Source organism: Seriola dumerili, unplaced genomic scaffold, assembly GCF_002260705.1.
Source record: "Seriola dumerili isolate Sdu_G_001 unplaced genomic scaffold, Sdu_1.0 BDQW01000002.1, whole genome shotgun sequence".
Lineage (NCBI taxonomy): Eukaryota > Metazoa > Chordata > Actinopteri > Carangiformes > Carangidae > Seriola > Seriola dumerili.
In genome coordinates, this window is record NW_019174257.1 from 3,488,484 (window position 1) to 3,542,110 (window position 53,627).

The following is a 53,627-nucleotide window of genomic DNA, read 5'->3' on the forward strand; positions in this document are numbered from 1 at the left end:
GTGACTGTGACTGTGACTGTGACTGTGACTGTGACTGTGACTGTGACTGTGACTGTGACTGTGACTGTGACTGTGACTGTGACTGTGACTGTGACTGTGACTGTGACTGTGACTGTGACTGTGACTGTGACTGTGACTGTGACTGTGACTGTGACTGTGACTGTGACTGTGACTGTGACTGTGACTGTGACTGTGACTGTGACTGTGACTGTGACTGTGACTGTGACTGTGACTGTGACTGTGACTGTGACTGTGACTGTGACTGTGACTGTGACTGTGACTGTGACTGTGACTGTGACTGTGACTGTGACTGTGACTGTGACTGTGACTGTGACTGTGACTGTGACTGTGACTGTGACTGTGACTGTGACTGTGACTGTGACTGTGACTGTGACTGTGACTGTGACTGTGACTGTGACTGTGACTGTGACTGTGACTGTGACTGTGACTGTGACTGTGACTGTGACTGTGACTGTGACTGTGACTGTGACTGTGACTGTGACTGTGACTGTGACTGTGACTGTGACTGTGACTGTGACTGTGACTGTGACTGTGACTGTGACTGTGACTGTGACTGTGACTGTGACTGTGACTGTGACTGTGACTGTGACTGTGACTGTGACTGTGACTGTGACTGTGACTGTGACTGTGACTGTGACTGTGACTGTGACTGTGACTGTGACTGTGACTGTGACTGTGACTGAGACTTAAGTTTGAGAAAGACGGTACTAAGTTGTTTCTACTGGACGCTGTTGTATTACATGACCTTGGCTCTGGTGCAATGATTTAGGTGACCTCTTTCAGCAGAAAATAAAGAAATTCTCCCCGTCGGGGAATCGAACCCCGGTCTTCCGCGTGACAGGCGGAGACACTGTGCACTATACTAACGAGGACTGTCGCAGAACCAGGATCTGCCATGTCTGTACTGGATGCTGTTGTATTACATGACCTTTGCGCTGGTGCAATGATTTAGGCGACCTCTTTCAGCAGAAAGCAAAGACATTCTCCGCGTCGGGAAATCGAACCCTGGGCTTCCGCGTGACAGGCGGAGACACTGTGCACTATACTAACGAGGACTGTCGCAGAACCAGGATCTGCCATGTCTGTACTGGATGCTGTTGTATTACATGACCTTTGCGCTGGTGCAATGATTTAGGCGACCTCTTTCAGCAGAAAGCAAAGACATTCTCCGCGTCGGGAAATCGAACCCTGGGCTTCCGCGTGACAGGCGGAGACACTGTGCACTATACTAACGAGGACTGTCGCAGAACCAGGATCTGCCATGTCTGTACTGGATGCTGTTGTATTACATGACCTTTGCGCTGGTGCAATGATTTAGGTGACCTCTTTCAGCAGAAAGCAAAGACATTCTCCGCGTCGGGAAATCGAACCCTGGTCTTCCGCGTGACAGGCGGAGACACTGTGCACTATACTAACGAGGACTTTCGCAGAACCAGCATCTGCCATGTCGACGGACTCCTGGTGCATTTACCGGGTTGCACTCTTCACCTGGTGCCATTTGGACACTACCTAGAATTCCTTGAGTTATGTGCCCATGAGCTTTTTCCACATTCAACCCCTGCAGCATTCAACAGTGAAGAGCTGGTGTCCAGTTCCACAAGCAGCGCGGAAACCTTGAAGCTGCTTCTGGTTCAATGGTTCCCATGTTTGCTGTCCCTGGCATGAGCTTAGCTTGAGCTCACGTGTGACAGGTTAAGCAATGATAGATAAAACAGCAGGAGAGAGGAGCCATCCCCTTCCTATCTGAACATCCACACTTGCTAACAACGACACAGTGTTAGCCTTCCAACATATCCAATGGAAATAGGCAGGCTGTCACTGTCACCGTGACTTAAGTTTGAGAAAGATCGTAAAAAGTTGTTTCTGCTGGATGTTGTTGTATTATATGACCTTTGCTCTGGTACAATGCTGTAGATGCGCTGTTTCAGGAGGAAATAAGGAAACTTTCCCCATCTGGGAATCAAAGCCCAGTCTTCCACGTGACAGGTGGAGATACAGCCGACGATACTAACAAGGACTGTCACAAGACCCACATCTGCCATGTCGACTGACTCCTGGTGCATTCAATGGGTTGCACACTTCACGATGGAGGGTAAGTACAAATCATATGATGTGGCTCTGTACTCAAGTAACCTGGATTTTGAAATGATTGACCAAACATTGACTAAAGCATTAAAGTGGAAAAAACCTACACTCACTGTCGCTGACATGAACTTATTTTTTGTTGTTTTTATCCAGCCTTCCAACGATGCTTTTTGTAACATAATAAGTCAAGTGGAGATATAGAGGTTACAAATCACAGTCACTGTCGGTCTTCGCGTGGTTTCATAAAACCTTGAATGGAGAAACTTTTTTCCACCCAGTGCCTTTGGGATACTACTCAAGATTCCTTGAGTTGTGTGATCATAAGCGTTTTCATCATTTAACCCATGCAACAGAAAGATCACACAAAGTTGTGTCTGCTGGATGTTGTTGCATTACCTGACATTTGCTCTGTTGCGACTATCTAGACTGCCACTATCACATCAGGTTGGTTCTGTGAATATGGATAAAGATGTTTCCGCCCGGTTTCGAACCGGGGACCTTTCGCGTGTTAGGCGAACGTGATAACCACTACACTACGGAAACTGCTTTCGGTAAGTCATTTCTGCTCATCAGACTTCGAACTTCATCAGGTTATCCATAAGCGTTTGTATTTGTAATGTCAAATGCAAATGGTTGGAATGTGTTCTCCCAACAGTGGGAGAATTGGACCCATTTTTAAGTCTGATTTTCTTTTCTCATGAATTTGGGTTGTAGTAAACCTTTTTAATCCAGGAAGCACTATGATTATAGTTGTAGCTACCAACCCTTTGTGTCTTTGGCTTGGTTACAGTGACCTGTTTTGACAGGTGGTTATAATGTTATAATGTTATAATGTTTTTGGTTGCTGATTCGAAACCAGGTGGAAACAGCCTTGTTTTTGTAACATTAATTTTAATATCATGCTTTGTAACTTGAAAATTTCCTTATATAATATTTAATTATATGTTTGTATTTATATTGAAATGCATGTATTTCTGTTGTTACAGGGCAAGGTGGCACTCTTTCCTCTGATGCACAGTAAGGGCATTCTGCCATTCGCTCTTTGCTGCTGGAGTCATGCCTCCCTCTGCAATGTGAAGACATACCTTTTTCATTCTAGGTAAACCCCTCCTTTAAATATGTAAGCCTTTGTATCGTGCATCTGACGCGCGTTGCTTGCATGGCTGAATCGGTGCGTGAATCAGTTTTTTTTCCTTCAGTAACACGGAATGTAGACGTATTTGTAATAAATAAGGGGGGGCGTAAGATGATTGCTGATGAGAAAACCGGTCAAGGCTCGAACAATTTCTCCACTAATCTGCTCGCTTTTTACATGGATTCAATCGCCACCTGTTTTTCTGATGAGGCAGACAAACTTTGCATCTCCATCGCTCTCAGCTCTCTGTCTGCGTTGCTTTTACTTTTGTCGTGCCTTGTGTAAGTAGTTTTCATTGCAACGTTTGCTTCAGCGATTTAGGCTACTGAAACTGTTCTGCCATTAAACATAGGCTCTGTCAAATTGTTTAAGGCTCGTGCATCAGAAGTGCAAATGTGGTGGAGAAAATCCGAGAGAAACCGTCATTTTCTTCTACTGCTTCCTCGGTAACCTGTGCAGCACTGTTGGAGCCATTCTGTCTAGACAGCTTTATATTCAGGTAACATAGATTTACTCGTGGTACTTTTAATTTATTGCAGCCACAATTAACTTACTTTTGGTTTGTCCTCTTTAGATTTTAATGGGTGCTCTTGCTGCTACAGTGGATGCTGTCAATGTTGTGTCTTGCTATTTCACAGTGTTCCTCTGCTGGAATTCAAAGAGAGGTAGGTTTAGAGCCATATCATAATAATGCAAACATGATCATACCCAGATCTTTTGTTCAAATGTTCAAACAAAGTGCAAAAAGGTAGCACAGGTGTTTTAGTACTAGCACCTAGCTGGCCAAACCCTCTAGGCAAAACTGTAAGGAGACTTATCAGAGGAGCTCCAGAGATAAGCAAACAAGTGAACAGGACAACTGTTGAACTGGTTCCAACTGCAACCATCTTATCTCATGTGTGTGTTCTCTATTAGGAAGGAGGCTGAGGATGATGCAGAGACGGAGGAGACAGCACTTCCTTGCGGTGTGCATATTGATGGTGGTTGCAGGAGGCTTTCTGAAGTCCAGGGTTAGCCACCACTCGGCAGATAGGCCTCTCAGTGGGAGGAAACTTCTGAATGTCACCCTTCAAGTAATTATTAACTTAACTTATAAACATGCACATATAAACTTGTTGAAATGTATGTCTTTCAGTTTAGTCAATTCTGATTCAATATTTTTATTAAAGTATGTTGTATGTAATGTTTTAGCATGTCAAAATGGTTATTTTAACAGGACAACAGTGAAATCCTTGGTTACATACTGGGCTTGATCTCTTTTGTCATTGCCTGTACCTCCAGATTCCCTGCAGTCGGCAGAGCCGTAAGTTACAAACAGTACACGAGTATTTTGATGCCATAGCCACTCAACTTCATGTTCTTATTGCTTTCCCAAATCCGTTCCCAGCAATAGATCACTTTGAAAGGAATGACATTTACTTTTTCCCCTTTAGTACAGAGGACAAATGTTGACCCAGGCCTACATGTTCTCAGGACTGCTGTGCTCGCTGGCTGGTGCCCTCTACACTGCTGCCATACTCCTCTGCGACACTCAGCTTGAGTTTCTTCTGAGAGTCATGCCATGGCTGCTGTCAGCAATATGCTGTGTTATTCTGGATCTTCTTGTATCCTTGAACAGCACAGTAAGACTGTCTCCAACTAAGTCTATTAGGCTCAGGGATTCAGCTCCCAAAAAACGACATAACAGAATCATATATTCCCATTAAAATCAGAGCTAGTGTGCAGTACAGCTAGATTGAAATGATGTCTTGAATATCTTAAATGTGTGTGAATTGTACTGATTTTCAATCAGGTGTGATTTATTGACCTTTTACTCAACATCATCAGATTCTAGTCCTCCACTGGAGCAAGAGAGGAACCAGGCAGCACCTTATGAGGTTTTCTCCAGACACAGAGAGCCTATTGGGTGGCTCAGGCATTCTCACTGAGGAGAAAGGTGTTGTGAAGAAACACAGAAAACAAAAAGTTAAGTCAGCAGAAACAAAAGTAAGTCTTCTTTGAACTTTATGCTGCTTTTTGGCTTTCCTAAGCCTTAGGAATGATACAGGAATATTCTGTTACGCTAATTGCGTAGGCAAGGCTACTGCTTGCATTTCATTTAAAACTTGATCTCAGTGAGACTTCCTGAATAAGAAAGTATTAACTAATTGCTTTATATTTAACATTGACAATAAAGGGTTTTACTCACTGTATTATTTCACTCATTAATGTATCAGCTTAGCTGAGTCATGTTTAATCTTTTAATGTTGTAAAAATGTCCAGAAGATGACTGAAATGGGCCATTACATGGATGTCAGTACTCACCCTGCAAGAAAAGTAAGCAAAGAATCTACTGTGACAGACTTTTCACAACAGTAATAAGTTTCTTTGTGTGCAAGAACAATAATGTTTCTTTCTTTCTTTTAAAATGTCATTGCATATTTTTCTTCCTCCTTAGTCAGTGAATACAAGTAGAAACAGTTGTGTTCTGTTTGCAGATATGTCTAAAAGAGGTGACATTGTCCAAGGAGGAGGCGGAGGACCAGCCTCTCAACAGGACAGTGCGAGTGATCAGAGTAGATAGTTTCTGTTTTTCAGATACATCCTGTGACTCTTCACTAGTCAGTTCTGATCTGGAGGTGGGTTGAATGAATTAACTACAGTGCCTACAGTGTGCATTATTTAACCTCTGTTGGTGACAACCTCTGTTGGTACGAAGTGGAAATGAGTAAGGTAACCAGTCACAACAGAGAGCCAAGGAAAATGTTACATGTTTCAAACAGGATCAGTACATCAGTGCAAAGTATTAATAATATTGTTTTTCAACAGGTTCCTAAATAATTATCATTAGTATTTGTAGCCCTTTTTAACTCGGGATATTTTGACGTCACAGTAGAAAAAACTTGGATGTAAAAAATATAGTTAATGATTCAGCATTTCTGAAGTAGACTGTGTCAAGTATCAATGGATTAACAATAATGTTTGCTAGTTTCTAACTTTTGCCTTAAGTTACAGTTTAGCTAACTAAATTTAGCTAGTTGATGGCGCGTCCTTTCATTTATAATGTTGGCTAGGCATTTCATTACCAATATAATAATTGAACAATATTATAAAATCCATGTGTGCTGAAGGCAAAGTAATTGCATTAGCAGTATTGGAAAGAAATTAAGTACATTTAGTCTAAGTATTGCTGTCATGTAGAATTTTTGGATACTTATATTTCCACTTCCACTCCACTACAGTTCAGAGGGAAATATTGTTCTTTTTATTCCACTACATCATTTGACAGATTTAGTTAAACAAGCACAATACTTTAAGAACTGTAATATTTTAGTTCACTGAAGCGTGTGCTGGCATTGTACTGGGTTCCCTTTCTCCCTGGTGAAAAAGTTGACCCACCTGATTGTCAATGAAAATTTGCACTCTGTCTACACTGTTGCATAGATATTTATTCTGCAATCATTAACAATGGTTTTAGGAAAAAGCTTTGCCCTTTTGTAGTTGTTGATATTGAAAGGAAACTGAAAGTAAAAGCTGGTTTAAACAGTGATCTCAGATGTAGTGCTCATTAAGTGTGTTAATGAAGCTATGAAGTGTACTTTTCAAATTGTACCACTAGGTGGTGGCAGCATGTTAACATAATGGGTGGTGCACAACCACTGTGAAAGGTGTGTTCCTGCTGTTAACTTGTGTTATATCCATGGTGTGACCTGCTGCGATGACTTAATTCTGTTTAGTTTATTGCCTTTTTATATGGGCTTATGTAACAGGCCCATACAAAACAGCAGTGAAGTTCAAAATGGCACAGAAGTTCATGAAGAGGTGAAAGCTATGCTGTTTTATGAATGTTTAAGAACAGACGGACAGATTTGCTGTTTTTACTATTATTGTGTTTCCTTGAGTGTAATAAACACTAATAAACTTGGAGACACAGCAGTGTCACATAGCTAGATGTGGCTCTGTCCCTTCATGATGAGAATACACATCTGGAGAAAGCTAGTTGAAAGTGTATTTGATGATGGTTGACTGTGCCTTCAGACTTTTGTTTCAGTGGCGTTGCAATTTTATTATCTGAATAAATGTTTGTTCTATCCATATTTAAGAGAAAAGCTACCACAAGCACTTAGAATGCAACTCAGAAGCATCCATAAAAAGAAGCATGTGTGCTTCCGAAAACCAGGCTTTGTGCTTTTCACGTGATGTTCAGGGAAGTCAGACAGCTGTCCAGAGTTTCTTGTAAGAGGACAACTGTCAGCATGTTTTATAGGATTGATGAGTCAAACTCTATAGAGAGATGAGCATGTGTGCTTGTGGGTTTGTGGTTAAAAATGTATGGCAAGGTCATTTGGAAGTAGCATGGGAAACAGGATTTGTATTTTAATTTTGTACTGCAGTGCAGTATAATTGTGCCCAAAATTAAATATTGGCTACATAGTAAAACTGGCCTTGACAGTTCACATTTATATAATTTCCACTCCTCTGAAAGGCATAGTTTTAGTTTGCAAGGGAAGTGAAATTACAAGCTTTTTCCTTCTCAGGCCCTGACGCTCCCAGCCACAAGAGAAACTCCTTCACTGTGCTGCTGTAGAAAGCCAAGCTATGGAGGATGTCATTTAACTAGAAACAAAGGCAAGGCATGGTGTGAGCACAAACAATTGCAGCTTGATACTGTTCACCCAACAGGAAAAAGCAAATGACGTGAATACCCTTAGCTCAGTTAGTGTGCAAGAGGGCTTTAAGAAAGTCTTCAAAATATCTGTGTGTACATGTTGCATTTGGTGAAGTATACAACTTATTTTTGCTGTGTGAAAAAAAATCAACTCAAATATTCAATGTTTTAGTGGCAGCTCAGATCAGTGCAGCAACATAAAAGTTGAATCTGACAATGAGAGGTAATCTTGGCTGATCAGTACTGAACAGATCTCTAATCTGTAGTCTTTCTAAAGAAAGATAACAGCAGGTAAAGTCATAGATTTGTCCCTCCCTGTCTGGAACTCTCTCTACTTGCTAGTAAGCATTAACAGAAGCTGTTTACTTGGTGATTTAACAGAAAGATTGCTTCCTTTCAAGTGTTTAATGTTTAATCCTTAATACACAGAACTCCAGATGACTTCCAGATTGTCAGTGAAGAAATCTCACTTTTTACTTGGTTGCAACACTTTTCCTCTACGTTACACCCTGAGGTTCTGCAACTATAAAATGATTCACAGTGCGAGCACATTTTAGAATTATTTACATAGAAGATGAATTACATTTTTTTTCTGCTTTTCACAATAACTCCATAATCGTTGATCATGATAAAACCACACATTTTGGAGTGTGATGCCTGTCTAAACTGAGCAGTCAGAGCTCTCTGAACTTACCACAACTCAAATTGTCTATTGTACCGTGTGATCCTTGCACATTTCTGCTGAGTGCTGGTTCTTCGCTATGCTGAGGTGGTGTGGGTTGGGTGAGGTGGGGGGTCGACTGAGGGGTACAGTGAGGGTGGAATTGTTTGAGATTTGCCTTGTGGCCCAATTGTTCTGCTGTAAAGGATCTTTGATTAAAGACCAAAACTGGGTAGGGCCTGTCTGCCTAGGAAGTAGTGCAAAATGGCTACCTTGTCTATAGGGGGCCAGTGCTACCCTCTGCTATTTTGGGAGATGTTTATGGTCTCTTGTGTGATGGCTCCTGGCCTGGAATTTAACTGTGTATGAACACTGCTAAACATTTCATATTAAAGGTTTAGGTAATGTGCTCATACAAGATTAGTCATTAAAACAGTCAAATAAACTTCCAGTATCTCTAACATAAAACAACCAGCATTGAAAGGGACAAGGTTCAGAGAAAGAAATGACAAATATTCTTAATGTTCCTAAAACGCTTAAGTATGATGGAGCTACTATGAAATGTCAGTTAATTGACAAAAAAACACCATTACATATCCCTCTTTTATGCCTTAAAGGTGCCCTGTGGAAGAAAACTCCACAGACCACCGTCTTTTTAAAATTGTCACCAAGGCACGTTAAAGTAATATTAGCTACAAAGACGACTTGGTAACATGACAACATGGTAGAATATGACATATCTTAATCCTTCCACTGCAATTCTCCATGATAATACATTTGACTTGTCCATATATTCCAGTGGGATTTTGAAGAGGCAAATGGCCAGTGGAGAGAACCAACAACAAAACAACAGCAAGGGGATGAGTTCCCCCTCCAAGAGTGGCCAGCAAACCCCGGACCCTTTAACATCTGCACCTGTGCCATGTCTGGACTCTCACAGAAAACTGTCTGGTAAAGAAGAGGGGAAGTATGTCTCTGCTGTAAGTCTGGCTAAATGACAAAGAACTGTCATTTTCAGTTAGTAATGTGTTAGATACATTGTACACAACTGGTGCTTTAATTTGAGATGTAATAAAATCTGCAAACACTGACCTTTTGTCCATCTCATTTTAGTGCATGTGTTAACAGTCTAGCTAATGTGTGTGTGTGTGTGTGCACTAAACTGTAACATTAACTGATCAATGTTGGTAAATTGATTGTGAAAATTGCACTGTTTTGGCTGATAACAGTGACTGTTTTATTCTTATTTCATTATTGTCTCTAACTTGTGGCTGTTTGTTACTGCATAACAACAAGTACTTTTACTGTCAAAACTCTGTCCTGACTGCGTTCATCGAGCCCTTTGAGAACTGATATCTGTTAGGAAGGTTTACGGAAAAGACCTCCCCTAATAAAACAATATTGCTCCCTTGCTGCCTTGCAAGGTTATTGGGTCATATCCTGTATTTTGCTAGTCAACCTGGGTTATCAGGGCTGGACTGGGAAAAGGGCCGGCAGAGCAGATAAGCGCCAGACTAGACGGCCAGAGCTTGTCTGTCCTCTTCATCATCCCTCAGACCTCTGTCCATCTGGCTGCTGTGGAGCTTTAAAGAAAGATGCTAGAGCAACTAACTAGGGCGTTTTTAACTGAAGGGACTTCCTTATGCCTGATAACCAAACAATACAAAGATAAGAGCAAAGTTATGAAGTACGTTTCACTCCTCCCTGTTACATTTCCTCTAGTGACATGTCTGTCTGAGACAAATGACTGGGACAAATGACTGGGAAACAACTAATATAAAGTGTAACAAAGCAATTGCTGATATCAGCAGTAGCAATTAATGTTACTTAACACCCTGTTTGTCATGTAAACATGACTCCAATTGGGCTGGGACATAATTCAATTATATTATTCATTGAATTGCACAAACATAATATCAAGATTATATGATATTGTTATTGTTTTACCAATTTATGTTAATGATTGAATTAATAAATTTGAGCAAGCTGTAATTCAAATTTAGCAAACTTTGCTGTTAAAGTTAATATTTGACACATAAAGAATGTCACAATTATGAAAAATGTATTGCCTTCATGTGTGAAAGCAATGACTTTATCTGTGATTTTGCATAGATTTGATTGATTTGATACATATACTGTATATACATAATGTTTTCAACAATATCGTCCAGCCCTGTTGATAGTATCTTTGTCATTTTTCATTCATTCAGTGCGTCATATAATCTACTTCTGTAACAGTTTAGTCTTTAAGACCTTAGGAATGTGAGAAATGAACCCACAATGAAAAGCTAAAGTTGCTGATGGACATGGATGTATCCCATGGGTGTAGCTTGATGAAGAGTCCTGAAATCTGAGATGATCTGAATGAGGTTAGTCATTATACACATAATACCTGTATCATATGTTACATAATATGTCTCCTTCGTTTAACTGGTGCATTATCTATTGTAATGGATTAGATGTAATAGATCCATTTAGTTGTTCAACTGAGAACTTTAAACTTGAGAACCATTTTGGAAATAGACCAAAACACAAATTGTTTTTCATCTGTATTTCTAAACAGATCCAATACACAAAAAAATGTGTTTGCACTCCATTAATGCCATCTGAAGTTATGATAAATGCTGAGCTAGCATTGTTCCATCTCTGGGCCTCATCTCTGTCTCTTCTGAGATTGGGTGAAAGGAAAACAAACCATGTATCCCACATAAAAAGGTGGAATTCTGTTTGCAGAGATGATCAAGAGCAAGGATTAGCACATCTGAAGCAGCAGCGGGTAATGGGCCTTTCTGTTTTTCTTGGCCTGTACGTCAGTGATCGCTCCACTGCAGAGGACATGGAAGATGGTGGATGGGTGATTTGAGGCTGCAGGACATTTTGTTCACCTTGCAAGTTGGCCAGGAGGGGAGAGGGGAAATTGTTCAACACAAAATCCTGAACAAGCGAGGAATAAATCAGAAACTGAATGCCGATTAATGAATACCTACTAGTTACTGATTATGGAGGATTATGTAATAGATAATGGTGAGTTTCTTAAGAATAGTGATTTAACACATAGCTCAGTTTTCTCATCATAAATAGCCGTCTGTGAAAACAGTTCTATGATGTCTTCTGAGGGCACCAGGCGATTTTGGCTGCATTATGGGAAATGCAGCATTTAGTGTTTATGCCAGCTGACTCACACATGAGAATAAAAGTTGGTATGTCTCCTGCTTTGCTTCACCCATTCTTGATCCCATCTGTCACTTGCAAGACCCTACACTTTCTGAATGCCCAATAAAAAATCAATCAAGATCCACTTTGATGAACTAACGTTTAAGACTTTTTTCATGATGTTTGCCATGGTTGGATTAACCTGCTTTTGGGTCCCAGAGCACAATGTTATTTATTTATTATAACCTTATGTGTTTTCTTTAATGTACAATTTCAGTTTTAAAAGTTACTACTAACTGCATCTGTCAGATAAATGTAGATGTGTAAAAAGTACAGTATTTTCCTCCGAAATGTACTGGAGTAGAAGCATTTATTACTGAACAAGCCTATCAGGCACAGGCCCATGGATCCAAGGGATCCGGTGGCGGGGCTTTAAAAGGGGCCCTTTGTGTCACAATCCGTCCATAAGTATAAGTACCATGAAATGGAAATACTCAAGTAGAGTACCTCAAAATTGTACAAATACAGTACTTGAATAAACGTACTTAGTTATATTACGCCACTGGTGAGCTAAAAAGACACCATAACTCATTATTACCTCACCATCATGTAGGGTAACATTTTTAGAATCGTTTTTTTTTAAAGCTGCGACATGTAAAGTAGTCACTGTAGGTTAATGGGCGGTATACACACACACACACACACCCTCACCCTCACCCTCACCCTTCCTCCCCCCACCGTGATTTCACTACATGTCATTTCCTGCCGTCAGACAGCCAGTTCAGGCCAGTTCACTACCGCTGTAGTACTCAGTCTGTCCCACTGAGCTGTCAAGGCATAGCAGCACTCCGCTCTGCTTGTCCGCTGCGACAACATTTTTCTATCCAACTTAGTCAATTTTCCTCCTCAACGACGTTTTCCTTCAGATAACAGCTACTCTTGTCTCACCATGACTCGAAGGTGATCTTCAGAGTGTCCAGGTGGTTCTGGGTGAGTGTGTTTTTTCTGAATTATGTTTGCGGTTTGCCTTCATCGCTGTCATCATCACCCATGTGTCAGTTGCTACCAAGCGGGGCTAAAGCTAAAGTGGTAACGTTAGCGTGTGTGTGTGCGGACGTCAGCCGTTCTCCTTCTTGCGCAAAGGCAGGAAAAACAGCCAGGGCTGCAATTGAATCGCCGTGTCCTTTCAGCAATGTTTGAAACCGAAAGCAAGAAAAACGGTTGGAGACACATGGACGCTATTATTCAGCTAGTCACTAAGTAGCGGGCTAACAATGAAGCTTGGCTAACCATAGCCAGCTAGCCAACATCCAGCGATGTCTTCCCGATGAAGCGCTTCCCTGGCAGCCTAGGGCTTGTAGCCATGATTCGTTGTCAACAATTTGGCATATATCGTGATGCAGTTAACACTAGCTAGTGTAAGACAACCATATGATGATCTAGAATGTAAAGCTCTTAACATTGACGATACACATTACACAGATGTGATAGTGTTTTTGGTCTTTCTAATATTTAGATATAAACATACTTTTCATACAGTATTGTGGGTCGTTTCATTACAATCAAAAAGTACCACTGTAGAGGCTTTAAACAGCTTGCTAACACACCTCCTTTCTGACAGCTTCATTCCTTTCAAACACCTGCCATACTGATCAGGTTTCTAGTTAGGCAGCGTAATGAAATTATCAATAGCCTGACACTTTAATAATAATAATAATAATAATAATGATAATAATAATATAATTTTTGTGTACCTCCAAAACAACAGGATAGAAACAATATGTTTAAGGGATGTTAAAAATAAAACATTGTTTTTACTGCGAGGGACTGAAGTTTATTGACACCATCTATCTTACTCCAAATTCAAAATAAAAATAGAATGAAACTCACATGGCCCATTCAGATTGTCCATGATTAGACAACTTAACTTGCACTGTCTATTATGTGCTGTGTTACATAGCAGTATGAATGCATACAGAAGCCAAAGCTAGCCAGTGACCGGTGTTGCATCAAAATTACATAGCAAAGTTGTTGTGACATGTCCTGATGGTATGAATTGATTGTATATATTAATTAGCACAGTTGTTACTTGTGAAACAAATCTTCACAGATTGTCTGAGTTGTGTTTTTACCGTTGTATTCATTCTATTTGGAATATATGTCAAACGTACAAAACATAATCAGGAACATAAAAGCGAAAACAGGATGTAGATCTCGATTCAGATTGTGGATTGTGATTCTTCTCAACAAGTGATATGATCTTTTGGTCAGATTGCGCTCCCCTACAACAAAATATACTCAATAGATGAATAGTTAAATTAAAAGATGGAAGAAAAGATTAAAGAAACAGATGGTGTACAACTTGTATTCATCACAACTTTATATTTTAAGATAAATAGAATTCTTGTTTTTTAGAATGTCTATAAATGGTCTCAACTTCTGCTAAAAGCCTTTGGATTTACCCTTTAATGCAAATTTTAGTTTTTCCATAGAGAGCGAGCTTGAAAGTCTTTTTAGCTATTGGCTAAGGGAGGCTTTATTGGATTTTTCCATCACACAGCAATGGTATATTTGACATGTAAATAATGAAAATGTACCATGTTTTGGCTTCTCACAACTTAAGTAACATACAGTAGGAAATGAACCAACTAAACATAACATGAGGCCTAATTGTCTGAATTTAGTATACATTTAAAACACAATTTAATTCATGGTAGTATTTAGTAAAGGCACCTTTTGGCTTATGTGGAGGTCTCAGTTTTGCAGTGGATTTGAGCGCTTTCTCCTTTTGTTCTTTGCAAGACACTTTAGGCTCTCTAAAATTGCATGTGGACCATGAGTGAACAGTAATTTTCAAGTCCTCTCAATTTGATTGAGGTCTGGACTCTAACTTTACCACTACACTTTATTTCTGGGTCTCCCAGAAGCCTTCTGGCAAACACCAGTCAAGATGCCATGCAAGTTATTTTCAACTACGGTTTTCTTATAGACAATGAATCTGCCATAATGCTGAAACACCCAAGTAACAGTTGGTTTATATGCACAATGTCTCTTATCCTTCACAATGACCCCTTCCCGTAGCTCCTTCAGAGGTGCCCTAGACTTCTTGGTGGACTCCCTCATTAGTGACCTTCTTAAGCAGACACTGAATGTACAAGGGTCTTATAGGTGTTCATATTCCATTTTGCCGTTCCACTTTGCTGTCTTTGGCCTTACTGTGCTTTGACATTTAGTATCTTGGAATATCCTTTTTGTATAACTGGTAGTTCATCACTGCCTTGTTGTACATTTGTTTGGAATATAGTTTTGTCCTAATGATACAGATTTTGCCAGATTATGTAGACTTTGTCACACCTTAATTAGTGTCCTTTCAACCTTATGCAACAGTTGACATGATTGAAGTTTGTTACAGCAAAGGGAATGAATGTTTATTGAATACTTATGAATTATATCTGTAGTTAATTTAGATCGGTTTATGAAGATTTATTGTCACTTAGATGGTAAAGAGCCTTGAGCTGGTGTGGCTATGCCCGCATTGCTTGTGGTTGCATGCTGTCAGTGTGGATATTGTTAATTGAGACTGCTGGCTGCTATTTTTTTTATTGTGACCCGGCATAGCTGGCATACCCAGACCACAAAAGGTTTCAGTAAACAAAGGATGAGAAAAGGATTGGAGGCTTTATATAGCCAGCACCAATCAGTTTAAAAATATCCTGATCAAGTTCAAGTTTGTTTGTGTAGCACAAATACTAATTGCACACAGCAGCTCAGGAGATATGTATTCATTGTCTATTCCCTTTTCTGTTTATATGTGTTTTCTGTGGTGCCACAGTGAGGCTTAGGCGCTAATTAGTTTGTCTAGCTTTAATGGGAATGTGACCTTTGAGTTGAGAGGAATAATATCAACACAGTGTTTTGTTTTCGTTCCTTCAGTTTATAAGAAGAAAAGCTTCCCACTCTCACACATAACCTGTGCAGCTTTTGACCACACTATGAAGGATTAAGAGGTGAGATGAAAGTAGGAACTGAACCACTGCTTGAACAAAATATCTCCAATTAATTCTTGACATATTCATCATTGATAGTGGAGAAATAGGAGTAATTTTGTCTTTAACATGATTTAGCAACATTTGTGATAAATTCAAATTGTGCATGCACCGCAGTCAGTGAGAAGGCTACTTGGTAAGTCAACAAGTCAGTTTTCAGAGTTTGCGTAAAAGTATACCATCCACTGAATTTAAATTTGAACTGACGTGTCCTTTTGAAAGCTTCACTATTTAAAATGTTCACACTTCATAGTTTTAAATATTTGTATCTGTATGTGTAGACTAGATCAGTGAAAGTCAGTGTGTGCCTATTGGGATCAAGCTTCACAAGGCACACAAGAAAAAATATATATGAGATACCTGATGTATGTATAGTAAAAGTTATTGACATGCGATGCAACCATGTTTTTTAAGCCATGATGCATTTGTAGAAACCACTCATTTTTTTTACATAGAAGCATTGTTTTTAACTTGATGTGATTTGTATTTGGTTAACCATTTTCCATTGCAGTAGTTAGACTTCCTCAATCATTTGGCAGTACAGCGAGAGAGATAAATATGCTACTAGTTTGAGTGTTTTCTTCTTCTGCTGGAATTAAGTCAAGATCTTGTCCATGTGCTTTTTTTGTGGTTACTTCATGCAGTATGGCCTGTTCTAGGACCAGGTCGCAAAGATATACAGTACTGTTTGCATTTATGCTTTGGTCGTGCTTCATACTTCAAACATCTTGCACTTTCTGGCATCATGTGAGTATATCTAAGAGATGAGTTTAACTCGCTTAATCCATGTTACACATCTGTGTACAGATTCTTGGAATGAAGGAATTGACTAATTGTACTTGCCCTTCTCACCTTTGAATTCCTTCTTCTCTGAGAGAGAGCCTGAGGTCTTGTCCAAACTGGAGATTTGGAAGCGGTTTAGTCTCAGTTTAAGAAGTGAGGCGCCAATATTCCATGGGCTTTTGAGCCAGTACCTTAAGACTTTTCACAGGTGAGTTTTAAAACAGCAGACTGTGATGGAAGGCCTGCCAGTGTTGATTCAGAGTAGAGATGAGAAATATCCTGACATGGTAAAAGTCCTCTCCGCAGCCCGGCACTATTTGGTGTTGGAGCCTGAGTGCAGCACGATAGAGAAACAGATCTTTCTAGTGCCGGTATAGCGGTTTGCCTCCAACAAGACCAGGACAAGCCAGCGGCCGGCATCAGTGGAAGCGAGAACACTTTCAATGAAAATAGAAACAACTGTGAAATTTGACACAGTAATGTTAACCTGAGAGCAGAGTTGTGCAATTAAATGAATACAGTGTGCATTGCGAAGGGACTCAGTTCATCGCTGATCGAAATTCCCATTCTGATTATGGATGATAGTATTAGATCAGGACTATCTAGCAAATCAAGTACTTCCTCATTTCACAATTGATTTTAAGATTTTACTTTTAACGCCTTTTATAGTCTAGTTTGGTTTTAATCTCATACATACAAATGTAATCTGGGGTCCTTCGGCAAGAACGCCTTGACTCCATCACTGTTACAACCTAAGAATGCTGAGTTTTGGTTTTCAGGTGCTGTTGGGACATGTATGGCAGATCACAATTAGTATTTTTTGTGGTGTGTCCCACACTGTTGGCTCCATCTCTCTTATCAGCAGCTGTTCGGGCAATTCAACAAGTTAAATTGCTGTTGGAGGCAGTCTGTGACAGAAAGATGTGGTTAGGGCTCTGGATAGACTCCTCCTTAAAATGCTCCTGCTGATGATGATGATAATGGAGCAGCTCAAGTAATTAAATGCTATAAAGCAGCCATTTTTACATCCCTTCTCACATACCTGGTAAATCTGTGAAACAGATGACCACAGCTCAGTAGCTGTTGACAGCACTAATCATCTGGCATTATGACAGTGATATAGCCTCACACTTGTTGCATCCTGAGTTGCACTCTGGTTCTAAACTGGATGAGATGCTGTGTAGCAAGAGGCAGCTGCTGAAAATGCGACTCTTATGCTCTGTGGACATATGAAAAGCAGGTGCATCAGAAAAAAAACTCAAAAGTGCATTTTTGAGAGGGCAAAAGAGTTGTAAGACTTCCATTTGCTCTATTAGCTTCTAGCGTGATATCACTGTAACATTCACCAGGCACTTGCAGCCCAAAAATACTCCCTGTTGGACTGTATCCTCAGGTCTGGCTGGGGCTAGATGGGAACATAAATTTTCTCAGGGGCGTGTTTGATTGAGATTGCACCATGAAGACACTGGAGTTATATTTATTTCCTTCACTTATTTCTCAAATTGGAATTGTAAGATTAATATATTTCAGCTGATTTACATCATGTATTATTCATCTTGGTGTAACCTACCACAGAGACATTATATGACATTTACAATTTTGGCTCATGAAACTATGGAAAATATCTGAATAGAACGCAAGACAAATGCATCTGAAGTGTGATGCATTCCAGGCAACCCCCAGATATTCACCCCAGCTTTAAGACTTTGGTTTTGCTCTGTTCTCACAGCAGTAAATTAGTGGTGAAGACATTTGCTGCTCTGTCCAGAACAGCAAACCTGGACCGGTGTTTACATTTAAACACAAATCAAAGCTTCTTGAAAAAAGCAGATGATAAGACAAAAGAAACAACTGATAATGGCTACGGAGAGCCACATTGGACATTCCACAGGCCTACTTGGCAGCAGGGTGGTTGCTGCCCTGCCATGACTGTTGTTTAACTTCTAACGCTATATACAGAAGAATTTGATATTTTCCAAATTGGGATGAAATCAGCAGACCAGGCCCATATCACTGTTTGATAGACATAATCAAGGAAGGTCATATGTACCCTAGCACATGTGCACTCACAGCCACCCTAAGACACTTTTCTGCAGATATCCTGAAGCCCCCAGTTCTTCTCACTGCCCCTCTCATCTACTCTTCTATAGACAAGAGAATATGTAATCCTAAAATGCCAGAACGTGCTGAATTTGTCATTTGTCTGTTCTTAATGTTTAAATGTGTGTATCTGTATTCTTACTCCTATTGATAGGTTTGTGATCATTTACAGTTAACTCTGCAAGCTATATGTTGATGAAACTCGTATATTAGTATTTCCATAACCATTAGAGATAAATTTCTGTGTTTGGTCTTGTTAAAATCCCCTCAGCATCAGGATGCCAGGTTTTTATTTACTGTAATTATTTAATAACAAAATACAGTTATTTAAGAACTTGTCTGAAAAAGTTAAATGTGTGGCATATGGCCTCTACTGGACACATGCCACCTGGAGGGAGTGTAAGCCTGACAATTCGAGCGACCCACAGATTGTCTAGGCATCTTTCTGAACCTCTTGCCTAAAACTCTCTATAAAAGAGCATTGCTGGAATGCTATAGGTGCCCCATTCTGTCTCCACATTGCTCCGCTGATCTCAACTTCATCAGAATCTTCTTCTGATGAAGTTGTCTTCTCCCTCACAGCAGATGCTGCTGTGCTGAATCAGCGGTTGCACAGAAACACAAGTAGCATATACTTTATTTTCTGCTAATGGTAAATTCAGAAATTAACTGGCTTTAACTGGTTTCTCTATCCAAACATGATTCTAAATTTACCACAGATTTTACCAGCTTCATTCCAGTAGAGACTGCATATATTGGTTTATTCACCTGTTACATATTTCCCCCATCAATTCATCTTTTCTTTCACTGTAGCGTTCCTGTGTATGTAGTTAGTTGTTATTGTTTTGTGTCAGTCTTTGTTAGTAGTGTGTAGTATTAAAGTATAAATTCATTGCCTGTGTTTCGTTAACAACACTTAACGTATCCAATCTTTGTTGTTTGTTCTACCTGAATCCCTCTTAAAGTCAGTTTGTACATTACAGACACTCTGGACGGATCACCCAGAGAAATGGTTATTAGTTTTGTGGTGCTGATGCTGAAATTATTTCACTAGTCAAATAATTAAAAGGGTTCTGCCTGATATTTTCCCCTAATTGAACAAAATTTCCCTACAAAATATAGAAATGTTGAGTAATTCAATAGCCTGTTACATTCATGTAGAAATATTACATCCAGGTTCATTATGTACCAATAAGCTGCTCTAAGAAGTGTTTTAATCTCTTGCACAGTGGTATCAGCAGTTTTTCATAGTCTGTCAAGCAACGCCACTGTTAATCCAAGAGCATGTGGTGTGACTTAAAACTTTGCACACTTTTGATCTGCAGGATTATTTTTTTCCCAGCCCTTTCCCTCCACTTTTCTTCTTATGGGTACTTGACAGTAGTGGAGTCCACATACAGTCCCTGTAGAGCTCTCTTTGTCCTCTTCCACTCCCTGATCTCATCCATGTTAACTTTCCTTTCCCCTTACATGGATCGTAGTTGGCTGTAATGCCAACAGTTCTTCTCACTTGTTGTGATCTAAAGCCCATGTATGTCATCTGAAAACATACAGTATGAGTATCTATGATATATGAGGCCAATGTTTGGATAATGTCTTTGAGGATCGATAGGTGAGTTGAGTAGGTGATTCAGCTTTAACTGGGTTTGAAGTTTGGGAAGAATGAAACTCTTGATTTCTCCTTAGTCAAGTTGTTAAAAGAGAATTGCTCAGTTAATCATGTTGTCAGTGGTGATGGGCTCTTAGAGCTGACTGAGGAAGAGTTTTTAGTTCAGACAGCAGAGGAAGGCAGGTGGTCATACATTTTTTTTTTTTTAAGTAAGGCCAGTGGCTGCAGTGATAAACAGCTTGATTGGCCCTTGCTTGGCTATAATACCCCATGAGTAGGAGGGGAAGTGATAAAGAAAGCACATTGAGTGCAGAGCATGATAGCAACAAAACACTTTTTCCTCCAAATGCTTCCATGAATTATAGGCTTCTGTCATTAGGTCATGGCTCATTGTTCACTTTTTCCTTTTTGTCTGTGTGTTGAAGAATAGGGCAGAAAGGGAAAGGAGTATGTGTCTACTCTTGGCTATTGTCTTGAGTTATTTATTTGTATACTTTTGCTTTGCTCGTGTATTAGGGTTACGCAATCTTAACCATAGTCCGATCGTCCTATCGTCATCCTGTGAAATTGCAGATAGCCGATATTAATTGTTTTTCAAGCAACATTGCCAAACATTTTTTGATACAACTCGTCAAATGTGAGCATTTGGTGTTTTTCTTTGCTAATGTGACTGAATGTATTGCTGATAGTTAGTTGAAAACAGTTGATAAATTGGAGAAACAGAGAACTCATTGCACAGTCAAATAAATTACAAATAAACTGTGTCTTTAGATAATTATCTCATAATATTTTGGCTGTGGTTGATCACAGAACCAGATCTGCTTTTGGACTCAAAGAGTTAGTCATGTGTTCTACCTGTGTTGTGTTTTGATACATATATACTTGGTTGATTATTTTCTGACATGTTACAATTTCTTTCCAGGAACACTGATGATTGTCATGTTCAACTTGTTTGAAACATGACATTGTTTTTTTGTTTTTTTTCTTCCAAGCCAGCATTGCTTATTAATACAATAGCAGACTAATCAAATGCGAGACAACAATGTGGCTTTAGGCTGGGCTCGAGGAATCTATTAATATCTCTGAAGTCATGCTGACTCCTAGAGGCCCCAAACATGGTCCTCTATATTCCAGTAAGAACACTGGTTTCTCCTGTTATCCTCCCTATTCACAACGGAAGAGATAATTTATCTGTTGTTTTTTTTCGTTACTGTTTCTGGTGGGAAAACAGGGAAGATTTATTACATTATATCATTAGCATTTGTATGGGATGGGAACACCATGCCTTGTTAGTAGAGAGGAATCAGGAGGAATCACCTGATGTTATTTCAGCTGCTGCCATTTCAGCATGAAGTCATGATTTATTTGCTCAAGGCATTGTTTATCATGTTGTTGATACCTACAGTACCTAGGTTCTTTTGTCACTGGGGGAAATAATAACTGGGAATGGAGCGTAAAATGAACAGGGTCAGCAAAGGACAGGATTAGCGGCCACAGAAGTCCACATAAGCTGGTGGGAACAGGAAGATGTAAATCTGAATTTTAGATGATGGTATTTAACCTCTAGCGTGATGTCGTCCATGAAATTCTGTCCTAAAATTAGCAGAGTGGACATGGTCTCAGTATTTCTACACTGTTGTGGGATATTCCATGATGCTGACAATTTATTTATGGACTTGTTCACTTCAGACGCTGCACTCATTTCTAATACCTCAATTTTCAAAAAATTCCACAATGTTGTTGTTAGCAGGGACAACCAGACCAAATAAAATGATTGACAGTGGTCCAAATGTGGTTGCCTGTGGCCAATGAAATTAAACTCATTTTCATCAGTTTGTAGTCTTTCAGAGATAAGTCTAAAGTGTATTTCCATTATCTTGTTGAATGACTGATGGAAATGATGAATATACTCTATAGAAATGTATATCAGTGAACACCTTGTCATGTTTTACATTACCTGGTTGGTTTGAAAATTTCTTCTGCTGCAGCTCATTAACTATTATTGTTAACCTGCACTTCATTAAGTTAATTTTGTGTACATAGCTGAAAGACCCTTGTGGGAAGTTTTGTGATGTCCACTGTTTGTAATTGCTTGTTTTTCCCCAGGGTTCCAGGTTGGTGTGGTGAGAGAGCAAGCTAACTACGGGGAGGAGGACCGCCTGGGGCATCGTGTCCCTGGCTCTCAAGGTAACTAGAAACTTTTATCTCTTTTATGTTGCTGGACTGTTGAGGAGATGCAGCCTAGGAGAAGAAGAACAGCGAGTGTTTCTTACTGACTAAATTGCACAGATTTTTGACAAATGAATGCGCAACAAATTCACTGTAACCCAGTGGGACACCCATGAAATTACCCAGAAGCTTCTCCAATGTCTAAGTCACTGCTTTGGGCTCTGATTGAGCGTAAGCTAGTTATGTTTTTTCCCAGAAGTGATTTGGTCATTTTCATGTCCTATGTAGCAAGATTACCTTCACCACACTCTGTAAATCCCCTTGAGCTGACTGCACTGCAAATATACTGACAGAACCTAACAAACTCGTTTTATTTAGGGGACAAACGATTACCCTAGATCTGTTTAGTTGTTTGATGATATACATTGACAAAGCTGTGCTAATTATTTGGATTGATTGGGGACCCTGTATTATTTTGTTATGTTATTGATTGTAAAGCAAAATAATGTTTGAATGGCAGTTTGTGTTAATTTTTTACCCAGTTCCAATATACTGTATATTATCTTACTCTCTACACTAAGACACAGTTTTCTTACCATTTTAGCCAATAACAGCATCAAGTGATCAGTTCTTTCTTTTATTCTCACTATGATATATTCTATCTTAACATTGTTTCTTAATATTTCTTAATACACAATGATTTTGTGACAGTGCCCCATCTTGTACAAGTTTGTCCGAACGAAAGTATAACTTAATTTGTCTCCAACCCCAGTTAACATGTAACATATTGGTACTTGAGCCATAAACAGGGTTAACATGTCTGGCTTGTCAGCCACAAACCTTTAACTTTGGCTGGTTGTCTGTTTGGAGCCTGTAATTATGGATGCCTTTATGTTTTCTGAGGTTGCAACCTGCTGTTACCTGAGCAGATGATTCCAACACAACAGACTGTGTAACAATCTCTGGTTTGAAAAACCACATAAAGCTGATACTTTTCAATAATTTTTGGGGGCTGTTTTTTATTGGTGTGTTATGTCTGAGTCACCATACCAGCAGCTATTTTGTGAAAGAGTGTATCCATGATGCCCTGTTGTCGGCATTTCCAGTCATTGCAGAGATTGGGGAGGGAATGTTCTTGTTTCACTGCACCCACTGCATAGCACCGGTCAGGGGGCTGCTATTGTAAAATACTAGGAAGGGCTTGGTCCTAAGCAAAATATCCCGCTGTATGCCAGAGAAAAAGTCCAGCCGGGTGCTGCTGGCAGATAAGATCAGTGTGTGGGGGCAGTTATACAGGATCAGTGGGTGTTTTTAGGGTGGTGGGGGCAGTAGCAGGGTAGTCCAATGGGCACAGTGTCCTGTCACAGCATGCTAGCACTCCTCTGTGATATCTGGGGTGAGAGTGCTCTAACTCTCCCTGTGTTTGTGTCACTTAATGTAGTTTTTTTTTTTTGCAATTGTGTGTGTGTGTGTGTGTGTGTGTGTGTGTGTGTGTGTGTGTGTGTGTGTGTGTGTGTGTGTGTGTGTGTGGACTCTCTCTTTTTTATACCCCTCTTTATGTATCTATGTAAGAGCATGCTCTGTCATACATATCTCTGAATCACATTCTGCTTAAGTGGGCTTTCATACCAAAGACAGTCACAGCACTGCATAAAGAGGGAAAGCGAAACTCACTGCCTTGAATTTGTGGCCAAAATTTAACTTCAGTCAGCTTTGACCCCAACGTATTCTAACATGTAAATAGCATAGCATTCTAGCAAAAAGAGAGTGTGTGGCTGTAATTAGTCTAAAGGGAATATGCAACAGAATGTATATTCAGGTTAGAAAGTTTGTATTGTTTTGTTTGTATATTCCATTTTGAATTAATCTTTGCAAGTTGTAGTTGAATGAATGTGTCATTGAATGACTTGTATGAAGTATTTTGACTATTTACAAATAATTGCTTAATGTAATGCATTTTGGTGTGGATACTACCTTGTACAAGCTATGCGTTTTTTATGGGAAAGCCTGAAGTCTGTTAGTATGTCTCTTCTTCCACCTACCCTCCATCTTTCTGCCAGTCTTATTCTTTTTCACCTAAAACTGGCTCTCTTAGTTATGACATGCTTTTCTTTGGTGTAAGTGTTGTGGACAGTGTAGATGACACTGATCAGTTCTCCAGTAATCTCCAGAATTCCAATCAATTCCAACATGTAAACAAAGAAACCAGGCATTGATTTCCACCTGTAATTTGTTACTTTCTACATGTCTTGTGCTACAAAAGACATGTAGAAATTTACAGGCTAACGCTTCTCCACCAATGTTTTGGCCGGTTGGCATCTTAGCAGGGCATGATGGGAATGTCACCAGTTCCCCGAGAAACCCCAGCAAAATCCTGAGTGCACCTGATTGACCAATGGATTACCAGCTCCTGTCCTTGAAGCCAGTAGCCTAATTAGCTTCTTTTTTTAATGCCCACTCACAGTTTGACTGTTCACACACGGTCAGCTTCACTGTTTTTCTCTGTAACTCAATGCAGTACATAAGCCACAAAGTGGAAAAGTAACCTGCTGGAGCTTGGTATTGCTTTTAGCCTTATAGACAGATTGTCTGCAGCTGAACTAACATTTCTAAGGGCCTGTTCTTTTTGACCCAGATGCCCCTTTGTCAATATCAATGCAGAATTCAGATACACACTCACACAAAGTGTGCCTTCCTTGGCAGCTGGCTAGTCCTCTGGGACAACTGAGAGGAGGAAAGAGGGACGAGCTTGATATTTGGTAACACACATCTGATGACTCAGTTGGTCTGTGTGTGGGTGTGTTGACACTCTTAAGAGATAATCTCAGGTGTTCTGAGGTCAAGCAGCTGTCTGTGAAGAGTTGCACATTCTTATAGTTGGAGTATATTCATGTGCTCTAATGAACTATGGACCTCTGATAACTTTCCTGTACATTGCACCCACAGACAGTTATGTCTTCCTTCGTTAATGCTCTTTTCCCACACAAAGTTAAAGAGTTCACACTGGGTTCAAGAGACTTCACCAGAGTTTAGAAAAACATAATGATGACCCGTCACGCTGTCCCTACATTGAAGTCCATGTGCTATCGAACATTTTGCAGTGCATGTACTTGTCTCATAGTCCTTGAACATTTTCTGCGTGGAGAGTGATTGGTGAATTGCATTGCAATGCATACCTACTGCCTTATATTAACTGTTCAAAGATTGATGGAAAGTAGCATTTCAGTGATTTAGCCAATGGTCTTATCAACAGCAGAAGTAGATAGAGGGTTTGTGTCTTTACAGAAACTTTAGACAGGAGGAATGTGGGAACCACTTATTCCCTCTTAAAGGACATTGTCTCAGCACTATTGGATTCATCACCACATCTGTCTGTTATTGTATGTATTATATTCTTATACACTGTATGCTGCTGACAAACCACTCTAAATGGATGAGGCAAAACTTAAAACAGTCTTCAAATTTGCTGTACTGAAAATACAGTGAATCACAATGCCACTGTATCATCAAATCCGTCCATGTTGTTTGGATACCATAACACGCCCTGAGCACTCTGCTCCTATTTCAGAGAAAGTGCTTTGTTTGTTTGAAATAATGCATGAGTGCACAATCTCAGTGTTAAACAGTGAATGATGTGTTTGAGTGGGACCAAGGCTGGTTAATCAGATTTGAAGGGTGACCAGTGCCACCCAAATTGCAAACTGCACCACCACTGTGCCACTAGATTTTGATACCAGATTAAATGGTAACTGGCTGCACAGTCGCAATCCTTTTCAGTCTATAAACCCCAGCTATGAAGTGATATGGAGTTACTGCATGATTTTGTAACTACAGAAATGCAGGAAATAATGATAGTGAATGATGATTTGGGTTTTTCCCTTCTCAACCTGTTTTTACATCATTATGTAATGGAGGAAGCTTACAAAAGTGTGATTGAATGACTTGATGACACACTTCATTTTCCACACACTACTCTTTTGCAGAATATACTTACTATAAGTATCTTGTGACCCTGCCTGGGGTGTTTGACCCTCTGGTGTTGAGCCACGGTTTGATAGGCTGTTTTGGAGCTGAAATGATTTCCCACACCGTTCACCTGACATTTTGTCTGTTGTGTTTGCAGTGACTAAGGAAGGGGCTTGGCAAACTGTTCTGCAGCATGGAGAAGGAAGACCTCAAGGTCCTCAACAAGGGGGAAGAGGAGGAGATGGTACGCTCCCTTTTTATTTTACATAGGTGGAAAGTGGGAATTATTGGTTTCTTATCAAACTGCATTATGTTTTCTTCCTACACCGTCTAGGAGCTGCAGGGCTACCGTCTATGTCGTTGGCGGCTGGCCCTGGTGGGCCTCGGGGTGCTGTGTACAGGGGGCTTCCTCCTCCTGGTGCTCTACTGGATGCCAGAGTGGTGCGTCAAATCCACCTGCACTCGTACCACAGCCCGTGATGCTGAAGTGGTGTTGATGCGCTCCACGGTAGGTAGCAAATAGAACTGCAATGATTGGCAGAAATTTAACCTGCAACTAATTGGATAATCAATTAATCATTTCAGTTAAAATGCCACGTATTTTCTGGTTTCAGCTTCTCAAATGTCGGACAAAACAAGCAAATTTAAGACATCGCTATGGGCTCCAAAACGTGGAATTTTCTGCACAATTTTTTACATTTTGTAGTCTAAGCAATTAATCAAGTAAAAATGAATAAATAATGAAAATAATTATTATATGCAGCAAATCTAAGGTGTGAGGTTTTATATTTACATTTATATTTGAATTTGCACTTTCAGTTGCATTATATTATGTAATTCAATTTGCAGGCTAATTTCTGTAGTCCTTATAGTACACGATCTGACATCTACCATGCATAATTAAAATTTTTATGTTAATTTTACATTTAAAAAATCAAATGAAAAGACATAATGTCCACTTGACACAGATCCTCAAAGTTTGTTGGTTAAAAAAAAAAAAAAAAAACGGTCCTGTGATTCTTTCTTTCTAAATCGGTTAACTGCAGGAGAGTCGGGTCCAAATGCTGTCAGGCACAACTTGGCATATGGCTATATGCAGAAGATATAAACCTCAAGCTCATGTGCTTTTAAAGCTGTGAGTGAATACAACTGATGTATTGTTGCAGCACTGTAAATACATTGAGACAGTCATGTTACCGGCACCAGACCTAAGGGAAATCTGGACCGGCAGTAAGTATCACACAGGCTGGGTAGCACTGTGTAGCCAATATATACATTGTGGTTTGATAGAGAGAGGACCATCTTACACTACATCCACATTCTGCAAAATGATATTAAAACAACAATATTCCGCAAATTAAATAAATAATTTTGTAACCAAAACTACATTAAATAACATTAAACATTCTTCCTAAAAAAGAAAATAAGTGCACATGACCTAAATAATTTAATTTAACATGCGTTCAGTTCAACAAAAAATTGGTCTACTGAAAATACTAATGGTACCAAAATAAAGAATAATAATTATAAAAATATAATAATAATCATAATAATAATAACAGTAATAGATGATGACAATTATGGTTCAGAGTAACTCATTCAGTTGCGCTAATTCCTACACGTCCTGTAAACAGCTTCTGTCACCATGATGATGCATGCTGAGACAATCTACTACGAAACAAACTAGCTGTACATATCACACATCTCACAACTATCTTAACAATACAAAACAACTAACACTGAATTTACATTAGTTGTAGAACCAGTTTAAGAGTAGAAAAGTGAGTTTTGTAATACCAGAGAGGACCAAAGTTACCATCTTGCCCAGGCCAATGCTCATTTATTTCTGAGCTGCGTATGTGCTGAGCCTGTAGCTACAATCAATCTAGTGGATCCACAACAGCACCAGAGCAGCATCTACTGACTTCAAGGTGTATTACTTCCATTGAAAGACTGTATGAAAAATGGGGGGGTATTTGTTTAGATAAAACCAAACCTGTAGCTTTTCTCCCAACCCACTACAGTCACACCAGCAGGAATACACTGATGACTTGCCATTTAAGTGTCTGCATTCCTTTCTCTCTGTGTTGGTCCCATGCTTGGGTGCATGTATGTATATTCATCCTTGACCGTGTGTGTATGAATCTGTGTCAGATTGTATGTGTTGACTGAATTTTAGATGCCCTCCTGAGAGTTGAAGCATTAGGAACCTATTTCAGTGTAAACATTTTGCTCACTTTTGTTCACTTCTTAAAGAGGCTTGAGATGAGAGAGAGATGGTTTTGGGTTAAGGTTAGTGAGGATTAGACAGGGTAAGGCAGGGTCTGAAAATAACACCTGTCAAACACCAAATACAGCTGCATTTTTAAGGTGTATACATTGCTGTTTTAACTGTGCTGTTGAAATTTTTGGTGGAACAATAACAACGTTAATAATAACTTTTTTTCCAACGAAAGAAAAAAGTGGCACAGAGTGCATCAGTTGATGTGTGCCAGTTGAACAAACATCAGGCACGTCTATCTGCCTCGAGATACAGTACAGGAGTGAGCCAGGAATTTAGATCTTGTACGGGCCAAGTACAGAGGTGTTTGCAGTCAGAAAAAAAAACTGCCTGACTGTAGCCAACAACAGTATGGAGGTTTCTTTTTCTTTCTGTCAAGATCAGCTCAAAGTGTGAAACCTGTCAGAGTTCAGAAATCAGTAAATGTAGCTCATTGCAGGTATTAGTTAGCCAACATCACAAAATCTTTACACACTTGTACCCTGTGATGAAACACACATAATCTCTATCACAACGATAGAGCAACTGCTTAAAAATTTGAACTTTTCCCTATAGTATTTTAAGATAGAAATATCATGAAAACATTTTTATACCTTTGCCCATTGATACAACACAACCTTTAACATTATAAAGAGATTATAACATAAAAATTACATAATGACATAAAGGTTTTTAAAAAAGCGTGTTCCCCTAAAGTGTTAAGGTTGGTTAGTTAGTAATGAAGGGGTGTTATGATGTATTATTACAAATAATGGTCCCCAAAAGTTCAGCATTCTAATTTTATACATGTTTTTAGGATGAGTTCCGGCGCTGGTTCCTGGCCAGGGTGCGAGTGATGCTGGCCCCAGGGAGCAACCCCTTCCACAGCCTGGAGACCCAGACCACCTCCCCCTGCTCCCCTTCTTCTCCTTCTTGCCCCTTCTCCTCCCCTGCCTCCCCCCCTCTGGCCAACGGACACACCCCTCACCCCTCCGATGGCAGCCCCGCTCAGGAGCTCATCAGAAGATTTGCCGACTACCAGCCCACACAGGTAGGCACCCATCTCAACAATATACTGTATTTACAGTATCGATCACTGTTTGGTTTCCAAATCAAATCACAATTTTTTTTAAACATATTAAAAGTCGTTCTCTCTTCCTTCTGCCCCTCTCACTTTTGTTTCCCTCAGATTCGCTATTTTACCTTTCATAGCACAAAGTATTATTGGAATGACGAGGTGCAGAATTTTGAAGTTTTATGGTAAGCATTCTTTGATTATCTACAGAAATTTTATTGACTATGTTTATACCAGTTTTCAGACACTATCGCTGCAAAAATCTCTTCCCTTAGAGCAAGCTAAATCGGATCAGGGTTTTATCTGTCAGTGTGTGTACGGTATTACACAACAGCAATGATAACAAAAGATAAATTGATAGGAAGACAAAATAAGCAAAACGAGCACCTGGATTACCAGCTGTAGTAACAGTTAGACTTGAAATGCTGGCACTTTTAATTGTAATTAAGTGTCAACTTTGTCTCTCTCTCTCTGACCTACATTCCACCTACAGTGGCCTGGAGGATCTGCAGATCAGCTGCTCCACCCTCCACTCGGAGCACAGTGCAGGCCTGACCAGGAACCAGCAGGAGTACAGGTAACATCTTTTCTATCTTATCAACTTTAGGCAGACAAACAGGAGGAGGGTACTCAGGCCTGGTAGTCAGATTATTCTCTTGTATGAGTTACAGTAGCTGCAGATAATAAGACCACTGCCTTGACAAAACTTTTCACATTTTCTTTGATTTCGTAAGGCCAGATGTCGATGCAGGGATTGCTCATAAGTGGCCAGGGGAAGTCAGTGCGGACATGTTGAAATGACAATGTAGACAGTACAGACGATTTCACTAATTAAAGCGCTTCAACAAAAGTGGAGAAATTGATCAGTGAAATCATTTGGTAGTATTGTTAAGAATGAAAACCTGCATACTCTTAGCCTTTAATGGTACATTGTTATGTATCTTTGCTGTATACTCTGTGCATGTATGTTTAGATATGACAGTCCTATTTACACCACTTGCCTCATGAATGTCTCTTTCATCACTTGTCAGGAGACTGTTCTTCGGAGTGAATGAAATTGCAGTGAAAGTGCCTTCTGTTTTCAAGCTGCTTATCAAAGAGGTAGGGCCCAATTACATTAATATTTGCAGCATTTTCTTTAACCCAGAGATGGAATTTTCCTTTGCCGAAAAACACCTTGTCAAATTGTGTGCTCAACTCATAGATTTTTTACATGGATATTGACACAATGAATGGGTTTTTATGCTAAATATTATATGTGATATAAGTATAATTGTAATGTGTTGTCACTTTTGCATGTTTCTTATGTACTTCCAGGTAGAGCAGTAGAAATGACTAGTCAATTATCGCGACAATTTTTTGCTAGTTTTATTTTTAGACTTCTATGATAGTTAACTTAATATCTTTGGGTTTTTGACTGTTGGCCAAAAACCTGTGTTGAATATTTCAGTTTGGGATTTTTCTCCTTCAGGGATTGCTAGCAGTGTGTCTAGTGGGTGTCAGGACATTTACATACTTACAGTCTTTTTTTCTGTTTCTGCAAAAGCAAACATGTAAAACCAACATTTTGCACTGTAGAAATGCCTTAGGATATTCAGATAAACATTTGCCTATTGTTATTTCTGCATTGGTATTTAGTCAGTTGAACTGCTAACAGGACCTGTATTAGCAGGGAAAATGGCTTCTCATCTGCTTAATCTGCAAACAGCTACTCATCTGTTTAATCTGTTTAAGGGAATCTCTGGTCCTCTGTATTCTGTACTGAGACTTTGTCCTTATTATTACTCTTTTATACCAAGTTTCTCTTAAATCTTCAATTTGATTCGTCTTTGACTCATTCCCCAGCTAGCAGATATAGAGACTTTCCCAGCATACTTCTTAAAGGAAAGTATTTGGGATATCTACTTACTATATTTCTACAATAGGAGAGCTGTATGAGAGTAAATGCTACACTAATGCCCCTTCAGACCAACACAGTAATTTGGGTTGCAACTCATATTCAACAAACCGGTTAATATTACCCAGTGGACATGTATTTATAATATTATTTCACCTTAAACACTGTTAAAGCATGTGTACAAAATGTAATGCCAATATATCTCAAGCTAAATAAATAAGTATGAATCTTAAGTGGGAATTGTGCAAACATATGGGAACTTGATCATTTGTAGTTGTTTTCTCATCACTGCCCTGATAGCATCTTAGTTATGTCCTCAAGTGATCATCTCTGTTTTAAACTCCATTGTAGTTTTATCTACATGCTCTCACCCCTGTATTTGCCACACTGACTTCTCCCTCTGCCTCCTCCCGCAGGTCCTCAACCCTTTCTACATCTTCCAGCTCTTCAGTGTGATCCTGTGGAGTGCCGATGAGTATTACTACTATGCTGTGGCCATTGTTTTCATGTCGGTCATATCCATAGCTACCTCTCTGTACACCATCAAAAAGGTGAGCTCCACAAATTGCCAAGACTCTATTAATCCAGAGCTATTTATTATACTGCATATACTGTATATGGCAGGACCGGGTTAAAGTGAATTGAAAGTGGTAATTTGATCCATGTGCCATTCCACATGTTCACACACAGGCTTAGAGTTCAGCAATAAGCTCCTCATATTTCACAATTTGTGGCTGGGTTATGTTGACTGCAGTAGCAATTTAGATTTTCTGATATGTTTTTTTTTTTTTCAGATTTTATTCACATATTAAGGCAGTTTTATGGCATCAGAAGGTCTTGAGAGTCCAATATAAGTCCAATATTTTTGGTGACCCTCTGATCTTTCCTTTACTACCAATAGGCCAACATGTCAGCTCCATACACAAGAGGTTTCATAATCTAAATGTCAGTAAAACAGCCTATAAAAGACAGCATGTGGTGAGTGATATTATTTTACCAGACGATATGCGTCTTACATGTCATGTGTCTTATATCACATGAACATGACATCAGTTTATCTCAATGCTTTGTTTTATCTTTATCTTGGCTTCCATGACAGTGTGACTTTGCTATACGACACAGTACATCAAGTACCAAACAGACAGATGCGAATGCATATTAAATTACATATTACATACATATTACACTGCTGTAACTTTCCACTGACTGAACTCCTCTGGTGCAATAAAATTTGTAATGTTACAGCACTAGAGCGAGACCAGGGCTAGGCTATGTGAGACACACTCGCTGCCCCACTCATGTCTAATCCAGGGTTTTCAAGCTAGCATAAAGGCTCATCTGCACATGGTCTAGTGCCCCTGGCTTCATAGCACACAAACTCAGATGAATTCACCCTTGCGGTTTCACAGGTGGTCATGAGAATCAAGAACCGCTCAGGTTTTTCATCACTGTTTTCTTTGTTTGTTTTTTTCCTCCAGCAATACGTCATGCTTCACGATATGGTGGCAGCTCACAGTATTGTCCGTGTGTCTGTATGCCGAGCCAACAATGGTTTGTCAATTTTTTTAGTTTTTGTGTCTCTCTTTCTGCAGACTGCCTATGTAGAGTAATTTCAATAGTAGCTCACAGCATGTATTATTCTATTCAGTTTCCAGCTTGTCTGAATGGTGCTTTCCAAACCAAACCTGACAGTAGACATTTTTCTTCTTCTGTGCTGGGCCAGACTCAATTACACAGTCACCCTGCTTTGGCTGTCCTCCAGATGGCTGCTTGGGTGGGACACTGCAGGCTTGGGGGGAGGTGGAGAGAGGGAGGGAGAGAGAGAGAGAGAGAGAGAGAGAGGGAGGGTGTAGCATGTACATTTAAAAGCACTTTTAAATGGATGCACAAACTTTTGTATGGCTACATACAAGTGTCTGCAGAGGTGATGCATAAGCATGCCTTATCAGCTGTGGCCAATTAAAAGTTAATTCCATCCATTGAGCAAAGGAGAAAAAATTACTTTTATGATTAGGATCAATCAGAAACCTTGCTGTGGAGGTTTGTACACCACTTACTTTTGTTTATGCATCCATTTATTGCGCTGGTCCCTGCTTGTGATGCCTCAGCTTTTCTCCCTGCTGCCTAGATGGGCGTGAGTAATGAGATATGTGCTGAACAAGACTCGGGGGCTCTCACACACAAAATATCTCCTTTCTCATCCCCACCCCCACCCCCATCCCGCAAATCCACCATCTGCCACTGTTGGCTTATTTACACACTTTTCACCTTTATCCACACCCCTTATTTTGTTTCTTCTAATTTATTTTCCACATTTATCTTCTCCACTCCTCCATTGTACCCTCAGATATTGAAGAAATTTTGTCCACTGATCTGGTGCCTGGTGATGTGATGGTCATTCCCAGCAACGGGACCATCATGCCATGTGACGCTGTGTTGGTCAGTGGCACCTGCATCGTCAATGAAAGCATGCTCACAGGTTAGAGGAGAAACCTGAAAATTCAAGTAAATTTTGGAAAGCAAAGGCAATATTGGATCTATTTGTAAATAAACTTATCAACCAGCCACAGGAGACCCCAAAACTCAAAGTGCTTTCTTACTACACCTACCAGAATCCAGTATTAATATCGGCCTCCTCTCCATCAGGTGAAAGTGTTCCTGTGACAAAGACCAATCTCCCAAACCCATTGCCAGGGGAGAGGGGGGAGGAGGCTGACAGTGCCTACAACACAGAGGACCATAAGAGACACACACTTTTCTGTGGCACCAATGTCATCCAGACCCGCTTCTACACAGGCGAACTAGTCAAGGCTGTGGTGGTCCGCACAGGTATGTGTGTGTAGTGTGAGCTGTACTCCATGAAGTTTACTGAAATACAATAGTTAGCTGCAGATTAACAATAGTCTGAAGACTCATACTGTACCTCTCAAGCACTACTGCTGCTCATTACAAGAGCAATGCAGCATTTCGGAGGTCAGTAATATCCCTTTCATTCAGGCCACCAGTATAATCTTTGTTCCACTAAATATGTGTTAAATCCACATTTGAGCCATTCTTAGAAAATGTCTGTCACAGGTTAATCTGTGGACATCACAGTTCAGAGACATGATTTCCTTTTCTGGAAACAGGGTCAACTTTTGAAAGATTTGTCCCTTTCTTCACTCAGGTTTCAGCACAGCCAAAGGCCAGCTGGTGCGCTCCATTCTGTACCCCAAACCCACCGACTTCAAGCTGTACCGTGATGCCTACCTCTTCCTGTTGTGTCTGGTGGCTGTGGCTGGAATTGGCTTTGTGTACTCCATTGTCCTCAGCATCATGAACAAGGTAATGTAGGAGGTGACAATGTTCTGTTTGAGTTGCACAAGTTCAGAGTTTGGCAGTAAGGGGGTGGGGGGTGGTGGTGGTGGGGGCTTTACCTGTACGAACACCAAATCTTACATTGTCCCATGGAACATTGTTTTGCTTTGTCTTATTGTTATAACATACTGTATTTTTATATATCGGTGCATCACAGCAGGTATTGTATTTTCTAAAACTTAATTTATGTTTGAAATATGTATTTTTTAAGGACAAATGACCTTTTTCCCCCAATGCCTTTCTTCTCACTCACATAGTTTTACACAGATCTGGAAGCTGCCCAGTTCAACAGTTTAATCTGCTTATGAATGAAAAGCTCACTGTGGCTGCAGCTTAAACTGAGTTGAGAAATTTTTGCCCACTAGGCGGCTGAAGAGGGAGAGAGAGATGGAAGAAAGAGAACAAAGCATAATACAAGTTCCACATAAAGATGTATAAAACTATTAATAGTAATGGGACTAATAAGACAGTCACAATAAGTCAGTTTGTGTTAGTTTTTAGTGTTTTTTATTTGAATCCAAGAAAAAACATTTTGGGTTTGTTCTAAAAGTGTAAAGTCAATTAAAATTTCAGTTAGACAATTTCCTCTTTTAATTCAGCAGTGTGTAATTGGGAGTTAGTCTGATGAAATGCCAAAACTAGCTGTACTTTTTGAGAGTCACCCAATGAGTCCAGTGGAAAAGATATTCCTTTCCCTTAATGCAACATTGCACAAAACGTTTTTCAGCAACACACAGCACTGTAATATATTAGTGGATCTCTGCGTGCTGCAGAACATGAACTGTGTGAGACGTTAGTTTGCATTCTAGGCTTTTGGTAGGATTAGCAGCAGACTTAAAGGATCAGCCTGTTTGGGTCATTTATTTGGATTTGTTGTTAATATGAACAATCAGGGGAGAAACATACCCTGGAGAAACTTTGTTGTTCCACACCGGTCAAGCCTAAAGTGGATTTCTGCAGCTCATGTTTGGAGAGGCCACATATTTGAGTCTGAAACCAGGATTTTAGCAGCCCTACCAACAAATGAGTGAGAGTGAATTGTGAATCCCTACCTGATTTATAGTTTGAGAGATGATAATCAAAGACAAAGTGATTATGAGACATGCATAAAAATGTTCTCCTTTTTGCCTTCCCTAGGTGCCAGCTAAGACCATCATCATTGAGTCCCTGGACATCATCACAATAACTGTGCCACCAGCGCTGCCAGCTGCCATGACAGCTGGCATTGTGTACGCCCAGCGACGCCTCAAACACATTGGCATTTTCTGCATCAGCCCACAAAGGATCAATATCTGTGGGCAAATCAATCTGGTCTGTTTTGACAAGGTGAGCATTGGCGGTTGAATGACTGCTGTTTCTTCTCAGTCAAATGTTTCAATCAAGGCCAGCAAGAAATTACACATCTGAAATGAAAGAAAATAAACAGAAACATGGTAATATGAATAGTAGTTGGACCTGAGTTACCAAAGAATTAGTCATATTGTGGATGTTGGAGTTGGTATGATGATATGAAGAAGTAACTAATTATGTTACCCAAATTAATTCCACCTGCCTTTGGTTGTGGGGTGATGCAGAACCCATCTATTCAATTAAATTCTATTCTACTTACTTTCTATTTATAGACCGGAACTCTGACAGAAGATGGATTAGACCTGTGGGGAGTCCAGAGAGTTGAGAATGGCAGGTAAGCTGGTCTTTACTCCAATTTAGCACACCTGAAACTAATACTGTTTTAGTGAATTTCAGGCTGCATTGGTGACAAACATTTTAAATATTTACAAAATCTGCCTGCTGATGGTTACATTTCCTTATGTTTTTGATGTTCAGACACTTAAATTGAACAAAAAATGCTAACGTGACCCTGATAGACCTTGAATTTGCTGAAATGTCTCTGGTTCTTTCAAAAAGCTGAACTAGATTACTACTAACTATCAAGATACAGGATTATTAGCAAAATTAAAAAAAAAAAAAAATGACAATGGCTGTTCCTTTGTGGATTCAATTGGGTTTTCATGGCCATTTCTATAGGCTTCGTAACATATTCTAGGAGCTTTTTATCCAACGTCTTCTACAAGTAAGTAGGTGTTTCAGAGTTGTTACATTCTGTAAATGTACTGTTGAACAACGCAACAGTGCATTGACATAAAAAATGTAAGCTACTTTTGAATACTTAAGCATTTTTAAAAGAATGTAGCCAGTACTTTAACTCAAGTAATCTGACTGAACAACTTTCACTTGTACTGTAATAAGTAGTAATATTTGACCAGGAGTATTTATACTTTGACTCCAATAATAAAGTTGTGTACTTTGTCCACCTTGTCTATAATCATACACTGATATTACACCAGTTGTTTTTTATACATTCATACATGCATTTTCTTTCTCATTATGATTTACATTTTTCATTTAATAAAAATATGTATATGTCTGAGTAAAACTTGTCGTCTATCCACCTACCTCTCCTGTCTGTCCAGTTTCCACCTGTCGGAGGAAAATGCCTACAAGGAGAGCCTTGTCAAGTCCCAGTTTGTGGCTTGCATGGCCACTTGCCACTCTCTTACCAAAATAGAGGGCCAGCTGTCTGGAGACCCACTGGACCTCAAAATGTTTGAGGCTACAGGCTGGGTGAGTTATTCTATGTCAATCCATAATCTTAAAGTTGTTCAGGGTATGACAATGGAAATGTCATAAGTCAGACCACCCTTAAAAAGATATATTGGGACCAACAGCCATATGGAATCCATTTTATGCGTAGGCTATTTGTGTAGAGAGAGAGTGAATCTGAAAGATACTTATTGTGTCAAATATGTTTCTTTATATCTATATTTTTTGTTTCATTGACATTTTTGTGATTCATGTTTTCTCTAAACCTTTGATTGCCCAGATCCTGGAAGAGGCCACTGAGGAGGAAACATCTCTCCACAACCGTATCATGCCCACTGTGGTTCGACCCCCAAAGCAGCTGTTGCCCCCAGAGCCTGCCGTATCTCAAGAACAGGACATGGTACGCACAGCAACCCAGTTGTTCAACAGGATAGAAGTCTGAGAAATATCTAAAATCATAAATCATTTTTATCCTATGAACATAAAGAAAAAGTGAAATATATATCAATCTAATATTAGAGGTTGAGAGAGGTCTTAAGAGATTTTATTTAAAATTTTCGGATTTGTTTTGTAGTCGGCCTAATTGAGGTTGTGTTTTTCTGACCTAAATCCACAGTATATTGGCTGTAATGAAAACAAACACTGCAACAAAGACACTACTATCATAGTATACTGTAACAACAGGAAACATTATTACTTAATGATTGGTTTATTTGTCTTTACATTATGTTTTCTCACCAGCTTATCTCTGTCTGCTCTTTTTCTCATTCTAGGAACTCTATGAGCTCTCGGTAAGAAGTCAAAATGTAGTAATCAAATTTGTGTTGGTTTCCATTAGAATGAATGGCACAGGTCTATCTTAAACAACTGTAAGCATGAACAGTGGACTTATATTGTTAATGTTGGCAAAAAATGTAGACTTGTCCATACACTGATCTTCCATACTAACATAGATACCTCAAATGCTTCTCAATTTGGTCACCTATGTCAATTTAGCATTATCGATATTTTCAGTATCAATCAGCCTTTTCCCCTTGATATAAATGATACACTGTTATTTTGTGACTGTGCGTGTGTGTGTGCCTGTGTGTGTGCATGTGCAGTCAGCGTATGAGATAGGTATTGTGCGCCAGTTTCCTTTTTCCTCAGCTCTCCAGAGAATGAGTGTGGTTGCTCGTCTGCTGGGGGAGAAACGTATGAATGCGTACACAAAGGGCGCGCCAGAGGTGGTGGCAAGTCTTTGCAAGAAAGAGACAGGTGAGGTGTGCACTAACTCCTATGGTGTTCACCAGCACTGGGAAGTGCACTATGTTTTATTTTAGCCCACTAGCCTGCCAAATGTGTAGGGGTTCAGCGCATCAAATATAATCAGTACAGTATCTGTAAATTTTGGTAACCTCTGATCCCTGACCTGAGCACAAAAGCCATAGAATTTTGATGTCTTATTTTCCTGCTGGTTGCACCTCTCTGATGTTAATCATTTCTCCACTGTCTACCTGTCTATCTGCAGTGCCAGAGAATTTTGCAGAGGTTTTGGAGGGCTACACCAAGCAGGGTTTCAGGGTGATTGCTCTGGCTCACCGTCGACTCGAATCCAAACTCACGTGGCACAAAGTTCAGAACATTAATAGGTAGCATTTACTGTTTGTTGTTGCTTTTGACCTTGATTTCAACTAATTTACCCTTCCAGAGAACCGTATCTGAAGATTGCTGCTCCATTTGAGCATCCTACTTCACACCAGTGATCTTAGACACTCTTATACCTGTATTCCTCTTGTCTATGTCCATCCTTTTAATGACTATTTCCAGGATGGTAATGCACCATGTCACAAACCAAAAGCCATCTCAAACTGGTTTCATGAACATGACAATAAGTTCAGTGTACTTCATTGGCCTCCATAGTCACCAGAGCTGAATCCAGTAGAACACTTTTGGGATGTGGTAGAGCAGGAGATTGGCAGCATGAATGTGCAGCACATAAAATTGCTGAAATGATGTGATGCAGTCATGTCAACATGGACCAGAATCTCAAAGGAGTGTTTCCAACATTTTGTTGAATCAATGCCAAGAAGAACTGAGGCTGTTTTGAGAGGAAAGGGAGGCCATACTCAGTATGCTGTTCCTAATAACATGCTCACTGAGTGTAAATAAGAAAACGTAAAAAGGGCTTCCTGTGTCGAGCAAAGTGTGTACTCAAAATGATGAAACATAGACAAGTTGATGTTGAGCGCAATAGTATGTGTGTCCCCAATACTATTTTGTATTTGAAGCTTTTTGGACTGGACACCTAATTACTAATTTGTACATATCTTCCTTTGAACTAGGGATCACATAGAGACAAACATGGAGTTCCTGGGTCTGATCATTATGCAGAACAAACTGAAGGCAGAAACCCCAGGGGTGCTCCAGGACCTTCACCAGGCCAATATCCGCACTGTCATGGTTACTGGTAAGAGCAGCCACACATGTCTACATATGTACACACAGCCTAAAACTAGGACAGTATTTGCATCATGACAGTCCCTAATTAGAAATGCAAAACACACAAATTTGTAAACATTAACTTACAATACCTATACACACAATCTTTACACTTCTTCCTCTAGCTGGTTAAAGCTCTTGAATTGCTATCACACAAGGAGCACAGTAAATTTGGTAATCTCTTGTGTTTTGTCACTGGATAGATTTAGTCCCTCTGGTATTTACTCAGCTGTACCTGTAATCTCAACTAATAACATTTCTAGGCTGCTCAGTCTAACTGGCACAAACTAACTCCAGTGTCCACCAGAGGATCATTTGTTGTTGTTTTTCTTCTTTACTTTATTTCCTTTCACATTTTCCTCTGTCTTGTGAAGGTTGAAGCTGAAAGTGAATTTAGAATTCATGAGTGATTCATGGTCTGCACATACTACATGGTATTTGTATGATAATTATAATAAGAGGAATGAATTTTAATTGTATAGCACTTTTCGAAAGACAAGTTTACAAAGTGCTTCACAGTCCAAAAAAAACGGTGCAATCATGATATATAGATAAAAGGCAATGAAATAAAAACCTTCAAATGATAAAAACAATAATAGCATAATGCAAACAGAAACTCATTTAAAAGCCTTTTTATAAAAGAAATTATTTTATAAAAGAGGACACTGAGGTAGCTTGCCTAATTCTCAACGGGAGATTATTCCACAGTTGAGAAGCCCTCACGGCAATTGCCCTACCACTCTCTGTCTCAAGCATTGCCCTTGGAACTGAGCACAACAGATGATTTGCAGATCTAAGAGAGCAAGCAGGGATATAGGGGGAAGTTCAATGATATAAGATTGAGCCAGGCTGTTCAGTAATTTAAAAACAAGCAATAAGATTTTATAGGCTATTCTGATGTATGTATGTATGTATGTATGTATCTGTATGTATATGTTTTTTGCAAACACAGCCTGTGCCATCACACCTCAAACCCATTTGATAGTGTCCCCTTGTGGTAGTAAAGTGCTCCAGCACAATGAGCTTGTATTTCTATTCACCGTTCTACCATCAGTTACAAGCAGGCAAACTCTATTTGTAGGAGAGGCAGACAAAGAACAGATGGAGGAACATAATTCAATAGACTCATTTGGGTAGTTCTGAGGCTACAGCTTTGAGCTTTTTACTGGACAGTTAATGGTTTGACCATTCAAAGAAAATTCGGGGATGTGTGTCAGGAAAACAAATCATTGATTTATGGACTTTTGGTCCATAATAATGATAAATGTTTACTCCATTCACTTTCCAGGTGACAATATGCTGACAGCGATTTCGGTGGCCCGAGACTGTGGAATGATCCCTCCCCAGGACACAGTCATCATCGCTGATGCCCTCCCTCCCCATGATGGACAGGCCGCCAAGATCATCTGGAGATACGCTGACAAGCCGAGCAAGACATCTTGCCTGGAGGTGAGGCGATGGAGTTAATACTAATGCGAATAACTGCACAAACACAAAACACGTACAGGAGCAACAGATGAAAAGGCTTGCACAATCAGACACGCACTGCATGCAGGCATACATTGAATTCAAATACCTTTTTTCAGTTTATATAAAAGGAAAAAAAGTTTCAAAAACTAAATTGTGACATAATGCAACTAAATCAATTTGTTTACATAATGCAATCTAATACAAATAAAACCTTTTATGAAATATTAATATATATATATAATATATATTAATTTTTAACTTATTGATGATTTAGGCTATGTGGTATCTTATTCTTGTAATGTTTTGGCTCTAATCTGTACTTTCTCTACAGGAAGTGAACATCAGCCTGGAGGATGTGTGCCATGTAGATGAGCCCAAAACACAAGAGCTGTACCACTTTGCTATGAATGGAAAATCATTTGCAGTAATCGCAGAGCATTTCCCCGACATGCTTCAAAAGGTATGATGTCCCTTAAATGAGGATGGATGTCACTCTGGCCTTTTCTGTAACTGGAGTAGAAATGTTAAAGTTGTTCCCACTGTACACAATACCTAATGTTTCTGCCGTTATGACCGTGTGTTCTGCCTTGTAGCTGGTGCTGCATGGGACAGTGTTTGCCAGAATGGCCCCAGACCAGAAAACCCAGCTTATTGAGGCATTGCAGGGCGTTGAGTGAGTATTTAAGTCAAACACATGGTGTAGCTATGACAAAATACTTTGACAAGGATTGTTAAGTTTATTTATTATATATTTTACAATGTATGCTGCTTTCTGCTGAGAGGCTGTTAGATTATCATCAATAGTAAAAGTCATAAGTCAAAATTGTAGAAATCTTTTTTTTAATAGACTTCTTTAATGGAATTTTTAATGGAAAAAAAAAATAGTACCATTGAGCACAGAGTCACTTATTTCTTATCATTTGCTCACAGCTACTTTGTGGGGATGTGTGGAGATGGAGCAAATGATTGTGGGGTATGTATAGCCACGAATGTTGGTGTCACAATAACATGGACATAAATCGACTTCAGTCTGTTTAGAAGCTATCTTTCTCTCTTTCCTCACCCAGGCTCTGAAGAGGGCTCATGGTGGCATCTCTCTCTCAGAGCTCGAGGCCTCTGTAGCCTCTCCCTTCACCTCCAGGACTCCCAACATCTCCTGTGTCCCCAGCCTGATCAGGTTTTTTTGCCTTCTATTTATTTGCATGCCACACATTAAATAAATAAATAAAAGAGATAATACGAATACGAAATAAAACTTGAAGGGAAATCTCATCTCAAAATCATCAAAGACGGATAATTTCGTTTTTACTTGCAATTTTGTAGGTATTTTTTTAATGATGCAAAGGTTATTGATATAGTGATTGGAAAATGCTCATGTTCGAGCATTTAGTTTTCCTTCATTTAGTGCAGTTTTAAAGTATTTTTCTTGAAATGGATTAAAATGACTACTTATTAACACAGTGGTTGCTTGCTTTTACAGGGAGGGCCGTGCTGCTCTCATCACCTCCTTCTGTGTGTTCAAGTTCATGGCCCTCTACAGCATTATCCAGTATATCAGTGTCACTCTCCTCTACTCCGTACGTATTGCTGCCTCCATAATCAATAGTAGCTGTGGAGAAGTCCAATGAATTTACAGTCTGATCTGTGCTGTCTGTTGTTTTTGTTTCTTAGATCCTCAGTAACCTTGGAGACTTCCAGTTCCTCTTCATTGATGTTGCTATCATCCTCCTTATTGTCTTTACCAGTAAGTAGAAGATGAGTAACATTGATAAGGCAATATGCATTATAGCTTTGTCATATCTCATGCATTCTCTCTACTTTCTGTCTTTTCTCCTCATCAGTGAGTCTGAATCCAGCATGGAAAGAGCTTGTGTCACGTCGGCCACCGTCAGGTCTGATCTCAGGGCCTCTGTTGTTCTCTGTGCTGACCCAGATCCTCATCTGCTTGGGCTTCCAGACCATTACATTCCTTTGGGTCCGACAGCAGCCCTGGTACACAGCCTGGACACCTTTTGCAGAGTGAGTACTTGCTGTCATTGCTAATGTACAGCAACCTAACAAAAATATTTTACCTTGCTTTTTTACCTTATCATTTCACGATGCTTATTGGTGTGGAATACCCCATTTAATTACTCTTGTTTGTATGTATGTATGAGTTTCATTTTATTTATTATATCTTATTTTTTAATTTATTTTTTGGTTCAATGAAACAGAATTCCTGTATTTTGATGTTCTTCTCAAATCAATCTCTGTCCTCACCCAGCGCCTGCAACTCGTCATCACACATTAACGTCTCTGACCACAACGATACGGAAGTGGACGACCACAACATCCAAAACTATGAGAACACCAGCCTCTTCTATATCTCCTCCTTCCAGTATCTCATTGTTGCCATCGTTTTCTCAAAGGGCAAACCTTTCAGGCAGCCTAGCTACAAGAATTGTAAGAAACTTCCCTCTTAAGACTAATTAGTCCGTCATAAAGTAGTTACAGTGTTCTTTTTTCTATATTTAAAATTTGTGTGTGTGTTTGTGCTTGTGTATGCACTACTCAGGGCCTTTTGTGCTGTCTGCCTTGGGTTTGTATTTTTTCCTCCTGTTCATCATGTTCCACCCTGTTGAAACCATTGACAGCTTTCTTGAGGTAAGAAGACATCAAAATATACACCTTTTCTCAGCTCTGGTTTAGACTGCAGTTTCTTTTATCATGCCAAGCCTTATACTCTTACATGTGTAAGTTCATTAATATGTGCCTCACTGAACTGCTGTAGATACACAAAGCACTAAGAAAGGCATTTTTAGTTATGATCACTTTGTGAGTTCTTAATGGTCATAGTTGGATTATCTCTCTCTCGCTCTTGCACTCTCTCTCTGTACAGATTGTTTGTGTCCCATTTGAATGGAGGGTAAAACTCTTCCTCATCATCCTAGTCAATGCTGCTGTGTCTGTTGTGGTGGAGGTAAGACACACACACATGCACACATGGTAACGGTAGATGTTTTTCTCATGTTCAGTTTTTGTTTTTTCATGCAGTGTGCTCATCTTTGTCTCACTTAGCTGGACAGCAGGATTGATCTTGTGTTGTGAGAAGAAATGTTCTAAAGTGAAAATGTTAGTGTCTTCAAAGAGACAAAATATGGTATCTGTAATTGTTAATACTTGAATTATGTGACCGTTTTTGACTTTTTTTCTTTCTTTTTTTTGATGAAACGCATGTATAAGTGAGGCTTTTGAAATTCCTCAAAGCAGCATCTGTTTGTCTTGTCTAACTTTTGGACAGACGGATGCTCTTTAAGAAAATGACTTATTGCTGTACTACTGCATGAGAATGGATAGTTTATGCTGGCCTGCCACACTCAGTGGAGCAATATCACTACACCTCTGTCTTCCTTTTTAGATGGCTGCTCTTGCATACACACACTGCTTAGCAGACACTTTAGATGAAGCTATTTCCTAAACTGCCAGTGCAAATTCCTTTCACCTTTTTAAGTGAATTGAAATCGAGCAAAAATGATTTTGCACATAATCAAACATTTGCAGAGTTTTCAGTATTTTGATACAATGGTATCCATGCACTCTCTTCTTACTAATTTTGTTTAATTTAATTTTAACATCACATGTAATGATTAACACACAACTTCATGGAAGAAAAAAAAATGCCACACATGATAAAGCTTCAATACAATGTGGCTATGCAAACATAATTGAAGACCTCTGTGCAAAAAAAAAAAAAAATAGCAGGAGCTATGTGAAATCAAATTAGCCTCTCTGTAATTCTTTCCCCTGCCCACTGCGCTATTCCATAGACCTTCATCCTTGACATCGTCTTATGGAAGCTTGTGTTCAGCCGAGACAAACAGGGCAGCATCACTCCTGTCGCCCCGACACCACAGGTTGGGAAAATCTGACACCTTCTTCTTTAGCCCTTTCATTTTCCTCTTGTGTGGTGTTCCTTCTTTCTGTCCCCACTTCTTTCTCTAATGTTACAGAGTGCACCTTTCTATTGTAACCTCTAACCAAGACATGCATGTGTGAGACATCAGTCTCATCCTGATATATCCTCTCATGTTCTTCTAATGGGCACTCTGTTCAGGGCTTAGTTACAGTTATACTCCAAACCGCTGTTGTGAGATAAGCTTCATAACTGCCTCTCAGGATAATTGGTTTACTTTATAACATTCTTGCTGAAGCTCACTGATAAACACATTTACATTGAGATAAATGGGCCTATGACTGGGAAGTCATTGGTTTAATTCGAGACTCGGTGGTCAAGTGCTCTCACTCACAAGAATATAACCATATAACATGCGTTTTTAACAAGGTGGTAAAAACCATCACGCTCAGTTGTCAGTATGTTAAATTTCTGAGTCATGTGTTGCTAAAAAATTTCAAAGTTGTCAGGCAGAACGAGGATTAGAGAGGAAGCAATCTGATGCACAAGAGATGAGATGTTGGAGTTAGTGCACCATTTCTTTTCTAGCCAGCTGCCAAAATTAAAGGAAGTAACAGAAGAAATCATCCAGCCAGACCAGGCATGATAGTATTTAAAGCAATTTAAACCTTTTTATCTGCGAGATCAACCATTTAAAGGATGTGATATACACTACTACAATTAAAATTACTGAATTTGTTCCAAGTGCAAAGTAAGTATCAAGTTTTTATATGTGCAAATGTGTACCATACACATTGTTGTGGAAAAACATTAACTACATTTTCAAAGCGTTGGATATCTCCTATTACTTTTTCCGTAGAAGTATGACTGCTTGCCACCTCCTTTGTCCCATTTACTGCGCCTCTACTTCCTACCAAGCTCTACTTACTGCACTTTCCCTTAGTTTCCTCATTACCTAACTCTGTCAGTCAACACTAGTACAAGTACAGTACAGTACTAGTACAGTAGCTTTACAATTGAAGCAGGCTAGCCTTGAAATTTTTACTTATTTTATTTTTTTTAATCTGTAAAGATTTTCTTTGGAATCCTTTCTTTGTTTGATCTTTGACTCCATGAGCTTTTTTTTTTTTTAGTAGAAGGCTCACCCTTTAAGCTGTCTACTGCCAACTCCTTCAAACTATTATCATGCTGAATTTTGTTTTGAATGACTTGCATGCATGCACACTTGTTGTAGTTTACCAGTGTAAAGAAATGTGCCTGTGTATCACACAAATGGCTCCTCTCCAGTTTCATATTTTGCATGCAGCAGTTATAAAGTAGCATGTCACTGTCAGTAAAAGTGTTATAAGAAAACCTGAACAAAGTATGACACCACTTTTCATTCCTCCCTTTCCTCCTTTCACTGGTATTTTTATTTTATTTATTTATATATTATTTTTGGGGTTGTGGTATTTTCAGGGGGGCATTGACCTGCGGGCGTACAAGTGTTTGTCCTGGCTCTGCTGCCCACGCAAGACGCCCAAGGCCCGCTACATGCATCTGGCCCAGGAGCTCAGTGTGGACCCCGACTGGCCTCCAAAGCCAACCACCACCACTGAAGCCAAACCCCGCCCAGGAAATGGTTCCACCTATCAAATTATGATCAACTCCTAGCACCACCACAGCCCCTCACAGTATTCAGTCTCACCTTTCATATGCGTGCTTAGTGAATGCACATTCAACCTCTTCACGTAAAATTGTCACAGGATGATTGCTTGTCGTCACCGTTCACAGAGACTTGCGTCTAATACTGTAGTTCCAGAGACATTACTGCAAAAACCATAGAATTACACATAAGTACCAAATAAAGTTAAGCTTCAGTTCTCTCAGTACTTGCTCTCTCTGTCTCGCCCACTTGCGCGCGCTCAGGTCTCTCTTGCTTATATTTAAATGTCATTCAAACATCCGTAACATCAAATTTAATTCCCACCCCTTATTGCAATGTGAGTCCACCAAAGCTGAGCAGCAGTCAGCCCACATTGGGAGGAGGATTGATAAAACAGGTTGAATTAGCACGATGACCTCTTAAGATTATCTGTCTGAAAGCGGTTTAAAAGAGAGCCAAAGTTCCACTCCACTTGAGAAATAGCTTCTGACAAACATGCTGTCAGATGGAATGGTGTTAAATGCTAGAAAGTAATTGCCATTATACCATTGTTAAAAATAGCCCGCTCTTCAGATTTCATTACCACCACAGTACTAGATATCCATTTTGAGTAAAAATAGAAAATAGAGAAGTAGAGTATAGGATGAAACGGATGCTAGCCCAGTTGAACTGTTGTACTTTACTTCAGTGTGACCCACTCTGGCTGGAATGGTGAGTAAGAGGAATGGTTGATAAAGGTTTGAAGAAGAGGGCAGAAGAAAGAGGTTCCACTTTGAAAATGGAGAGATTCTGTTATTAGAAGTGGAAAGGCTGGTAGAGTTGAATGTGCACAGAATAATGAATAGAAACCTGTAGGTGGCTGCACTGACCAACTCAGTATGATGTGATCATAGAGCAGCATGCAGATGTTCATTCTGTGTTTGTATTTCTGAGCAGCCATCATCCCGCTTTTAGGACGTTCACACAATGAATAGCTGGTTTCATACGTCTTACCTGTTGTGGGCAGTGCAGGCTCTGATTGCTACTGTGTAGTGGTCTTATACATCTAATGTACGTTTATATTGCGTCATTTTAATGAGCTAGCATAACCACCTGGGAAGCACTCATTAGAGAGGACAGAGTGATAACCAAAAATATTTTTAAATCTTACTATGGGACCCCCAGTGATTACTTATTTGAAGCCAGTATTCAAATACTCTTTTAAGCACACCGAGAATTGTAGAAAATTGGGAACGATGAACAGCTGTAGTCTGTCTTGTTAAATTGCACACCCCAGGCAGAAGTTTATATTCACATTTTATAATAAACACAAAAATATGCATATCAAATTGGTTGTCAAGAGCAGATTATACAGGTCACGGAAAGTTTAGAGAATAAAATCAGGTCCGTCCAGATTTCATAAGATTTGGGAACTGCACAATAAGTGAAAATATTTTTTCATAAGACACATGTAAAGTATTTGTAGGCCTGATGTCGTGTGACGTGGCCTCTGAAAGTCATACTGTTGTGCCTGGCCAACTTTAATTTAAATTCATGTAAACAGAAAATGTCGTGTTGACAATATAAGTAGGCAAGGTAGGTTTAGAAAAAGTGGGCTTTTAAAATTTCAATACATAATACATCGCAGGCTGATGATGATTGAAAGCATAAAATAATGAGGCCATAATGTTAATACACATTCAGAAGATTATGGCTTTTAAAAAGTAAAGAACTTTAAGAGGGCAGTGAGATGTGCTCATCCACTCTCACCCACAGGCTGGGACCTGTGGCAGACTATCCATCATGTTTGTCAGTTTGTCAGAGATTACCTTTCTGGTTTTTAACAAAGATATTATGTAGAAAAGTCAAAAAATGAAAAAAAAAAAAAGACAGTAACAAAAGGAACTGTCAATTTAGCCATGCTAGCATAGTCAATCCATTGGTCTGTTGGTCCAGACTGATATATCTCAAAAACTATTGGATGCATTGCCATGACCCATGGCACAGACATTCATTTATTTTTTGTAGCTCCTTGCTGTATTTTCCATGTCATGCCACCAACCAGTCAACAACACTTCAGTTCATAACAAGATACCTCTAAAGCTAATGACTAAATTCTCATCAACTTCAGCTGTACTGTAATATTAAAGCCAACATAGCTTGCTAACGTACTAAATGATTTTCATCCATCAAAAAGTTGCTTTCTAGTGTGTAATGAGCTCTGCAACCTCATGGGCTGCTATCATGGCTATAAACCATTAATCTTGTGTTTTTGCATATGTGAGCCCTGTCCTCTCAACTTCTGACATCAGACAGGAACCTGAAAGCATACCAAGATTTGCATGAAGCCATTTCCCTATTTGTCATGTTCTGAAGACTTGAAAGACTAGATGGTTGAAATACTAGAAATATTACTACAAATATACAGCATTACTGTAGAATTAAAAAACATTTACATTCACATGTCTGTTTATAAAAAATAAAAAAAAATAAAAAAAATCTGCACAAGAAGCAGCATGAATCTGACTGGTTAACAGTTAATTTACATGCATGAGACCATATGAATCAAAGAATCCTACATCTACAAACTCACATCAGATTGGCTTCAGAAAGCCAGTTCTTTCTTTCCTTCTTTTTTTTTTTTTTCAAACAAAATTTCTTCCTATGGAAGACTGATTAAAAGTGTGATAGTAAATTGAGGTAAGGAATTGTGCATCCCAATTGCTCGCTGCTCTTGGCACATTCAAAAGATCCACGCAACAGCACACCCTGCATAAAATAGATGCAGATTACCATGTACAGTTGTATTCATGTATTGCACATAGGCTACCTGCATAGAGAGATAAGGGCTATATTTTATGTTCACTGCTGTTTCTTTGACGTTTAAAGTGATGCTCGCCAAAATCTGTTCTGAAAATATTCTTCACACACTCCTGTAGACTTTGAAAGCGACTGTAAAAGTTTGTAGTTTCTTTCTTAATTAAACCTTACTGCGAGAAATCGGTAGAATTAAATTCCAGTAATGATGTACTGAGCAAACAGATGAACAGCAGAGAAGCAGTTTACACTTCATCAGTGGATTGAGGAGGTATTTTTCCATTTTGATACTTTATTCAGCCATGAAAATTGGTACCATTGGAAATCATTATGACTGACACAAGATTTCCACAGCCACCATAAGAGAAAGCTACAAACTTCCTAAAGCCACCAGAGATAATGTTTGATTGTCAAAATGCAGATTTAGGATAGAGAATCACTTTAAAGAAAAAACACCAACATACATGCAGCTCGTTCCCACTGTCAGTATAACTAAGCACCCTGCCTTTTAAGAATTATATGGTTTCATGTTAATCATTTCAAATGGTGTGTGTCTCAAAGTATTTTCATAGTGCAACTCAGTGGTTATGAGTCAGCGTGTCTAAAGAATGTCAAGTAAATGTAAAGTTACTTCCTCTCCAATGACAACATTGAGCAAATTATTTCTCAAAAGTCTGGCAAAAACACTATTATCTGATTTTTGTATGACATATAGCATCACCTTTAGCTTGTCCATTAATTATTAATAATTTTATACATATAGAAACAGTCACAATAGATTTCCATAACATCACTTATAACACGTCTGACATTGCTCAGTTGCTAAAAGCCATTGTCGATTGAGATCCTTGTAATAATATTCCAATGCATATGAAACTTGTGATCCAAACTTTTTTTTTTTTTTTTTTTTTTTTTTTTTTTTTTTATTATGACAAGCTCAAATGTGACATGTGACAATAGTTTTCATAGATGCATTGTTTATTTGATGAGGAAAGTGATAGTATTTTGTTATAGCATTGTGTGGGCAAATTGTCAGTGTGAGAAGACAGATGTATAGTCGATGAAACTGGTAAGAAAAGCATAACATCCTCAAATGGACATTGTTGTGCCAGTTTGCAGAAGAATTATGATATTTTGTTAAAAAAAATCTTAGACTCAATTTGTTATTTTTGTGGGATTTAAAAAATGTTGCTGATGTGCCCAAACATGAGCCACATGGGTTTCTATGCTTCTGAATATTCTGTTTTTTTTTTTTTCTTCTTTGCTTTCAGGGTTTAATTGTTTTTCTCTAAATACCTACTGAGGCTAAAATTGAATGTTGTGTAAAGAGCAAAATTTAATGCAATGCAATATTATGGTTATTGATTCTGTTTCCAAAGACTTTTCATCACATCGTTTGAAAAAAGAAAAAAAAAAAAAGTTTATTTTAGCTTGTGTTCAGTTCTGTCAAATCTGATTTGTCTCAGCTGAAGTTGACTTTAAACACTGATAATAATATTATAAGATGGATTCTATCTGTATATATGAGATGTACATTTCTAGTGTGTGCATAAAAGTCAAAAAAGTTTTAGTTATAAAAATGTATGGTTTTTGGATTATCAAAGGGCTGGTGTGTCTTTGTCTGCTATTTTGGTACTGTGTTACAATCAGTTGTTTGTCAATTTTTGATTTGTACTGTCTATTAGATTTGTTTGTACTTTGACTTTTGTTGAGGCTTTAGCTTGGATCTTCTTTATTTGGGCATGAATCCTGGGCATTTATTTCACAATTTCAATCAGTTATTGTGAAGTATGATTGGGGCACTTGTATCAATATTTGTTCTGTCTTGGTTAAAAATAATGGAGCAAATGTCTACTTTAGAGTTTGAAAGAAGTTGAACTTGAACCAACCTGAATGGAAAAAAATAGCTTTTGCAGGTTCCTATAGTAGATCTACTTCTCAGCTTTTTTTCTCCTAATTTGTCTCAATGCTTTGTATAAAACCAAGGATCTGACACAAGAAGGGAATTCAACTGATGTAGTGTATTTAGCACCTCATCTCGGCAAATTCAGAATTTGAGAAACATGCGACAATCTTGTTACTTTTCTGTCAAATCATCCAATATACACATTTTACTTTTTTTGTCTAGAACCTATTAAAAATCTTTTGCATCTGTGTAAAATGATGAAATTGGCAAAAAGAATGTGCATTGCTGCTCGTATCAGCAGTCTGTTGTAGATGTGATTATATTGCTGCTAGGGGCAAAATGATTCGGTCTCAGCTGTGTCATTATCGTGCACCTTGATACAGAAAATTCATCAATTTAATGATGTGCAAAGTGTAAATACTGTTGCTTTTCTCTTACGTAGTTTTGCCTTTTATTGTGACACAGCTATGTCAAAGCAATTGATTTTTATGCTGAAACCTCTATGCTCTTACACAGGTACAACATATACCGACTGTTGACAGTTAGCATTGGCCTCTTAGTCACATCACGTATTTTAAACAAACCATTGAATGGCATTTAGATTGAGTCAGCCACTGAGTGTTTGAACCCTCATGTGGATGTTGTTTCCTCAGGGAAATGTCTATTTGTAATGAACAGAGAAAATAATAGAAGTTGATACCCAAACTGAATGAAAATATATTGTTGGTAAAAAAAAAAAAAAAGATTTATTACAGTCCATCTGTATGTCAGCTCTTTCAGTAGAGTTTAATTGGTGTGCTTTTTATTTGCAGCTCCCACACCTCAGAAAGAGGCTCACCTGGGGTATATGTGTTTTTGTTATTGGCAGAGATATACATTTTTTTGAAAATTTTTGTACTTTATAATTTATTTTTTATTTATTTCCATTTCTTTTTCCCTGAGGATTGTATTTCAGATTTATCTTGATTTCTTTCTTTTCAATAAATGTTCTGAAAACACACTGTTGCAAGTCTACAATTACTTTGTCTCCATTGTCATTCTCCACAATGCTGCAGAAACTACAGAAAAGTACATGGTTGTATCTAGAGAATGGGTATGAGTTGTCAACATGTAGAAGAAATTCAAAGTATATTGTTTATAGAGTTTTCCTGAGTGCAGTACCTGGTAAATGTGAATTGGTCACAAGACTTTACTAGTTTAACAAGCTGACATGGATCACCTCAAAATTCAGGCACAGGATATCTCATTTTGAAGAGCCTTTGAAATTTGACAAGCCTTGTAAATCCATTTTATGCAGTCTTTCCAGAAATGTTGAGTTTGGAGGATCCTGCTCCTGAATTGGGAAATATACTGTACAGCTTCAGTGTTGTGCAGTTCCTGCCCTCTCTGATGTTCGCACTCACCTTAAAGTGCACAAATATGTCTTACATAAGGTCCTGTGTGCCTTAATCTCAATTGCATTTTGTCTAATGCATAGCTAAACCGTTTATTCAAGTTACGTGTTAAGTATTGCCAATTTTAATGTCCAACTGACAGATAGCTTTCAGGATGGTGTCTACTGCAAACTTTACATATGCCTGCAAGGTTGCAGACTTTGAGGGAATTACTCACAATTCATGGCATTCTTATGTAACAAACTTCAAGCAAGGATGACAACATCATTGTATAGTGTCTGTTTTTCTATGAAGATATCATTATGCTTATTTTATAATCATCTGAGGACATTACAAATTATCACTCTGGCCTAGGTAAATTATTCCACAAAGGATAGATTACCAACATGGAAAACCAGGAAACTGCCCATGGGCAGTTTGTTTCAAGGTTGTGTTTTATCAAACAGATTAAGTCTTTCTGTGTGTTAAGTATTT

At 39.0% G+C, this 53,627-nt stretch overlaps 2 protein-coding genes and 2 non-coding genes across 7 annotated transcripts; 2 read left to right on the forward strand and 2 right to left on the reverse strand.

Annotated features, from left to right (window-relative positions):
* Positions 1–821: 821 nt before the first annotated feature.
* On the reverse strand, positions 822–893 carry trnad-guc. Its single transcript has one exon. It is a non-coding gene; the product is annotated as a tRNA-Asp (tRNA).
* A 1,683-nt stretch (positions 894–2,576) lies between these two features.
* On the reverse strand, positions 2,577–2,649 carry trnav-aac. The gene has a single exon. It is a non-coding gene; the product is annotated as a tRNA-Val (tRNA).
* Positions 2,650–3,165: 516 nt separating this feature from the next.
* tmem44 (transmembrane protein 44) lies at positions 3,166–9,644 on the forward strand. Of its 4 annotated transcripts, none has more exons than XM_022738532.1 (10): positions 3,166–3,205; positions 3,614–3,740; positions 3,816–3,906; positions 4,157–4,314; positions 4,458–4,544; positions 4,675–4,863; positions 5,069–5,227; positions 5,504–5,557; positions 5,719–5,859; positions 9,350–9,644. In XM_022738532.1, the coding sequence occupies exons 3-10, from the start codon at positions 3,822–3,824 to the stop codon at positions 9,503–9,505; spliced, it is 1,029 nt and encodes a 342-aa protein (XP_022594253.1). In that variant the 5' UTR covers positions 3,166–3,205; positions 3,614–3,740; positions 3,816–3,821; the 3' UTR covers positions 9,506–9,644. The 4 variants fall into 4 exon arrangements, with proteins under 4 accessions (XP_022594253.1, XP_022594228.1, XP_022594237.1 ...); XM_022738507.1 differs by lacking the exon at positions 3,166–3,205 and adding an exon at positions 3,348–3,522; XM_022738516.1 differs by lacking the exon at positions 3,166–3,205 and adding an exon at positions 3,348–3,522 and having other exon boundaries at positions 4,675–4,845.
* A 2,860-nt stretch (positions 9,645–12,504) lies between these two features.
* atp13a3 (ATPase 13A3) lies at positions 12,505–48,924 on the forward strand. The gene is made up of 34 exons (XM_022739318.1): positions 12,505–12,693; positions 22,348–22,428; positions 26,534–26,620; positions 26,711–26,884; positions 29,454–29,687; positions 29,826–29,896; positions 30,205–30,288; positions 30,743–30,812; positions 32,025–32,159; positions 33,087–33,159; positions 33,956–34,087; positions 34,255–34,437; positions 34,775–34,932; positions 36,103–36,291; positions 36,588–36,649; positions 37,440–37,590; positions 37,850–37,969; positions 38,343–38,360; positions 38,673–38,826; positions 39,080–39,200; positions 39,894–40,018; positions 41,339–41,499; positions 41,852–41,980; positions 42,114–42,193; positions 42,451–42,493; positions 42,588–42,697; positions 43,001–43,097; positions 43,192–43,264; positions 43,362–43,539; positions 43,784–43,962; positions 44,075–44,163; positions 44,399–44,479; positions 45,327–45,413; positions 46,871–48,924. Exons 3-34 carry the CDS (start codon positions 26,570–26,572, stop codon positions 47,063–47,065), a joined length of 3,807 nt encoding a protein of 1,268 aa, XP_022595039.1. The 5' UTR covers positions 12,505–12,693; positions 22,348–22,428; positions 26,534–26,569; the 3' UTR covers positions 47,066–48,924.
* Positions 48,925–53,627: the final 4,703 nt, after the last annotated feature.

Excerpts from the sequence above, each read along its gene's own strand:
- tmem44 (XM_022738507.1), top strand. The coding sequence starts at position 3,353 with ATGATTGCTGATGAGAAAACCGGTCAAGGCTCGAACAATTTCTCCACT. Across the intron at positions 3,907-4,156 it reads CTGCTGGAATTCAAAGAGAG|GAAGGAGGCTGAGGATGATG; the intron begins GTAGGTTTAGAG and ends GTTCTCTATTAG. Across the intron at positions 4,315-4,457 it reads TTCTGAATGTCACCCTTCAA|GACAACAGTGAAATCCTTGG; the intron begins GTAATTATTAAC and ends TTATTTTAACAG.
- atp13a3 (XM_022739318.1), top strand. The coding sequence starts at position 26,570 with ATGGAGAAGGAAGACCTCAAGGTCCTCAACAAGGGGGAAGAGGAGGAG. Across the intron at positions 34,933-36,102 it reads TCCTCAGCATCATGAACAAG|GTGCCAGCTAAGACCATCAT; the intron begins GTAATGTAGGAG and ends TGCCTTCCCTAG. Across the intron at positions 36,292-36,587 it reads ATCTGGTCTGTTTTGACAAG|ACCGGAACTCTGACAGAAGA; the intron begins GTGAGCATTGGC and ends TTCTATTTATAG.